Source organism: Quercus suber, unplaced genomic scaffold (assembly GCF_002906115.3).
Source record: "Quercus suber isolate HL8 unplaced genomic scaffold, Cork oak 2.0 scaffold_858, whole genome shotgun sequence".
NCBI lineage: Eukaryota > Viridiplantae > Streptophyta > Magnoliopsida > Fagales > Fagaceae > Quercus > Quercus suber.
In genome coordinates, this window is record NW_027070288.1 from 6,489 (window position 1) to 78,577 (window position 72,089).

At 34.1% G+C, this 72,089-nt stretch overlaps 4 protein-coding genes and 2 pseudogenes across 7 annotated transcripts; all 6 read right to left on the reverse strand.

The window, feature by feature from the left end:
* Window positions 1-3,059: 3,059 nt before the first annotated feature.
* On the reverse strand, window positions 3,060-4,171 carry LOC112006226 (lectin 7-like). The gene is given in 2 exon segments (XM_065767883.1): window positions 3,060-4,006; window positions 4,009-4,171. Coding segments are annotated over 2 exon segments (1,110 nt in total).
* Window positions 4,172-14,620: 10,449 nt separating this feature from the next.
* On the reverse strand, window positions 14,621-23,920 carry LOC112006224 (L-type lectin-domain containing receptor kinase IX.1-like; annotated as a pseudogene).
* A 15,704-nt stretch (window positions 23,921-39,624) lies between these two features.
* Window positions 39,625-41,910, reverse strand: LOC112006239 (L-type lectin-domain containing receptor kinase IX.1). The gene has a single exon (XM_024038534.2). The coding sequence runs from the start codon at window positions 41,791-41,793 to the stop codon at window positions 39,841-39,843; it is 1,953 nt and encodes a 650-aa protein (XP_023894302.1). The 5' UTR covers window positions 41,794-41,910; the 3' UTR covers window positions 39,625-39,840.
* Window positions 41,911-50,202: 8,292 nt separating this feature from the next.
* LOC136065126 (L-type lectin-domain containing receptor kinase IX.1-like) lies at window positions 50,203-54,316 on the reverse strand (annotated as a pseudogene).
* Window positions 54,317-57,636: 3,320 nt separating this feature from the next.
* Window positions 57,637-69,893, reverse strand: LOC112006235 (uncharacterized). 4 transcript variants are annotated; one of them, XM_065767882.1, is made up of 3 exons: window positions 69,671-69,893; window positions 68,166-68,227; window positions 57,637-60,800 (listed from the first exon to the last, which is right to left on the reverse strand). In XM_065767882.1, the coding sequence occupies exon 3, from the start codon at window positions 58,931-58,933 to the stop codon at window positions 57,695-57,697; it is 1,239 nt and encodes a 412-aa protein (XP_065623954.1). In that variant the 5' UTR covers window positions 58,934-60,800; window positions 68,166-68,227; window positions 69,671-69,893; the 3' UTR covers window positions 57,637-57,694. The 4 variants fall into 4 exon arrangements, with proteins under 4 accessions (XP_065623954.1, XP_065623952.1, XP_065623953.1 ...); XM_065767880.1 differs by having other exon boundaries at window positions 57,637-60,994; window positions 69,671-69,890; XM_065767881.1 differs by having other exon boundaries at window positions 57,637-61,073; window positions 69,671-69,890.
* On the reverse strand, window positions 60,496-63,752 carry LOC136065128 (uncharacterized). The gene is made up of 3 exons (XM_065767884.1): window positions 63,444-63,752; window positions 62,466-62,547; window positions 60,496-60,800 (listed from the first exon to the last, which is right to left on the reverse strand). The coding sequence occupies exons 1-3, from the start codon at window positions 63,750-63,752 to the stop codon at window positions 60,496-60,498; spliced, it is 696 nt and encodes a 231-aa protein (XP_065623956.1).
* Window positions 69,894-72,089: the final 2,196 nt, after the last annotated feature.

Genomic DNA, 72,089 nt, shown 5'->3' on the forward strand with positions numbered 1-72,089 from the left:
CACACTTGGAAATCTTCTCTAGTTGCTTATGACTTGCATGCCCCAACTGTTGATGCCACAAATCAACTTGATTGATTTTTGCACTAAAACACTTGTTGTTTATACTTGGTGTTATACCATAATAGTTGTTAGCTGTCCTTACACCAACACACATACAGTCACCTCCGTCATCAAGTATCTCACATTCATACTTAGTGAAGAGAACATTTAGCCCATTGCCACAAATCTGACTTATACTGAGTAAGTTGGTCTTCAATCCATCAACATACCAAACATCTTCAAAGACTAGCAACCTTGGAATATCCATAATTCCAATGCCTCTGATCACAGATTTGCTTCCATCTCCAAAAGTGACTGTCTCAATTTTTCCTTCAAAGAGTGTCTTGAATAAACCTTTGTTTCTTGTCATATGCTTGGAACAACCACTATCCAAATACCAAAGACAAGAATCATGTGCCTTTAAGGCGGTTAAAGCAGTATAACACAAATAATTATCATCACAAGTGATTCGACCAAGATGCTCAAGGAAAGATTTAGCAAAAGCAACAAGAGACAAAAACAAGAAGTAGGCAAGTTGACATATAAGCAAAACGATTTTCCAAGAATCCATGATAGCATGGGTCAAGGATCAGCCCAAAGATCAAAAATCTACAATACAAGAGCTACCTGTTCTGATACCACTTGTTTGTTTTTAGACCCCTTAAAATACAATTGGATTAACCTAGTTAACAAGCCAAGTTATTACTTAGTCCAAATTAAACAAATCTAGGTTAACACAATCATATAATCATATCAATGTAAAGTGCGGAATATAAAGAACACAAGGATATAATCACCCAGGAAAACCAAACCGGTAAAAACCTGAGGAGGATTTAACCTAACTATCCTCTAGATAAAACTAAATCCACTATGAAAGAATCGAAGTTTTACAATAGCGATTTAAACCTCTAACATCCTATTGCTACCTCATATAGAAAACCTACTGACACGACCATGTGCAAGCTCTGAGACCACGGACTCCTTCTTTCTTGGATTCTCTAGCAAGTACAAGCACTCCAGCTTGTATATCTTTAAGCTCTTTAGTGTAGCAACTGAATGATCATCAAGCTCTCAATGAAATCTCCTTTTTGATAATCCTAAGCATGTGTGAAGGCAACTACCTCTCAGATCTCACAAGAGATTCACATACACAGCAAATAGAGCAACATCTAAAATGCGGTTAGGGTTTCTCTTTTATACCTAAGGCAAAACATAAAACCCTACACGTCATATGAGCTTAGGGCTGAGTTGGAAATTCTGTAGAAAAAAACAATCTGCACGACTTTCGATCTATCGATCGAGTCAGTCAGAATTGCACACTCAATTCTGCAGTTAACTTGATTCCAACTTTACGTAAAAGACATACTTTGAGCAAGTCTAAAACAAGGCTAACAATCTATTTTGATCATGGTTTGCCAACAATACAAATTAGAGTTCTAATACGTTAGTTCCTAAGTACTTAGAACCTAACACCTATGTCTCAAACGACTAATAATTTTCACTTCTGATGTATACTTAGAACCCTCGTTCTTAGTGTTCTTTTCTATGCTTCCTCTTCCGCATTCGCTCTAGCATATACAACATGATATAACACATCACATTACGTTGCTAATAATATTACATTTAACATAGTATTAGAGCCAAACTTCGTTCTTGGCATCAAGCAAACATCTCTAGCAAGCTAAGAAGATTCTCATGTGCACATCACCATTAGAAGTCACACATGTTTGTCTGCTGGATTTAGACTCCATGGCATCTCACAACCACTGTGGCTCAATGTTGTGTCCAAGATCCACAAACTCAAGCAAACCCGTGACATCAATCTCAGATTTGTGCAAATCAATCCTTCGCCTGATGAAACCAACAAGACAGAAGCGCTCCACGACATATCGCGACCAAAACCCAAGAACCTGGAATCTAACAGCCACTGCACACGCCTCCACGTGCTGACAAAGCCTCCGGTTGCTCCTCCCACGCGCCGCCGAAGTTCTCGGATTCAAACTGGATTATGGTACACGCGTCGCTCTATCGGCCTCGTAACCCTCCGATTTACAAAACCCAAGAAGCTCGGCAGCCGAAACAAAGACACGTACCAACATGCGTCGCCAATGTTTTTGGCATCTCCTGCACGCGTCGGCTGACTATTGCACGTGCCACACTCGCCGAAAACTTCTGCTGATGTCATCCAGACGTCATCTTGCCACGTCAGCACCATGCAAGCCGTTGCCACGTCAGCCCTAATCCAGGTCATCACCACGTCATCAGCCACATCGCTAGCCACGTCAGCAGTGTCGCCTCGTCAGCACCACGTCACTTAGCTGATCATTGACAGGACCGACCCGACCCGGACCACCCAGATCTGACCCGTGAAGCACTGACTGTTGACTTTGACCCTGGATAGTTGACTTTGACTTTTGCGTTGACTTTTGACCAAAGTCAAAATTTTCCGATAGGGCCTATCTTGCTCAATTTTTCACGTAGATTCCAATTTTGGACTTCGTTTCTTCATTTGAAGCTCTGAAATTGGTCTATTGGTATATTCTTTATCGTGGTTTCTTCAAAGGCATTCTTCAAGTGATCTTCTCATGCTTATCCAACCTCAAGCCTTCATTAAGCTTCCGCCTTGAGTTTGAGGGAGGGTGTTAGAGATATATATTAGACATATTAGCCTAATGTAATAGGGCCAAGCACATTCCTGCTTGTACTAGTAGTCGAAGGTTTAGTCGCCTATATATACTCATGTTAGGGTTCATTATAACACATGTTATTGTATTACACTCTTATACAATAAAGATGTAGCCCTTAGGGGATTTCTCCATGGATGTAGGCCGACAAGGCTGAACCACGTAACTCTCGTTCTTAGTGTTCCTTTCTATGTTTCCTCTTCCGCATCCGCTCTAACATATACAACATGGTATAACACATCACATTGCGTTGCTAATAATATTACATTTAACACTCTTTTATCCCTTGCTTCGATCCTTTTGAGACCGTCTTTAACAGCCACCCCTATATTAGATTCAGTTAAAACCCTTGTAAACGCCTCCAAATCCTCCCTCTCCAAGCTTCCCTCCTTCAGCAAAGTTGTTTGTTGCGCAAATGAGTTCATGGCACGTGAACCTCCTTGGCCCAGTTCCTTTTTCAAACTCATAATCCATATATATATCGTCGGCCAATTCTTCTGTTTTTCCACTAACCCTTTTTATCCAATAGATGAACCAAAATAGGCCTAGTCCACAGCTTAAAACACCAAAACCCACAGTTATACCAATCCACAACCCCGGTTTGTTTTTCTTGTTTCTATCTTTAGTCTCCAAGCTTGAATAGAATGACCATGATTGTATTGAATGTAACTCAACCCAATTACCTGTAGCGGCGGAGAAACCAATTCTACCCCATTCTGGCAAAACACTCCTCAAATCAACAATATACGAAAGGCCAGAATTCCCACCGAAGACTGGATTATTAGCATAAGTTAGGAAGACACTCAGATTTTTGGTGGTTGAGTTATAACTTATCCTTGCATTTGCTTGTGACCCGTTTTTGATGCTACTATTCCATGAGACATTTGTCGCAGATACAATGGAATTGACATTGATTCCTACATGATCATCACTTGGATCCCAATAGTTTTGGAAACTATCAAACTCAACAGCAACAATTTGATTCTGCGAGGTTTTGTTAGCAGATTCAGCGCTAAACAATGCAAGATACCCACCACTCGAGTTGTTGGGGATGTTAGACTCAAATGGTGCAATGAAAAACGAGAGCCCATCACCATGCCATGAGATATTAACGGCTTTTATGATAAAGGAGAAATGGGTGGTGAAGTCTGTAAGCCTTCCTGTGCTGGCATCCCAAAGTTGCACCGGTTCAGCATATGAGGCACGACCAACACTGTAACTGATGGAGCTGTTGAGTTGATTCTTTGTGAGTTCAAGAACTCCTTGAGACGTGAATGCATCCCTTGGAATGTAATTGCGTCATTCATATTTTGCTGGAAACTAGTGAAGTTGAAGGAAATTGACTTGGCATGGGGAAGTAGCAATAGAAGAAGATGAATAGTTGACTGAGACTGAGAATGGATTTTTTCAAGTTGAAGAATGCAAAAACTTATGTGGGAGAGAGCCATGGTTGAAATGCATAGAGAGGGAGAAAGAATAAAGGTCAATTAGATATGGAAAGGCTTGAAAGGCTAGGAATGATTCAGCTATATCATATGGCTATCCTATTTCAAAGCTTCTATTTTCGTTTTTAAATTATTTGTATTTTAATTTAATTTAATTTAATTTTTTGTTTAACTTGGTCATTTGAAGGACCTCATGTTGGATTTTCCTAGTCGGTATTGCCGGCTTTATACCAAATCATGAAGTCTTGTGTCGAATAGCAACCAATTAGGTAGACAAAATCCTTGGTCAGAATGTTGATAGAGACAATGGGTTTATGCAACTCGAAGTTCTTTGTTGCCTCTTCTTTATATATATATATATATATATATTACTTCAACAACTCCAACTCATAAATATTCTAATAATTTGGCTTCTTATGTTTAGACAGCTACAAAAGGTCCAGAGATAGTGTAATTGAAAATATACAAAAGGTCCAATATGCGTAAAGTTAAGGATGTTGCTAGGTTGGATGGGTGGGATTGGAACTTGCTGCAAATAAAGATCCTTGAGAATATTAGAAGAGAGGTTCAAGCTACCCCAATCTCGTGTGTCGCAAGGAATGAGGATATAATAGCTTGGAAACTTTCTTCCAAAGGCTCCTTCGATCTTAGAAGTGCCTATTTACTTGCTAGTGAGCCTTTACCTGATCCGGCCTTTCATGGGAAGTGGATTTGGAAGTTGGATACATTGCCGAGGATCCAAACTTTCATTTGGAAATGCATGCATCAGAGTATCGGGGTAAGAGAATACCTACAAGCTAGGGGGATGCTAGTTGAAAACCTATGCCCTCACTGCAACAGAAGCACTGAATCCATCCTCCACGCTCTTCGAGACTGCCATATTCTCAAGGCAATATGGCAATAGTTGGGCATCAACTACCAGGATAGTGCCTTCTACTCGGCCAACCTTCAAGATTGGATTATGGCTAATTGTAGAGACAAGGGGATTTGAAGTTCAGGGCAAGTTCCTTGGAATCAAACATTTATGTTTGCTATATGGATGATTTGGAAGGGCAGCAATTAGCTGGTATTTGAGAACAAGAACCTAAAAACAAGCCTAGCCGTGGACATCAACCAACATGCTCTAGAATATTTTCACTGTGTTGGTAGCCTTTGGTGGCTTATCGTAAAATCCTGAAGCAAGTGAGGTGGGAAAAACCTTGTTGTGGCTAGATGAAAGTAAACACTGATGGCTCATCCATGGGGAATCTGGGATTGGCCGGTGGTGGAGGACTCTTACGAGATGTGAATGGCAACTGGATGGGGGGTTTAGCTAGAAGAATTAGTACAGCAAATAGCTTCACTGCCGAGCTTTGGGCACTTCAAGATGGCCTCCTTTTATGTCAGCAAATGAATGCCCAAGCTGTGGTTATTGAATTTGACGTTAGAGCTATTGTGGATGTTTTCAATCATCAAGCTAGAGTCAACATTGTTGTGTCTTCAATTATGGATGACTGCTGGTACTTAGCTACTCAAATCCCTCAAATGAGCATTAGACACATCTACAGGGAAGCGAACAGGAGTGCAGATTGGCTTGCTAACTTAGGCCTCATGTTAGATTTTGATTTTGAGTTTTTTACTGATCCGCCTATGGATTTTATTCCTATTTTGGAGGCTGATTGCCGTGGAATGTATTGCTATAGGCAATGTACTGAATCTGTTTTCTCTGTTTAGTTTTAATGAAATTCCGTTTTCTACCCCAAAAAAAAAAAAAAAAGTTCATACGATGACAGAAAGACAAAGGAATGAAGCCAGTTGCCGGCCTAAGGTGTTCTAAAATTTTGTTGGAAATAAAGGAGAGATAATACCTGAATTTTCCTTGGAAATTACACAATTTGACATTACCAAAAAAGAGGTGGCAGAAATGAGACGTGGACCAAGTCACTGTCTTGAGACAAATCGTGCCGTCTACGGTATATCCGATGTAGTTAGACAAATAATTTCTGCACGTTGCCCCCAAGATACAACAGTCCAGCCACCTTTGCTGATTATTCTTGCGAGCCTACACTGCTCGTAGGATATAAGTTCTCTATAGTACTTTCTTTTCCCAGAAAATTTTGTAAAAGATAGAATATTTTTGTGAGTAGTAAAAAACAATAGATGATAAGTGTTTACGACAATAAAAACTTGTTTTTGAAAAGTCTGTAGCTTTCTAAAATAAAAATGTGTATTTTTGAAACTTTTATTTCTTTCCATATATATAGAACTAGATATGTTGCTTGTCCTTAGCCAGAAAAAAAAAACGTTTGATATCAATTAAATAGTCAAAACGTTATTAAAATTAATATATATAATCAATGGCTTATTTATATATATATATATATATAATATAATATAATATAATATAATAAAACCAGATACCAAGACTAAGAGTTTGTCTTTGCCAGCCTTTAGTACGTTGAGAGCAAGAAAAGAAAGAATCAAAATGTCCCATAAATTACGTTGCTGTACAAGAAAAGAAAAGGTCATAGTGCCAAGCATTTAATGGCCTATTATTACAATACTTTTTCAAAAGTTTTCTTTCTGATTATATGTTAGCAATTTGCTAACGATTTGACCACTATCCATTAAACCAAATAGTAAACATTTGTGTATATATGGTAACATAAAATAATTCAGCAATAATTGTATACTTAAGTGCTGAAATTCTTCCATATATGACGTTATTATGTCATATTCAAATAAGATAATAAAACCAAATATGTTAGCAATTATGGTATTAATATTACATTAATGTTCATAAATTTCCTGATTAAAACCATTGACAAAAGCTATTCAAATTTTGAATTAAATTTGAATTTCAAAATTTAGTATTCAACGTATCTGACATTAAGGGATAATTGATACACATAAATGAGTATCAAAATAAATATAATATTTTTTATAAAAGTATCCAACAAATTTTGAAGTTACTATATCGCTAGAATTATTCACTAAGAATGTCATTAATATTCTCGCCCGCACTAAAGAAAAATGAAGGAAAATTTAAATATGTAATGTCTTCATATGCTGTGATAGGTTTTAGAGTTAATTTGGCAAATTCAAAAGAGCCATTGTGATATCATTTTCGGAATATATAGAGGCATCAGCATCTTTTGTATACAGAGGCTATATTTTCGGTCTCTGTTTTTTCTCCTTCACAACCCCCTCCCCCCCCACTAGAGGACACTTTTGATTAGATTAATCAACAAAGTTTGAGAAAGGAATTCAGGTTGAAGATGTCTGTTAATTATAACATATGATGTAATCCTTCTTTTTCTCTTCTTATTATTTTTTTAATTTAATTTTAAAGCAAATTTTATTAAAAAGAAAGCAGCGCAAAATCCTTCCTCTAGGCATCCAAAATGTTAGAGGGATGGACAACCTATTACAAGGTACAACATAAAAAACAGGGTTAGAATTATGGCAAGGGCCCAGGCTCAAACTTGAAAGGCGTGCGCTTAAATTGATATGAGTTTTAAAAGAGTTTGGTTAATGGGTGTCCTTAGGCATTTATTAATGAGCTATTTTTGGAAAGTTTTGTGTTTTGTGTTTTTTTTTCTTTTTTCTTTTTTTTTTTTTTGGAGAGAGGAAAGTTTTGTGTTTTAATGCCATTTTGTGAGAAATATAAAAAGTTGTAAAAAAATCAATTATTTTTTCTTAATTTCAAATTTTTTTAATAAATATTTAATAAAGTAATGTCCTTACGACATTTGTTAACTTTTATATTTTCAAAATAAATCCAATTTAAAACTGTAAAATTATATAGTTTAATTTGTAATAGTCTTAAATTTTAAGTTTTAGTTTGAAAATTTTGGGAACTATTTTCCAAAGAAAAAGAAGAAAGGGACGTTATTGGGTTAGGTGGAATGGATAGGCTCTCTATACTTTGGGCAGAACAAAGACCGGCCCAAATATTAAGAACAACATTGGCCTTTTATGTTCGCTAGTGTTCTGCAACTAAATACTCTTGTCAACTGTCCAATGTATTGTATGACGAAAGGGAGTCCAGGACAGTTGGGAAGATGCCCATGTCTCCTGCCAGACTCCGGCGGGCGTTTTCCAGGTTGGAGGTGGTGGCTCTTCGCAAGGTTATTTTTTTTATTATTTTATTTAATGGCTTTAGTTTTCTGAAATTGGATATTGAAGAGGTAGTATTATGTGTGGTGGGCTCAATTAATTAGTTTGTGAATTATTGATGTGACATGTTAGTATTGGAGAGCGTAAACAGCAAAACAAGGGTTTTACACCATGGTCCAATAAAATTTAAACTTAATAATTAATATGACTTGTTAAGCATTTTCAACAAAAGGAAAAAAAAAAAAGGAAAAAAGAAGAAGAAGAAAGACTTGTTAAGCAGATCCGAATTCATCAAACACTCAAAAAATGTATCAAAATTCAAAACAATTAAAAATATTATTACAAAATTCCATGAAGATAACTACGAGAGCCTTCTTGGTCGGTTAGACAAGATAGTCTTTAAAAGACTTAATACAATCTTAATATTTTGTGCTAATTTAGAGCATATAACTTTTAGACTAAAATGCAAAATCCACCCTTTAAGTTTCACCACTTTTCATTTAAATCCTCTAAATTTGCATTCATTCATTTTAGTCTTCTAAACTACTATTAAGCCCCGATTTGCAAACCAAAGAGAAACTGAACTGAACCCCCCCCCCCCCCCCACCCCACCCCACACACACACATATAATCATGCTTCAGTTTTAAAATAGAAGAAATTGAGAGAGAGAAAGAGAGAGAGAGAGAGAGAGAGAAGGAAGAAGGAAAAATAAGGCTTAAGTTAAGTGAGTTAAAAACGGCGTTGTTTCATTTATTTTTTATTTTTTAAATTTGATTCAAAACGACGTCGTTTTGGACCCATTATAAAACTTTTAATATCAGGATCAAAATGACATCATTTTTGTATCAGAAAATAGAAAAAAAAAAGTGGAACAATGTCGTTTTTGTTGGAGCCTAGGCTATATTTGAGAAATCCTTTAGTTGTGCGCCTCTACCTCTCTCTCTCCACCGCATCTCCACCTCTCTCTCTATCGATCTCTCATCTAACTCCACTGTTCGCCACCACTCACCACCAACATCTTCTATAGCTTGATGTCACCGTTCTCCAAGTTTTCCCCTCTCTTCTCTCCTCATTGTCATGGCTATTATCTAGAAATTTTTAAAGTATGTTTTGATGCTCAATAGCAGGTATGTGAATTTGTATAATGCTCAATACCTAGGCTACTTCTCCTTGGCTCCTTGCTATGCTTCTACAAATATTGGGAATTTGTTTGAAAATTTTGTGTGGATATTAGAGAAATATTATGAACAAGTTTGTTTTTGTTTTCATTTTTTTGAATATTTGGGTTGTTTGATAATTCTGTGTGGGTTGTTTGATAGTTCTAAAGTCATTTGTTTCTTTTTTTCTCAAATTTATATGTTTGCTTTATTTTTGCACTAGACTAACCGCACCGCATTGCTAGGGTAAATCGAACCTGGAGTAGACTGTTTCCTACCCTTTTACATGTGAGGTGCAATCAAGCCTAAGGGAAACCACACCCTATAGGAGTGGTGCAAAAAATCCCCCCAAAACTAGCTACACCACACTGTGTATAGCCCTAATCGTGAGAGGTTTTTCCACCAGGTTTTTCGATATTCCTCTTCAATAACAAATCGTGGTGTTATCTTCTGTTTGCTCCTTTCTTCCCTTACTTGTACTTTTTACTTTATTGTCAATTATGTTTATCCATGCCCTAGTTAGTCGTCCCACTTGATTGTGCTTTTATTACTCTTATTCTGCATTATTTAGAGTAGACTAAAATCAATCTAGCTGTAATTTTAAAATTAGGGGTCTAAACTCACTCTAGTATTTATACTAGTGAGATTTTAGAATCCGTTATAAAAGCTGTCAACGCCCGGCCTAGAAAAACAGTAGCTGAAAAACCATCGCTGCCGCCGTTGTAGGCCTTCATTCGACCACCTGCTATGGCGACGCTCCTGCACGCGTAAGAGGCCAGTTGGAGGCCCCTCTCTTCAATGATGATGATGGGTGTGCGTGTGTGTAATGTGTGGCATGGTTTGCGCGGGGCTTTGGGTGCTCTCTATCTTAGTGGAGGAAGGTAGGTCTACCATTGGCGATGTGGCAGGAATCTGGGCCAAAATTTAAGAGATTACCAAAGTAGGTGGAGTCGCCACCAATCATTAGGTTTTTCTAAGGTGTGATTGGTCACCTGTTTCTAGTTGATTTTATTACTAATCCTAGGCTAAGAAAAATAGCATTTTTCCTAATCTAATGTGGATGGCAAAAAATCTTGATTCTTAGGTCCGGAAGTTTGGTTACATGTGGGAAAGGTGTTAGCCACCCTACAACGCCTGTCCAAGGACAATCCTTTATTTTGATAAATCCTTAATTTTCGAAGATTGGTAATAAAAACATGATTTTGGCATTGGTTTTTAGGGCTTTGCATGCATGGGGTTTTTGAGGTTTGCTTTTAAATGGGTGTGGTCCCAATCTATGCTTTCCTAAGGCTTTTAAGCCAAGTGTCAGATTTCCACGGTGAAAATCCGGCAACATGTCACCTTACTTTTGTAGCGGAAATTAGACATCGCTTAGCCTTGGGTGACATGGACTGTGACAATCACACCGAAAGGGGCAAACAGGTATATATATATATATATAGTTATACATCATGCACAATGCATAGCATAGTACATTGGTCACAAGAGTCTAAAAGACCAGACTTTGTCTGGATGGAATGGGTGCCTAACACCTTCCCATTCCGTAACCCAGCTTCTGGAATTAGGTTTTTGGTTTAGTAGATCTAGCCTTGTATTCATTTGTTTTGGGTAGAATGCAACTAGGACAACAAGCCATGTAAATATTTGGTAGATTGTAACTAGGACCTAAAGCTATGTAACTTTTCAATTTTCAAGATACGTAATTTTTATTCATTCAATGAATAGAACTATTCAGTCGTGTACTTTGTAATTAGTATTTTTTTCTTATTTTTTTGTATAAAGAAAAATAAGTGGCGACTCTATACCACTTATCCAAAAAGAAAGGTGCCCCAAAAGGTACCAAATCTCTTTTTTGAGGGACATGTCTCCCACACCTTTATGTTTTCATTACTGATGGTTCTATGTGTTTTCCGTCTATGTTTATACAAACCATTGTTGATATCTGTAAGAGTAAGGGTAAGAATCACAAGTTGTTCTTCCTTATGTTTATTTTTAGGATTTTGAAGTACTTAGGTTTGTCGGACTTTTCTCCCCTAGAGTTAGTACACATTACTGCCTCTATAGGAACCACCTAACTTAAATAGAGACAAGCATAGATGAAGAGTGCTAAGCAAAGCACTGAGACTTCTAAGAGACCACGAGGAGATGTTGCTACTACCTCTGGTGCTATGCCTGCTATTGAGGAGACATTTGTGGATCCGACTACAGCTATGGATCCTGTTGGTGGTGTAGAGACTGTTGATCCTACAGTTGCTCCTCCACTTTCACTCCGTGATATGGTGTACTCCATCATGATTACTCAGGCTGTTCATGGATAGCTTCTTGATGAGTTGTTGATGGAGGTTGCCTCATTGAGACCTGATTTTATGGACTACATGAGTTATTTTCCACCACCTCCACCCTTTGAAGACTGATTTTGCCTTTGGTAATACGTAACAAAAAGGGGGAGTAGATTTAGGAACTTTTGTACATAAAGGGAGTTGACTTATTGTGTTTAGGGGGAGTTTTGAAGTTTTTACATATCAGTTTTGATGTATTTGATGTTTGGATTGTTTCTTTGTGTTTATTTGTGTTGGGGACTTATTTTTATTTAATTGACATATCCTTTAACAAAACGCACTTTACTTGTATTTGGGTAAATCTCAGTAGGTTCAAGATGATCATCACAAGTGGTTAAATTGAAGACATGAAGATTACTCAAGAACTACTTAAGAAAAGTGCAATCTGTAGTTCTTGATACCTCCTCGACAAAATCTTGATCTGTCGAGATTCATTAAAGCTCGATAGATATCTCGATCGATCGAGCTTATGGGTTTTCAGATTATAGCCAGCAATGTTTTTATTCTAAAATGCTATTTGTTTATGGGTTTATATAATCCTTATTGGACTAGGAAAGCCCAAGGTTTGTGTAAACCTATTTGGAATAGAAGAGCCCATTAAGCTTCTATTTAGAAGATGTGGAAAAAGAAAAACCTAACCCTAGAGAGCTTCATAAGGTTTTCTTTTTGAAATCCTAGCCTCCTCCTATAGAAGAAAGAGTTCTTGCGGCGTTTCTTGTACGCCTTTAGGTTCTGTAACCAAGCAAAGTTTCTTGCACCAACATTGAAGATCTTATTGGTGTTTCTATGTGAAGCTGTTGCAAATCAACTACAACAATCAAAGGGTTGCTACGGAGTTAGTCACATACTGGGATTCGTGCAAAGGAGTAAGCTGCGTACTGGGATCCATGCATTAAATTGATTAGTCACGTACTTGGGAGCCGTAAATCAAAAGGGGAAATTGTCACTACAGAACAAGTCCAATTGGGTATTGGGGTAAGGTTCAACTGTAGGTTGGTAAGGTACTTGGGATTTTTTTACTTGTAACCGCTTGTTGTGATAATAGTGGAATTTCGGGAGTGGTGACCTGAAAATCACCCGGAGGGGTTTTTGCCGTTAGGTTTTCCCCATTCGTAAATAAATTACAGTGTTATTTATTTTCTGCTACATAATTAGTTTATTGGTGATTTGTTTGTGCTACAACGCGTTTGCATGTTAATTTGATTAATTAATAACTTTGCTAATTAATCAATTAATTTGAATCACAAGGGGTCAACTCGTTTGTGGCCAATCAATTTGTCTATTTTATTTTTGGTTCACAAACATTGATGTAATGTGGTTATTGATTATGATAGTTGATGATTATGTTATTCATATTGATGTGTTCACTATCTATTTATGTGTTTTGTGATTTCAAAGTCTAAATTTTGATTTAGAATGTTATATTGTATTTTCCACACATGCGTTTATGGTTTGTTTTCAGTGTTTCAAGAATTCACAGGTTAATTCTTTCTATAGCTGCTGTCTATTCTAGCAACTAATAGTTAGTAGTTGTGTAAGAATTGTATTAGGGCAATAATTTGTATTTGAGCTGGTATTTGATTTAAGCGTTTCATGTTGTATGTATGTGTTGTCACGGATTGCCAAATGGGAAGATTGTTAGGTTCTAAACATATAGAATTAAATATTTAGAATCATTATTGTATTGTGTTGGCAAACCAAGATCAAAACATGTATATTTTAAGTGTTTAGGCAATGCTTAAATAAGGGTGTTTCAAGTTTTGAAGTCCAGTTGATTGCAGAAAAGAAAAGTGATGTTCCACCTTTCTCGACTGATTGCAAATTAGGCTCGACCGATCAAAAATCACAGGTCTAGTTTTTTTCCGTAGATTTTGAAACAGGCCCAAGCCCGTGAAAACGTTTAAGGTTTCACTTAAACTTCTCTACATATAAAAGAAGACCCCTAGCCACGTTTTGGAAGAGCCGAAGAAGGCTTTTGTGTTACTTTTTGTGAGATTTGAAAGGTTATGTATCTTCTAACTACACAAGAATTTACCGGAGGTAAAACTACAATCAAGGTTTGGTAGAACTAGTTGCTGCATTAATATCAACAAGTAAATGTGATCTAAAACTTTTGAGTGAGATCTCAAAGTCACAAGCAAGGCGGCTTGTGTTGCTGTAAATCCGAGAAGAGAAGGAGTCCATAGATTTAGAGCTTGCATATGGTCGTGTTAGTAAGTTACTACTGGAGGTAGCATTAGATTTAGGGTTAAATCTTTTGTAAAAACTTCGATTATCTTATATTAGATTTGGTTTACCTTGAGGATAGTTAGGTTAAATCCTCTCCAAGTTTTTACCTTGAAACGATTCATTTCATTGGTTTTCCTAGGTCATCATATCGTGGTGTTATTTACTTTTCTACATCTTTGCATGATATGATATAGTTGTGTTTAACCTAGATCTGAATAATTAATCTAAGTAATCACTTGGTTAATAAATTAGGTTAAACAATCTGGTTTAAGGGGTCTAAACGAACTTTCAGAAAGTAATTTATGAAACAAACACCTTAATCTTATATTGTTGTAATGTGATTACATGAATCTAAGATTACAATAATGTAACATTACACTTTATGTAACATAAGGCGAAACAAACGCCCCTTAAGGTATTTGTGTTTACAATATTCTTCATTCACTTTATAGATAGATTTAACAAAATACATTACTTTTGAGTCTTTAATACTAGAAGTGGTAGGAATAAAATTAAAATATATAGAAAGTTGCAATGATTTTCAAAAAAATAAAAAATTCAAGCAAGTTTTGGACAAAGATTGAGTGAAGAAAAGAACGACGCTTAGAAGAAAAGCTAGTGAATATGTTTAACGACCTTGTTGAAGGTTTGTACTTGTGAAAACTACACCACCGCTTTCTACTGCAGGGGGAGGTACTCTATACATTCGAAAGGGCTTATCTATTGGAAGAGTTGGCATTGTTGCCTCAAACTTAAGAACTTGAATTGCTTGCCTTATGAAGGGCCTCAGATTTCGGTCTGGGTGAGGACACTAAAGTCCAACGATCAACAAACACTCCACCTATTTTTCATCAAAATCTATTCACAATTTCTCATCCACGGCCAAAAGAAGATCTCCTTTTCCATAAAGATTCCAAATCGGCTCTAACAACCCAGTTTCAGAATCCTTTCGTATTGGATCAATTGACTTCCTTCTAGTAACAATTTCTAAGGCAATTACCCCAAAGCTATACATGTCCGACTCTTTACTAGCCTTACCTGTTCTTAAATACTCTGGATCTATGTATCTGAAAGTTCAAGCCACTTTAGTTGTCTGAGGACCTAACTCATGATCCATAAATCGAGCTAACCCAAAGTCACCAAGCTTGGCATTGAAACTATAGTCTAGCATGACATTGCTTGCCTTGATATCATGATGCACCACACATTGCTCCGACTCTTCATGAAGATAAAACACCGCAGATGCCAATCCAAGAAATATCTTGTATCTCACTTCCCAAGTGAGAGGAGTCCTCTTTCCAAAGAGGTGAGTATCAAGGCTACCATTTGGCATAAACTCATAGACAAGTAGAAACTCACCTCTATCATGACACCATCTTATAACTTGCACCAGATTTTGGTGCCTCAATTGGTTAAAGATCTTCATCTCGGTTATGTATTCTTTTTTGCCCTATTTTGACCCTCTTGAGATTTTCTTCACAGTAATTAGCATATCCAAATGAGTTAAGTACCCCTTGTAAATAGCACCAAACCCTCCTTGACCCAACTTCCTCTCATTTGAGAAGCTATTGGTAGTTGAAACAAGATCATTATAAGAAAACCTTCTCGGGCCTGCTACTTTCTCAAGATCATCATTAATTGATGATAACTTTGCTGCTGCTGCTATCTCTTTTTTATTTCCCTTCCATATCCACAATATTGTAAATGCTATAATCTCCCCAGCAATCAAAACACTACCAGACACTATTAGGACCACTATTAGTCTATGTTTTTTTGCTTCATTTCCAGGGGAAGTGTTTATATCCAAGCTTGAATTGAATTCCCAGGACTCAAGAATATGTCGCTCTATATTTAGACCAGTAGTAGCTAAAAAACCAATTGTGACCCACTCAAGCAGAACCATCCTTAAATCAATTTGGTAAGAAAGACTAGTAGTCTCCTCAGGATTAGAGGTTGTTTGGTAGTTCCAAGAGACAATTTCTTAGTACTAGCATTGTAGATAATCCATACATCTGCAGTATGTCCACTGCGGAAACTAGGATCCTAAGTGGTGTAAAATAATGAATTAAGTTGTTGTTTGAACGGTTTTAGACCCCTTAAAACACACAGATTGCGTAGCCTAGATTAATTAGCCAAGTTGTTACTTAGTCAAATTAAGCAATTCTAGGTTAAAACAATCCAAACAATCATATCAAGATATAATGCAGCGGAAAATAAATAACACAAGATATGATCACCCAGGAAACCACACGGTAAAAACCTGGGGAGGATTTGACCCACCGATCCTCAAGGCTAACCTGAATTCACTATGAAAGAATTGAAGTTCGTACAAAAGGACTACAAGCTCCCCGCTCGACTTCCTAATGCTACCCACCAGTAGAACTTCCTGACACGACCACGCGCAGGCTCCGAATCCACGGACTACTTCTTTCTTGAATTCTTCAATCAGCTACAAGCTCCCCGCTTGCTTTTCTTTTAAGTTCCAATGGTTGCAACAGTAATGATCTTCAAGATGTTGAAATAATCTCCACCATGAAAACCCTAAGTTTTGTGTAAAGGAAAGCTCCTCAAAGATCTCACACGAGATTCACACAAAACAGCAATGTATGAGCAACAATACAATATGGACAACCTTCAAAAACGTGGCTAGGGTTTTATTTATATACCTAGGGTAAAAACATAAAACCCTAAACGTTTAATGAAGTAGGGCTGAGTTGGAAATTCTGCAGAAAATTCAACCTGTGCGATTTTCGATCGATCGAGTCTATTCTTCGATCGATCGAGCCAGGCCGAGAGTCCCAAGTACTTCTGCAGCCACTCGATTCCAACTTTACAATATTAAACCAACTTTGAGCAAGTCTAAATAAGACTAAATACAATGTTTTGATCATGGTTTGCCAACATTACAAATTAGAGTTCTAAATACATAAAATCCTAAGACCTTAGAACCTAACAAACTCCCCCTTTGGCAATCCGTGACAAAACCCTAATTAACAGCTCAAAGTTTTACAAATAAAAAGCCCTTTACAAAGATAATGCTCATAAAATTCAATTCAGCCTAACTACTATCCATAGTTGCAAGTGTAGACAGCAGCTTAGTTGAATCAACCTGTATAATCCTGAAATACTCAACAAACGCATAAACGCATGTGTGACAGTAAAGAGTAAAACAACAGGTATAACATTCTTGTAAGATCCACACAACACAAAATAAAGACATATAAAAATGAACAAGTCATAAATATAAATCAATACGCAGTGAATCATAAAGCAACAAGAATCAATAAAAAATATCATGTATATCAATCAATGTTACTCCCCCTAACATGAATATCCCCAAAAATGATATACAAAGTGAAGCACATAGATACAATCTAAAAACTCCACAAGCTCCTCTAAAACAAAAAAAAATCTCCCCCTAACAACAAAAACTCTACTACAAGTCAAAACTCCACTCCCCCTTTTTGTGACGGAATGCCAAAGGGCAATCACAAGTCGCCATCAAAAGGAGGTGGTGAGGGTGAATGAAGACGCGCAAGATCAGCTCGGAGAGCACGCATCTCATCCAGCAAGTCCACCAAAATCTGACCATGAGCCTGCTGAACAGTCATGACAGTCTCCAAAGTACGACGAACATCAAAGTCGGCCGAAGGAGGTGGAGGAACATCAGCAGCAGCATCATCATCACCAACAGGAATAGGAATATCCTCACCAGCCATACCTGCAGAAGAAGAAGGAGGAGGTGCACTACTAGAGGGCTCAGATCTAGGGTGTTTAGAACCAGCTCGAAGATGAGCGGCCCTCTGTCTAAGAAAAGACGCACCTAAAGGTCCTATCACATGGACGGGCTCAGAGGAAGGAAAGTCATCAAGACCAAGAAAGAGAAGAATCCTATGAATGAAAATAGGATGAACAAGAGCATGAGCAGTAGATGAACTCCTATAAACTTCGTTCAAAGAACGAAGAAAAAGATGGGGAAAACTAATAGGAGCATCAGTAACAAGAGCGTACAGAAAAACACACCTCTCAAGAGGAATGGTGTGAACATGGGAAATAGGCCAGATCGAATGACAAGCTATCCGAAAGAACAGATAGTGCAACCCAGAGAGCTCAGCAGAAGTGATCCGAGGATCAGAACCCCACTGGACAGTAGTACCAGTGACGTATGACAAAACATCGCTAATCTCGGGAGACTCATCATAAGGATAGACAGGATGCTGGACCAAAGGTACCCCTAGAGCATCAGCCACTACCCGAGGAGTAATGGTGTACTCTACGCCTCGTATCCAACTCTTAACTAGAGTGTTGGAATCATAGACGCGGATAGAGATGTTCGAATAGAACTCTCTAATCAAGGCAGAAGGTGGAGGAGGATCAGAAACATCCACCAAGGGTAACCAACCCCGACGCTCAAAATTTGCCCTAATGGCAGGATCAAGCTCATCTAACAGCACAGAACGCTCAGCCCAAATCTTTCTCTTAACGGTCAGTTTCTCAAAAGTCTCTTGGTTTTCCTCACTCGGAAACCTCTCACTATCAAAGGATGGAGGGGGTGAAGGAGAAGGTGAGGGAACACTCCTACGGGCTCTAGTTTTCCTAGGCATAGTGCTAAGGAAAGGACAGAGACACAAAGAGAAAAACACAAAGAAACAAGAGAAAACAAAACCAAGGGCAGACTGCAAATTAGCACAATAAATAATATAGAACAAAAATCTATATGATGCATGAACAATATAATGTTGTGATGCATGATCTAAATGCAGTGACAAATTAAGTTTAATTGAGAGTAATTGGACAAAATTGGCTTGAACAAGGAATTTCTATCAAAAATCCCAAAATTTGAAAAACCACTTGAAAATTTTGCAACAAATTGATGAATTAAGCATTACAAAACACAGCACATAGATTATAATGCTTAATTACACCAACACAACAAGCCAATTTCATCAAATTCTATCCAATTTAACAAAAGCCCCAATTCGGATCAAGAACAAACCCTAGAATTTTCAATTTTTCACAAAACACAAAATTGATCAAATTAACCACCAAGGATCATTAATATAATGTGTCCCCACAAAAACCCAATGATCAATTTCATAAAATAAGGTTTGAATCAACAGAAAATCCAAAAAGAATCAAGTCCGAAAATTACCCTTAAATGCATGGATTTATGCATGAAATAATGAAAATAACATCAAAAGGAAGGGCAAAAGAGTCTTACCGGCTTGAGGAAAGAGAGATTTTGCAAAAACAACGGAGGAAAACGACAAAAATCCTGAGGTGTGGAGCCTAGCCAACGCGGAGAGAGAGAAAAGTTTGAAAAAAATTTGAATAGCACCTTTGAAAAAGTCAGAACTGAACTTTTAAAAAGCTTTTCCACGATATTCGATCGATCGAAAAATACATTCGATCGATCGAAAAGCACAGTCATTTTAAGACAAATGAGAGCACTTTTTCGATTGATCGAAAAATAGGTTGGATCGATCGAAATGGGCAGAGGCTCACTAAATTTTGGAAAAATCACAGTTTTTGAAAGACACAAGCCGAATTTTGAAAATAACTCCTCAAAGCATTAAATTGAAGAAACAAAATGCATGAGTATGAGATGGAATGCTTTTTCAAAAACCCAAAATTTTGAACCCAATATTCTTAAACAAATTGCAATCAACCTCCCATTATATTTTCTCAAGCAACAAATATGTTGTGCATAAATCTCAAGATATTTTCAAACTTGGTTGGTCAGACCAAAAACACACACTAGCATGTACAGTGTTTAACAAAGAGTAACTTGTGTCGTGTGTGATACTAGCAAAAACTTGAGATACATGTGAGGTGATATGTGAATAGCAATCAATCACAAAGTCTACAAAATTCATCACATAGAATTCAAAAGAGACTATCACCTAAAGAGTTACATCCTATAACTCCCACATCTCCTAGAACAAAAGCTTGCAATCATGTAAGTTTCTTGTATTTTTGCCTCTTATTTGCATGAGATGGCATTCAGCCTAATAGTACACACCGGTTTGAATTAAGTGAATTGGCATCAAGCCTAATAGTACACACCAGTTTTAATTTATTTTGAGGCTACACCTTATGTTCTTTTTGTGCATGTGCTACACTTTCTCGAGCACAGAATCTTATGATATGCACTAAGGTGTTCATGATTGGCTAGTGAACAGTGGTGAGATGGTTATTTATGCCTTTCTCAAAAGGATCAAGTCCGACAGTCAAATAACATGTGACTTCAAGATTAAGACAAAGTGATAAACACCATAAACATCTTTCCCACACAACATGCACTACAAAGCTCAAACTAGTAAAGTGCAATAAAGTAAGCTCATCCAAGCTAAACAAGGTACATAAGACATGTTATGTGTAAATAAATTGACCAACCTTGTTTTTCAAAAATCAAGAACATTATGTTCAACATAAATTTTGCTTCCTTCTTTTCCTTTTTTTTTTTTTTTTTTTTTTTTTTTTTTAATTTAAAGGAAAACAAATAAATCCTAGAATGAAATGCATGAATGTAATGCAATGCAAGTCCTAGAACAAAGAAAACAAAAAAAAAAAAAAACAATGGTCACAAAAGAATAGAGCAATGAAGCACAAGGACCATGTCAGAAAGACTCAAGTATTTCGAGTCTTTTGCATCCAAAACTTTTTAGATGCACCATGAGCATTGGAGTTCTTATTCACATTTGAGTGATTCCCAACTCCATGATTGGAATAAAGGTTTAACACCTTTACCAATTCACCAATTAATGCCATAGGATCTTGTGCTTGAGGCACAGGCACTTTTGGTTTATTTGCTCTCTTATCAGCTTGAAGCTTGTAACAGTTAGGACGAATATGTCCAGACTTACCACAATAATGACAAACCCACGCAGGTTTACCATGCATCTTGTCCTTAGATTTGGTAGGCTCCTTAGGTTTAGATTCTCTTAAGTCTACCCTAGTCTTCTTAGGTGGTGAAACTTCTACAGGTTTAACTACCTCACTCACAGGTGGTTTGACAGTATCACTCACAACCTCACTCACAGAAGGTCCAGAAGAAGAAGAAGGAACAAAAGTAGTGGAATGTGGTCCAGTATCAAAGATGCTTTCAACATATCCTAACCCAGTTTTATCAGAAGGATACTTTTGAACATTCAGCATGTGATCAAGTTTAGAACTAGCAGATCTAGCAACAGATAAATCATGTTCCAAAGTTCTAACTTTATCAAGCAAAAGCATATTCTCAGATTTAACATTATTCAAAAGTTCATTTGCATCAAACAGTTTAACAAGCAAATTTCTCTTTTCAAGCTCAAGAGAATCAATTTTCTTTAGGCCAAGATCAACTTTCATAGCATCCTTTGCAGCAATTTTGCAAAGTTTGTTATAGGCCTCTTGAAGATCTGCATCTTCAGAGAGTTCCCCATCAGAAGGGTTCTCTTCAGCAGATATGCCTTCATTGACTATAGCAGTAGCCGTGAAAGCAATGAAGTTTCCATCCTCGTCACCACCGGACTCATCATCAGAAACCTCATTATCACTAAGGGTTACAGCCATAGCTTTACCCTTAGTCCTTAAGAATGTAGGACATTCAGACTTCACATGACCATACCCTTGACAGCCAAAACACTGAGGACCCAAAGAGTTATTAGAAGATTGACCAGAATTTTCTCTAGGTTTTTCAAAATTGTTAACCTTAGTGGGATCATTCTTCCTAAAATTTCTAGGTTCAGCAGTGTAAGTACCTCTTGCCTTTCTATTTGTATTCCTAAGAAAGTTCTTAAAGTTTTTGGCAAGATAGGCAATCTCTGTAGCAGAGAGCTCATCATCAAATCCACCACCATCAACATCATCAACTGACTTAAGAGCCATTGATTTGGATTTGTTCACTTTAGGTAGGTCAGACTCATAGGATTGAAGAGATCCTACAAGCTCATCAACAGGGATGGAGTCCACATCCTTGCTTTCAGTTATGGCAGTCACTTTGGGTCTAAAGTCTTCAGTTAAAGATCTAAGAATCTTCCTAACAATCTTAGGTTGATCATAGATTTCACCCAAATTAAAAGCAGAATTAACAATATCATTCAGTTTGGCATAAAATTCATCAAAGGATTCATCATCAGACATCCTAATGTTTTCAAACCTAGAAGTTAATTGCTGCAGTTTGTTTATCTTAACTGCCTTTGTGCCTTCATGCACAGTTTGGAGGATTTTCCAAGCAGTATGAGCAACCTCAACATTAGAGATTCTCTTAAATTCCTCCATAGAAACAGCATTAAAGATAGCATTCATAGCTTTGCTATTGAAGCTTGCTGCTTCTTTTTCAGAAGTTTGCCACTCACTCACAGGAGTAGCGGGCTTCTCCCATCCGTATTCAACGGAATTCCAAACCCTTTCATCAATGGATTTCAGGAATGCTTTCATCCTTACTTTCCAATAGGCATAGTTGTTCCCATCAAAATGAGGAGGAACAAACAGAGAGTGTCCATGCTCCATGACAACAGGGGTCAAGGATCAGCTCAGAGATTAAAAATCTCAAACAAAAAGAGCTACCTGCTCTGATACCACTTGAACGGTTTTAGACCCCTTAAACACACAGATTGCGTAGCCTAGATTAATTAGCCAAGTTGTTACTTAGTCAAATTAAGCAATTCTAGGTTAAAACAATCCAAACAATCATATCAAGATATAAAGCAGCGGAAAATAAATAACACAAGATATGATCACCCAGGAAACCACACGGTAAAAACCTGGGGAGGATTTGACCCACCGATCCTCAAGGCTAACCTGAATTCACTATGAAAGAATTGAAGTTCGTACAAAAGGACTACAAGCTCCCCGCTCGACTTCCTAATGCTACCCACCAGTAGAACTTCCTGACACGACCACGCGCAGGCTCCGAATCCACGGACTACTTCTTTCTTGAATTCTTCAATCAGCTACAAGCTCCCCGCTTGCTTTTCTTTTAAGTTCCAATGGTTGCAACAGTAATGATCTTCAAGATGTTGAAATCATCTCCACCATGAAAACCCTAAGTTTTGTGTAAAGGAAAGCTCCTCAAAGATCTCACACGAGATTCACACAAAACAGCAATGTATGAGCAACAATACAATATGGACAACCTCCAAAAACGTGGCTAGGGTTTTATTTATATACCTAGGGTAAAAACATAAAACCCTAAACGTTTAATGAAGTAGGGCTGAGTTGGAAATTCTGCAGAAAATTCAACCTGTGCGATTTTCGATCAATCGAGTCTATTATTCGATCGATCGAGCCAGGCCGAGAGTCCCAAGTACTTCTGCAGCCACTCGATTCCAACTTTACAATATTAAACCAACTTTGAGCAAGTCTAAAGAAGACACCATACAATGTTTTGATCATGGTTTGCCAACATTACAAATTAGAGTTCTAAATACATAAAATCCTAAGACCTTAGAACCTAACATTGTTAATTCCCACATGCGGAATATTGGGATCCCATTCTGGGTTCGCGTAAGAGTCAAACTCTACGTGAACAATTTGGGTCTTTGGTGAATCACTGAATGTGGTGTTGTAAAGTTCCAGAAAGACACCAATTGAATTTGGCGGGATTTGAAATTCTACAGGAGCTAGGAAGAATGCAATTCCATTTCCATAATTAAGACGGCCTTGCGTGTCAATAGTGAAAGATAAATGAGTTTTGAAGTTGGTGAGGTATCTTGATTTGGAGTCCCAAAGTGGCACCTTCTACGCATAAGTTGCTGTACAGATAAGTGGCCCTGTTCATTTCTATGGTTTCGATAGAAGGTATAGCATCTCTCTGATATATTATGTTTGATGCATTAGGATCAAAGTGAGTTATTTGGAAAGATATTGATGAATGAGCAGAGGGAAAATGGAAAAGGAGGAAGAATAGTGGCAGTTTGAATAAGCTGTAGCAAGTTGTGGCCATGGCTTGGAGATGAGAGAGTAAAAGAACTTTTATTGTATTAAGATTTCTTAATTTGTCACCTCTTCTTATATATTGCCTCAATTGCTTCTCATATATATATATATATATATATATAGAGAGAGAGAGAGAGAGAGAGAGAGAGAGAGAGATTCAAGTTATACTTAGTGTAACTCTAAAGAGTTACACATTTTCTAAACCATTGGATTTAAGTAGATCCAACATTCAAAAAAGATACTCATGTATCAAAACAACAAGAAAATGCCATTTGGGCATTTTATCAAACATTTATAGTGCACACACTACACATGTATACTAAACAATGTATGAACATATGAAAATCTTGCCTAAATACATGTTATTTTTGCCACAAGGGGTTAACATCCAAAGCAAATCATCATTTAAAACAAAGCCCAATCAAAAAGATTGACAAAAATTAAGTTTTCCAACTCTCATTTGAGAAAATCCCAACTATGAACATAAAACCCCCCAAAAACATAATCTAATGATCAAAATCAATGAAAACTGTTAAAGATTATTTTAGAAATGTTTATGGAATGTAAAACACTTGAAATTAGTTGGGTTTTGATGTTGAAACATTAAAATAGGGGCTTGGGAGAGGATGGGAGACGTTTAAAACAAAAGACCCATGAAATGCCCTTTAAAAAGCTAATTTGGAAATTTTCCCTGGAAGCTTACTTGCGAAATTGTTCGCAGGTAAGTCTTACTTGCGAAACAGTTGTGAAACAGTCGTGAAACTCTCTGTCCAAAGTTGAAAAACTTGAGATTTGGACCATTTAACTCCCAGTTGAGCTTACACATGAAATGGGTCATGAAAATACCCAGAAAATATGATTTTCACACAAAAAGAACTTGAAAATTTTTGAAAAACATGGGTGATACAAATCACTTCCAAATTGAGACCAATCCATCTCAAATGGGATCTAGGATCGCACCAAGATAATTGAACCATAGCTAGTGCACCCGCTCTGATACCAATTGAATACTCGAAAATGTGTTAAAAACACAAGAGCTGTTTAGATCCCCGAATTAAAGTTACGGCTCAATTGATTTTACACTAACTTAATAGTAAGTGCGGAACAGTGTAAACGAGAGCAGATAAACAAACGAGCTACTCTAATCCATAAACTAAACAACACAGCAATAAAATGGAATAAAAAAGAGTAGGGAAGAGAGATGCAAACACAAGATAACACACCGATGTGTTATCGAAGAGGAAACCGAAGAACTTGGTGAAAAACCTCTCCGCCGCCCTTCAAGCGGTAATTGATTCACTAGACAATCAGTTGGGATACATGGGTTAGCAAGAAGCCCTCCAAGCCTAATCTACCTGATGTACCTAAGCCATCTAAGCTCTTACTCCAATAAGACTTCTCAGAACCTTGTCTTGTCTAGCTCTCCAAATCCCGCAACAAGCTCTATATTGTATCTGCCATCCTTGGCTTCTTCCAATACTTCTCAACAGCACCAAAACCTCACTTAACACTTTGAAAGGGTGTGGTAAGTGTTTGGCCTATCAGCCTCTCAATGGTATGAAAATGGAGAGGTCGGAGTTAAGGAAAATCCACAAGTAATTGTGTAGAGAAATGTGGGTATAATAATCTCTAACTCTCAAGGTTTGTGGCTAGGATTTTCTCTTAGAATCACTCCTCAACATTTGTGGGTAATGTGGGCATATATAGTACAGGTATAGAAAGTGTGTATTAGATAGCACAGCTTGGCAAAACAGAATATTTCGTGAGTGTCTTGCGGGAAGGCCTTACCCACGAGCTAATCGCGAAACACAACTGTCTTCATCTGTACTGACTTTTCACATTCTAGTCATGTGCAGGGCTCATGCATCACTTCGCGAGATGCTTAGTAGCGAGATACCCACGAGAAATCCTATGTCATCAATTGCTTGAGTCTTCACACTCTCTCTCTAACACACACCCCTTACAATTAAATCCCACAATAAATACAGGGTATGAAAGATTGAATAAAATTATAATCAAATTTGGCATAGAATTAAAGCCAACAAAACACATAGTTGTAAATTACAACTTTACAGTATCTTATTAATTATTCCTTATTTATTGCATTTTACACCTATCTCTAAACCTAAAAAAACACAAAAAAGTTTACGTCTCTCTCTAATTTTTTTTTCCCACCATTTCTTGAAAAAAAAAAAAAAAAAAAAAATTCTCCACTACACGCCTCTCTGTCTCTCTGTCTCTTACTCCTCCATCGCCAAGTCGTTGGCAGAAAAAAGGAAAAAAAAAAAGAAAAAGAAAAAAAGAGAAGTTGTTGGTTGCATAACTGGTTAGTCTCCCACCTTTTTTCCCTTGTTATAATTTCTTAGATAGAACTATTTTATTGTATTCAACTATATTATAGTACAGACGTTGAAAAATTTGATGGCTGTTTTGGTTCTTTTGATACACAATAGTAGTGTTTTAGTTCTTTTTATATGCAACTATTTTCTAGAACAACTTGCTATGGACTAAATCTATTGGGTCTATTAGTTCTTTTTATATGCAATAGTAAATACAATGTATCAAAACAGCTGCTGCGTGTGTAGATATAACCTCTGTTTTTCTATTGGGTCTATTAGTTGTTCCAAATTTTATTGTCTCACGTGTAGTTAAGGAACATATGTTTTGTAGCTACATGTTTACACATTGATGAGAGGGAACTTTGATATTATATTCGGTCTACTAGTTATAGCTATAGGTATTGGCTACTAAATCGAATAGTACTTGGCTCAAAGTGACTATTTCTTTAGATATGGAATTATGTAAATATATTGGTTGTTATATTTACATATTTTATATTTGTGTTCATTGCTTATATTGGTTTTTTTTTTTTTTTTTTTTTTTGATACGTATATTGGTTGTTATAGTTATTAAATAGCAAATGGAGTGTGAAGAGTTATATGATGCCCTAAACAATCTAGAGCTATTAGAGCAAGAGTTACCACTTGAAGATTTTGGTGATTGTGAGTTGAAATCCAAACCTTATGTTGGAATGCAATTTGACTCCCTTGATGGTGTTGAAACTTTTTACAAAGAATTTGCAAAAAAGAAGTTTTTGGAATCTGTGTTTGTACCAGTAAAAGACCACCTAGAAGTGATAATATAACAAGTTGTATTTATGTATGTTGTAGTGAGGGCAATGCAAAAGAAAAAAGACACTTGATAATGGAGAGAGCAAAGATGATGAACAAAAGGCCCATAGAAGTTGTTCAAGTCTTAGAACTGGATGCAAAACAATGCTTAGGGTCATGAAGAATATGAAGTTGCAGAAATGGGTTGTGAACGGATTTGGCAACAACCACAATCATGGTATAATTAGTCCAAAAAGTGTGTCATACCTCCAATGCCACGAAAAAATGTCTATTGCTACCAAAAGTCTTGTTGAAAAATTTGGTGAAGAAGGTCTTCCAACAAAAAAAGTTGCCATGATATTCAATGTAGGTGACCAAACATTTACAAGTAGAGATTCCTAGAATCTCTCGAGAGATGTTAGGGGAAAAAATCTAGATGTTGGAGATGCCTCAGCTGTCCTTAATTATTGCTAAAAACAATAGGCTGAAAACTCCAATCTCTTTTATGCAATTCAATGTGATGATGTTGGCCATATGGTTAATTTTTTTGGGTGGATGCACGATCAAGAATGGCTTATCAATACTTTGGGGATGTAGTGACATTTGACACAACTTATAAAACAAACAAGTATGATATGCCATTTGCTTAATTTGCAGGGTTAAACCATCATTGTCAATCAATTTTATTTGATTGTGCATTTTTGCAAGATGAGACAGAACAAACTTTTGTGTGGTTGTTTGAAACTTGACTTCAAGCAATGTGGGGGAAGGAACCGCTATCTATTATTACAGATCAAGATTTAGCCATGGGTGCAGCTATTGCAAAGGTATTCCCAAGAACTTGTCATCGTCTTTGCCTTTGGCATATTAAGAAGAAATTTCCGGAGAAACTTTCCCATATATATCATAAGAAGTCATTATTCAAACATGAGTTGAAGAGTTGTGGAGGCTTGGAAGAGCCTAATATTAACTTATGGCTTGGATAGAAATGAATGGCTTCAAGGATTATATAATATTCAAGAGTCATGGATACCAGTGTATAATAGAAATACTTTCTTTGCAAGAATGAGCACTACCCAGAGAAGTGAAAGAATCAATACGTTTTTTGACTCCTTTGTTAACTCGAGAACTACATTACAGGATTTTGTAGTCAAATTTGCAAGAGTAGTGGATAGTTGTTATAAGAGAGAAAGAAGGGAAGATTTTGATTCAAGACATAAAAGTCCTTCGGTAATTGGCTAAAAAATAGAGCATCAAGCTGCTTCTATATACATGAGAACCATATTTAGCAAGTTCCAAAAAGAGTTGGTGAGTAGTAATCATTTTACAAAGGAAAAGGTTGAGAAAAATGGAACTTTTTATAAGTACAAAGTAACAAGTTCCTTTGATCCAGATGATGCATTTATTGTGAAGTTGAACTTGGAATCAAAAGTTTGTGAATGTGACTGCCAACTTTTTGAGTTTATGGGAATTGTTTGTAGGCACATGTTATAAATCTTTCAAGTTAAATTTTTTTTTGAGATTCCTAGCCACTACATTCTACAACGTTGGACAAAAAAAGCAAATAAAGAAATCAAAAGTGTAGAATATAGATCAAGCCATGAGGATGAGCATCATATGTCAAGAGCCTTATGAAGCATCCATGTTTGTCATTGTGTAAGTCAATTGTCTTACCTTGCTGAAAAATCTGAAGATATATATGAAATGATCATCTCCAACTTAGACTAGACCCTTAAGAAATCTTTTGGAATGGAAAATCTACTGCTTGAAGGTAATAAAAATGTGAAATGAATATGCATCACAAGAGTGGTGAATCAGCTGCCATTGTTGAAGTACAAGACTGCTCTCCCAATGTTCCTTTGAATATAAAAGATCCAAAAGTATCACAAACCAAAGGTTGAAAGAAAAGCACTGAGAAACAGGGTCATGGTGGGAGAATTAAAGGTGGGCTTGAAATATCCTTAGCTTGTGCAACAACAAAAAGATGATCTTATCAACTTTGTGGGGGTTATGGTCATAATCGTCGTACTTGTAAACAATATAATGGCGAAGGAAGTAATTACCAAGATAAAGAAAACATGACAGCGTTTAATGCCAATAATATTGATGACTTAGCATAAAGTGAGTTTTTTCATTTCATTTTTCTAGTATTTTTTTTGTAATTTTAATTTTGATTGTAATAATATGTATCTTTTGTTTCAAATTTACTTATACATTTTTTTTCTACTTTAGGTACATGTGGCTGAAGAGAATCACAAAATGAGCTTCGCTTGGTGGAATTGATAGAGTCCAAGTAGCTTAAAATATAAATATTTAAGGACCTATGTTGTTAATAATGATGAAACAATATATTTTGGTTTTTTTTTTTTTTTTTTTTAAGGACCTATGTTGGAATACTATTTGGAATTTTCTAGCTATGAACCTTAACTATTAGTCTTTGATCCATGACAACATATATATGGAGGGTAGTAGCAATGCAGCCATAGTTTTGGTTACAAACTACTCATTTACTTTTGCTTTAATTTAATGTGATTAACAGTGTATTTATGGCACATTTTTTCAGATTTTTAAGCAATTCTATACTCTTTGTTTAGTCCTGTACTCATTTTTCATAGAGGAAATCTTTTTGTGATAAGCAAAAAATGGTAGAAATCTTTACTTGGTTGTTACTTTGGATTTAAGTAGTATCATTTTACACTATGGGTTCAGGATATGTATGTTTCATAATTTATTTCTATTCCCTATAATACTAGGGAGCATGGAAACTGCATGGTAGTATGAAGAAAAGAAGAAAATTTACTTAGTATAGGTTTATACTTTTGCTTAGAACCATTTGCGTTCTTAGACAACTTAGGATTTCAGAGCATATGGTTGAGGATTGTATATTATTTTTGAAAGTTTTGAAGATGAGATAGACAGATTGTTGTAAGAAAAAATTAGTAATCAAAGCATGCCAATAATTTTAATGATTTTAAATTGCATGGAAATTCGATAAAATTTTATATTGGAGAAGCAATCTGTTAGACTAATGAAAACGTTTTGGAGGAAACCTATTAACAATTTTCCTGAAGTGTGTTACTGTCTCCAAGGATGGTTTTCAATTAATCATGGTCAACATGTTCTCCTATAATGCATTAGCAACCTGTCTGTATCTTGATTCAGGACTCTTTCACTTATAGAAATTGATAAACAAAATCGTATTTTAATCTAAAGATAAAATACACATGTTAAAAAAAATTAGCAGCTTCATAGGCAGCATAGTTACAACATCTCTTAATCCAAACATCTCTAATTACAAAAGTTGATATAAGAAGAAGTGATTTTATTTAATCAATTGGAGTCTAAGTGTACAGCTAACATAAATACATTTAGCAGTAACAACTAACATCGGATACAATAGCGTTTGCTGCTCCATAATCACTCTCAAACCTCCATAATCACTCCAATACCAAGCGAAGCAGAGGTCTAAAGATCATTTTTGCTACTCCATAATCACTATAATACATTTTGTATTCCCATCAAAACGTTTGTCAGTGAGCCTTCTAACATTTCCCTGCAAAATGAAGTGTTTGTTTTAAGTCTTTCACAATCAGCTATAAGCAATAAATCTTACTTTAAGAGCCTATTTAAAAAATTAGAGCAAGTTAGTTCTACTGCTTTCATAAGGTGTTGTTATCTTACAAGATTAAAAAACGATAGATGACTCAATAGAAAAATAGAGGTTATGTCAACACATGTAGCAGCTGTTTTGATACATTATATTTACTATTGCAGATAAAAAGAACTAAAAGACCCAATAGATTTAGTCAATAGCAAGTTGTTTCGGAAAATACAGTTGCATATAAAAAGAACTTTTAATTTTTTATTTATATAGAATATGGTAATTCCTTTTAACTATTCAGAAATATATACAACCACAACTATTCAAATTGAATTACGGTGCTGGACAGAAAAGGACCATTTATAGAAAATGGTAATTCCTTTTAACAATTAAACATACATATTGCTGGCCATTCAACATAAATTCAGCCCCTGATAGGTTCATAGAGTATTTTGAAGTTTTGATAGAACAAATCTATTTATCTCCATTTTTTTTTTCATATTTAATTAAGATAAGTAGTAATATTTGTCAGTGGAAACTTGGAATAAAAATTTAGCAACATGTGAAATTGAATGAAGGAATAGTCTGTGTAAAAGTAGTGTACACTCATTCATATACAAAGAACTGAAAGACCACTATTGCATATAAAAAGAACCATAATAGCCACCAAAATTTTCCACATCTGTACTACAATATAGTTGAATACAATAAAATAGTTCTATCTAAGAAATTATAACAAGGGAAAAAAAAGTGGGAAACTAACCACTTCTGCAATCAGCGGCATTTTTTTTTTTTTCAGCCGACAACCCGGTGGTGGAGGTGGAAGAGCAGTGGAGGAGTAAGAGACAGAGAGACAGAGAAGCATGTAGTGGAGGATTTTTTTTTTTTTTTTTGAGAAACGGTGGGAAAAAAAATTAAGAGTATGTTTGGTAATTGTTTTTTCTCCTTATTTTCTGTTTTCAAAAACAATTTTCTATTTTTCAGACTAAAAAACTTGTTTAGCAATTCAAAATGGGTAGAAAACAAAAACTGTTTTCAAAACTCAATTTGTAAAGGAAACTGAAATCATGCAAAATGCTGTTTTCAGTTTCTAATTTTCAAAAGTCAATAAAAACACGCATTATATTTAATGAATCTTTCTCATTTAATGAGTTAACATTAAATTTCAAATTATAGTAACAACATATTTTAGTATTTTCTATTTTTTTTCTTCAAAAAACTATATTTTTAATTTCAACTAACCAAATATGTTTTTGATTTCAAAAAAAAAAAAAAGTTTTTTCTTTATATTCTCAAAAACAAGTTTTTGAAAATAGAAAATAAAAATTGTTACCAAACGTAGCCTTAGATAGAGACGTATACTTTTTTTGTGTTTTTTAGGTTAAGAGATAGGTATGGAATGTAATAAATAAGGGATAATTAATGAGATACTAATCAGAATATTAACATTAATGAGTGTCTTTTTTTTACCATTGGATCTACTTAAATCCAATGATTTAAAAAAAGTGTAACTCTAAAGAGTTACACTATGTGTAACTTGAACCCATCTCATATATATATATATATATATATATTGCCTCAACAACTCAACTCGTTACAATAATTTGGCTTCTTATCTTTTGTTTGGACATTGCTAAACAGAATGACAGTAGTGGCTGTCGTAATGTGCTTTGAAATTTAAGAGTTTGTTTAGTACATGTGTTTAAACACATATTTTCAGTTTTTAAACAACGTTACACGTATTTCTACACACTTTTTCATCCACACATATTTTCAAAAAATACAAATAACGTTATTAAAACAACGTTATCAAACAGCCCCCAAATATCTAATGTTCACATGTTTTCGGTTTTAGAGCTAGTTTTTGGCAAATTCAAAAGATTCTTAAGATTATTTTTTATTTTCTTTTTTTAGAGAAGATTCTTCAGATTATACAGCGGCATTGTCCCCTCCATTCAGGGACGGAGCCGGGAATATTTCTTAGTGAGCCAGAGCATGAAAAAAAAATTTATATATATATTGATCATTCAAAAATAAACTAATATGTCATAAATAAAACTAGAATTTATTTAATATTAACAAAATATAAAATAAATTAAAATAATTGTATTTTTAATACATTTATACTCAATCATTTGTGATCTATCAAAATGATACTCAATTGGCTTTCAATCACAACTATTTCTAATTGATCTCATATTAGAAATCGCGCACAATAATTTTTCTTTGAATGTGCGACGTCAAAGAATCCATAATAAAAACATCTTATTTGTTTTGAAGTGTTTTTTTTTTACCCTATTTAAGATTGAAAATGCTTTTTTGTTTATTGCAAAAAAAAATCATTTTACAAAGGAAACAGTATGAAGCACAAAAGTTGAAATTTATATTTAATATCATTGTGTGTGTGTGTATATAAGTCTCTCTCTCTCTCTCTCTCTCTCTCTCTCTCTCACACACACACACACAAAACCAGCACCTAAACATAAGGGAAGTTTCTGTTTAAGAATTGCTCTCGTGCAAGATAAAATGAAGTTCGGATTTATGGATTCCGTACGTGAGCAAATGTCTTGCAAATTAATATTGATTTAAGTTTTGGTTTAAGACTGTTTAAAGGTCTGATCTTGCAATTAGTTGAGTGAGATGGTTCACTAAGCGAAGTGCAAGTCAGATAGATTGAAATTTTGAGTTTTTGTAGAATTATGTAGCCTAGTGTAATTCACTTGTAGTTAATAATCATTAAAAATTAGTAATAGTTATTTATTGTGTTTTGAAAATCATTATTTTTTAATTGTCTCTTCATTGCCTATAAATATTTTTACATATTTAATTGAAAAAAAAAAATCATGAGAATTCTTCATAATTGCTATTTGTAAAATCCATAAGCTCTGTGGTATCCTAAAGACAATGTGCCAATAACAAGTTAGCAAACCCTTTTAGAGCATTCCCATTTGAGAGTCTAAAAAAATTCTATTTTACTATCTCAAAACCTACTTTATTTATTTTATCATCTCATTTTACAACTTATCCAACATCCAAGTTTCTATTTTTATATACAACTCATTAAAATAATATAAACTATAATATCAAATAATATAAAAAAATAATGTTTCTCTCTCTTCTTCTCTTTCCACCTTTCTCAATTAAAATAATGGTGTATATATATATATATATATTTTTTTTTTTACATCCAAGTGAACAATTGGTTCTATATATAAGAACCCACTGTTCATAGGTTCTAAAATTTTTTAAGAACCCATACCCAGATGGAGCAATATTTTTGAAGTTTAGAATGTAAAATAGCAACTGGGGAGTGTTTACACTCACCAATGCTAGGGTTCTTAGAGTGCAGGTAAATATCTTCTTTAAGGAGACGATTCAACGAGCCTCAAAGTCGACATTCTAATCATTCTATTTTCCTAACAACTTTAATAGAATGTATTAGGGAGATAAATACCTTGGAGAGTTTCCTTGAATAATTAATAAAACATATAAAAACACACTTTAACTTAAAAAGGTCTAAGTCCAATGGGTATGTACTCAATTATGTTATAGTAATTACTCATTCTTCTTCTTATTATTATTTAATGTGGAGTTTCACTCATACGTGCAACCCAACAATCTTCCTCTCACATGTGAGTCTCTGTCTTTCTATGAGCTTTTAAGACCTCTTTGTGAGCCATAAACAAGTCTTACTCGCTCCTCCTTGACTAATGGGTCTTCCCCTTCACTAGTGCATCATCCATGGGCCTTTACGTGTCAACCCAACACGTTTTTTTATCTCCATATGAACCTTGTACTTCACCGTTGTCTAGCACCATTGACAAATATCACTCCTTTGTTAGGCCTTTTCCAAGATCGTTTTTGTGGCATTTCATCGTTGTCTAGCACCACTGGCAAATATACCATCCTTGCTCCAATTGCGAAAGGGAGATACCCTACTCCATTTACGAAAGGGTTTCAAGTACACACACTCTGTTATCACTTCAATAGCAAAAGGAACCTCAATAATTTTGCCACATTTGCTCCACACCACTATGAGCTCTAATACCACTTATTGAGAAGATAAACAAATTGGGGAGCTTCTTTGAATAATTAATATATTATATAGAGATACACTTTAACCCAAAAAACCTAAACCCAATGGGTATGTGTTATATTATGTTATAGGCGGAAATCACATTTTCATCCCTACATTTTCAAGCAATTTCCAGTTTGGTCCTTAGATTTTATTTTTACCGCTTTTAGTCCCTATTTAGAAAAATGCCATCCATTTTAGTCCTTTCCGTCAGTACCCTAACGGCAAAATCCTAGTTGGCAAACAGAAGTATTAAAATAATAATAATAAATTTTATTTTGGCATTAAAAAATGCCACGTCAGTATCTAAATTAAAAAAAAATTTTAATTTATTAATTTTAACTAAATAAAAAAAATTTAAAAACAGAATTAAAAACTAAAAATTACATGAAATGAGATCTAAGTATGTCTTGAACAAGAACAACAAGAACACAATCCCAGATCTAAGAACACAAACCCAGAAATTAAAAAAAAAAAAGAAAAAAAGAAAAAAACAAAGGTCTATTATAGTCACAACCAATTAATTCAAACAAGATTCAAACTACGATCGGAGGTCTATTATAGTCAAAAGGGTCAGCCCAGAAGTTCAAATCGGAGTTAGGATTGCAGAGATGAACAGAGTTAAAATTAAACCGGTTCCCTACCTTCTAAAATACTCTTAAACCTTCCTTTCTCTTTTCCAAAACTCTCAAAACTTATTCTAAGTCCATGGCGATAAGTCTCAATTATCGGTAAGTCTCCATGGCGGTAACTCACAAATCGTTATCTCTATCTCCTAGATCGGTAAGTCTCTCTCTTTCCTCTCTTTATCTCTCAGCTCAGTGGTGTAGGTTGATTTATGGGTTTGTGGTGTATGTCGATTTCTGGGTTTGTGGTGTATCTGGGTTTCTGGGTTTGTGGTCTATGTTGATCTAGGTTTTTGGGTTTGTGGTGTCTGTTGTATTCCGATTTGGGTTTGTGGGGTTTTGGGTTTATGGTGTATTTAGTGGCTGAAATTCAGACTAGGTTAGCCTATGAGATGACCCATTGAACAATTCTACTGCGTTTAACAAATGGTAGCTACGGTTTGAGTTTTATGAGTGGCTTCTATTATATTTGTTGTGAGGCTTCGGCTTCTTGATCGCTTGGAGAAGAAATGGAATTAAACCTTCCAATATTTCTTCTTCTTGATGGCTGGGTTTCAATTTCTTGTTCAAATTTTTTGGGTTTTAAATTTTGTGTTCATGTTTAATCTGATGTGGATCTGAAGTTTAATTTTGTGTTCTTATTTTCTGGGTTTGTGATTTTGGTTTTTAATTTTGTGTTCTTAAATTTAAATTTTGTGTTTAAATTTTGTTGTTTGTGTTCTTGTTTTTGTTATTAATTCTGTTTTTATTTTTTTTATTTAGTTAAAATTAATAAATTAATTTTTTTAAGTTAAATGCTGACGTGGCATTTTTTAATGTCAAAATAAAATTATTATTATTATTTTAATATTTCCATTTTCCAGCTAGGATTTTGCCATTAGGGCACTGGCGGAAAGAACTAAAATGGATAGCGTTGTTCTAAATAGGGACTAAAAGGGACCAAAATTGGGAATCGCCTAAAAATGTAGGGACGAAAATATGATTTTCGCCTATGTTATATTAACTACTTATTATTATTTAATATGAGACTTCACTCGCATGTGTAACCCAACATAATGATTTGTTTAATATTACGACTTTTAAAATAATGAATCAACCCAATCCACTATTTGATAAGTGTCTTGAAATTACTTTTTTATGGAACTACTTAAATTTAAGATGTATATTTCTATATCTTAGGCATATCTCAAAACAAATAAACAATTTAAGAATTTTACTAGTGAGATCCACTATAGTATGAAATGAGAGAATATTGTTCCCAAAGTATCAAATAGTTACTCCAAAAGACATTTCTAATATGGTCCACCAAGCGCACTAAATAATTTTTCCTAATCAAGATGATCATGGATCAGTAATTATTTCATTATTAAATGTTTAATGCTGATTTTTTTTTTTTGGTATTTTAAAATCATACACAAAATATAAATTTATAAATTAAATAGCAAATAACATCCTATTGAAATGAAATTTGACATATGTTATTAGAACAAAGAGAGAATGTAATTCGTTAGTAGAATTTTCAAAATATTAATCTAAATAAAATAAAAATAAAAAGTGATGTATATATAGTTTGAAATCAAACCTAGACTTCATAGTATCAATTTAAAACCCCAATTAAATCCAAAAACCAATCCCCCAAATCAAACTAGAAAAATGTAGGCTTATATATATATATATACAAGATAGAAATTCTACTCTAACCTAATCTAAGTGTATATGTGTGTAAAGGTCCCTCCTAGAGACTTAAACTCCGGTCCTTCCCCCCCCCCCAACATTCCACAAGTATTTATACTTGTAGAGTGACCATCGCATTAAAAGTGTGCGGTGGTGAAAAATGTAGGCTTAAACATATATGATTTTTAGAAGTCAATCCAATTTAAAACTTAAATTTGTAATAGTCTTAAATATTAAGTTTTAGTTTGAAACTTTTGAAATTATTTACCAAGGAATAAGAAGAAGAAAATAAATAAATAACTGGGTTAATGGTTATATGTTCTTAAACATTACTGGGTTAGATGAATACTTGCATGAAAATGAAGTTCCAACACCTGCAAAGTCAAAAGGCTTGCATCCATCGATCTTACTCTCCCGCTCCATCTGATGTTAATTTCTAGTTTGTTAATCTTTAATGATAAGTTAAACTAATAAATAAAACAAATAGAAGAATTAAATGCTACGTAACTTTGAAGACGCGCATTAGATTATATAATGACTTCTTGTTGTTCAGATTCTTCTATAAAAAAAAAAGACTTGTTCGGCAAATCCGAATTCATTAACATAATATTACAAGATTCCAAGAAGATAACAACCAGAGCGGATAGACAAGATAATGTTTAAAAGACTTTAATACAATCTTAATTTCCTGCGCTAATTTAGAGCTTACAGTTTTTAATACTCTTACTTTTCTTATCTTTTGATATACACTTCATTATTGTAAAAATTTCTTGGATTCAGATTTTATTCTAATCATTACGCTGATGCGTTGAACTTAGCTTACGGCACAGAATGAGAGATGTGTTACATAGAGCTAAGAACAATATTAGCATGTATAAACGTGAATAATCTGGCTGTCAATTACTTTTCCAACCTAGATATTGGTGGCTCAGACATCCATTGTTGGCAAATGGCAGATGAGGTTGGATGCATTGAACTAAGAACTAAAACCTATATTAGCAAAATTTTGCTTATTGCTGTTGTTGTCTCGTGCAACTCAAAAAGGTGGGACAAAATTGGGAAATGTCCCGTTTGAGCAAAAAAAGCAGCACTATGCTCTCTTTTCCAAACTAAATAGGAAAATGCCCCTCTTTTGAAAATCGAGTTTCTTAAAATCAATTTAGACCCTATAGCGGTGTTTTTTAAGAGCTTATAGTGACGTTTTTAGGACTTATAGTGGCGTTTTTTAACTCGATTTATATGAAATCGAGTTATAGGTAAAAAAAAAATTAAAAAAATTGCCTATAACTCGATTTTATGGAAGTCGAGTTACAAAACGTCACTATAGGTCTTTAAAAACGCTGCTATAGGGCTCCAATTTTTTTTTTTTTTTTTTATAACTCGATTTTGAGAAAATCGAGTTACAAAAGAGGGGCATTTTCCTATTTAGTTTGGAAAAGATGGCATAATGCTGCTTCTTTTGCTCAAACGGGGCATTTCCCAATTTTGTCCCAAAAAGGTGTTAGAACTTCTACTAGATGTAAGTTGTTTACGAGATGTAGAGTCCAGAAATTTTTTGTTTTTTTGAGATCTTTTATTGTAGTGGATTTTCTTCGTTGGAGAAGGTCGGACTCATCAATTTAGACCCCAATTTTATGGCTTATGTCAATTTTAACTAACTAACAAATTAAGTCCAATTGTTAATGTAATTAGCCAATTAGCATATGCATAGATATAGAAACACGACAACAAATCCCAATCACATACAAGCACCCCAAACGTACCTAGTGTTTCTTGAGAGAAAAACCCGAAACTGAGCAAAGAACTCTTCGTGACCTATAGCACCAAATGACCCACTAAACAAGAATAGCTGCAGTTCAAATTACTTTAAAAATAAAAATAAACCCCTCCATGCTAAGTATTGACTATATGTAACTGAGCTTCAAGCTTCTACTAGTACCTGATTTCTTGAATCTTTTCTTCTTGTCATTCACTGGATCCACGAATTGAGTTATTAATTGCAAGACAAAGTGTCCTTGGCCACTCCAACTTTGAATGATTCTTTGTGTGTATTGGTTTTAATCTCCAACCGTAGAATTTGATAGACTATGAATTAGTCTAGAACTGGATGCATTAGAGAGGGTGAAGGTAGAGAGAACAAATGAGTGTTTTCACTAGGGTTTTAGGTTGCTCTCTAGCTCTTCAAAATGGGAAATTGGGTATGGAACTTCCTGGGAAATAAGGGTTATATACAGAGTACAAGAATAGGAACGTACAACAGAGAAGGAAATAACTAATTTGTCTAAATTTCTAGAACTTGACCAAGGTGAGAGGCGAGATTAATTGCCATGCAACTGATTTTCAAAATGCTCAACTTGCTTGAGACTTCGTCTGACCCTTAAAATTTCACTCAACCGAGATTGAACAACTTGCAACTCTACTCTTTAGCTCTTGATCCCTTCAACCCAATACAAATTAACCCACAAATGTACATGCTACAAAGAAATTAGGTACACAACAATTATATGTAAATTTTGGCACGAAATAGGCCAACACACTAAGATCTTAACAGAAGTATTCTCAACAGTGACTTTTCCTATGGAATATTTTTTCCATTGAATTCCCCTACGTCACCACATTGCTATCTCCATTATGTTTGATGTCGTGCGATTAGTAAAATATTATTTCATTATTCATCACATGCTTAAATTGTTTACTCATGAATTGGAAATTTACATAATTGGATAAATTAACCACTTGGTAAATTCCCTTGTGATTCAACAAGGGTCAAAACCTTAACAAACTCCATACAAACAATAGCTAATACTATAACAATGATTACAACCAAGATGGTAAATACGTTTAACGACCATGCTGAAGGCTTGTAGTACTCACGGAAGCTTCACTAGAGCTAATTGTAGCTGGTGTAGGTACACGATACATAGGAACATGCATCTCTGTTGGAAGATTTGGTATTGCTGCCTCAAACTTAAGAACTTGAATTGCTTCCCTTATAGTGGGCCTCAGATTTCGATCAGGGTGAGAACACCAAAGTCCAATGATCATCAAACATTTTACCTGTTTTTCATCAAAATCTGATTGTAACTTCTCATCCAAAGCCAAAAGAAGATCCCCCTTGCCATGAAGATTCCAAATCCAATCTACCAACCCCATTTCGGAATCCTTTCCCATTGGATCAATTGACCTCCTTCCAGTAACAATTTCTAAGGCAACTACTCCAAAGCTATATACGTCAGTCTCTTTACTAGCCCTAGCTGTTCTTAAATATTCTGGAGCCATGTATCCTAAAGTTCCAGCCACTCCAGTTGTTTGGGGACCTAGCTCATGATCCATAAGTCGAGCTAACCCAAAGTCACCAAGCTTGACATTGAAATTAGAATCTAGCATGACATTGCTTGCTTTGATATCTCGGTGCACCACACATTGCTCCCACTCTTCATGAAGATAAAGCAACGCAGAGGCCAATCCAAGAGATATTTTATATCTTACTTCCCAAGTGAGAGGATTCCTCTTGCCAAAGAGGTGAGTATCAAGGCTACCATTTGGCATAAACTCGTACACAAGTAGAAACTCACCTTTGTCATGACACCATCCCATGAGTTGCACCAGATTTCGGTGTCTCAGTTGGTTAAAGATCTTCACCTCAGTTATGTATTCTTTCTTCCCCTGTTTAGACCCTCTCGAGATTTTCTTCACAGCAATTAGCATATCTAAATCAGCTAAATATCCCTTGTAAACAGCACCAAATCCTCCTTGACCCAACTTCCTCTCGTTTGAGAAGTTATTGGTAGCTGAAACAAGATCACGATAAGAAAACCTTCTTGGCCCTGCTCCTTTCTCTAGATCATCATTAATTGATGTTAAGTTTGTTGTTTCTTCTGTCTCCTTTTTCTTTCCCTTCCATATATACAATATTGAAAATGCTATAATCACACCAGCTATCAGAACACCACTGGTCACTGTCAGAACCACTATTAGTCGATGACCTTTTGCTTCTTTTCCGCTTGCTACATTTATATCCAAGCTTGAACTGAATTCCCATGACAAAAGCGTATGTCGCTCTCCATAATAACCAGTAGCAGCTGAAAATCCAACAGTGACCCACTCAGGCAGAACCTTTCTCAAATCAATTTGGTAAGAAAGACTAGTATTCTCCTGAGTATTTGAGGTCCTTTGGTAAGTCCAAGAAACGCTCAAATTCCTGGTACTAGCGTTGTATGTAATCCACACATCTGCAGTATCTCCACTGTGGAAACTGGCATTCCAAGTGGTATCAACAGCAGAAGAAATTGAGTTGTTGTTAATTCCCACGTGCGTAAATGTAGGATCCCATTCTGGATTCGCGAAAGAGTCGAACTCAACGTGAACTAGTTGGTTCTTTGATGAATCACTGTTTGTGGTGTTGTATAGGCCCAGGAAGCCACCAACTGAATTTGGAGGGATCTCAAACCCAACAGGAGCCAAGAAGAATGCAAGCCCGTGACCATAATTAGCACTGCCTTGTGTATCAATAATGAAGGAGAAATGAGTTGAGAAGTTGGCGAGGTTTCCTGTATTGGAGTCCCAGAGTGGCACCTTCTCCGCATAGGTGGCCCAACCAACACGGCACACATAATTGACTTTGTTCATCTCTATGGCTCCAACTGAAGGTACAGCATCTCCATGATATATTACATTTAACGCATTAGGATCAAAGCGAGTAATTTTGAATGAAACTGATGAATGAGCAGAGGGAAGAAGAAAAAGGAAGAAGAATAGCGGTAGCGTGAATAAGTTGTAGAAAGTGGTAGCCATGGCTTGGAAAAGAGAGATTTGTGGGAGAACAAAGCTAGCTATTTGATTTGAACTTTTATGTCAAGGTTATATGAATAAATTTGAAAACAATTTACTTATCTCTGCTAAGAACCTTGTACCTTAAATACTGACATCTTTCATATATAAATACTTAGGGACCTAGGTAGAAAAGATTATTCTAAATTAACAGAATATTATAATTATCTATAAAAATAATAATAATAAATAAAAAGGTCCTGATGATGCTCAAGTAGAGTGAATGAATGAAAAATGATATCATAAAATATAGGATAATGCAAATTCATCGCCAGCAAAATAGGGTCAAAAAAATAAATAAATAAATAAAAAGGCCTGATGATGCTCAAGTAGTGTGAATGAATGAAAAATGATATCATAAAATATAGGATAATGCAAATTCATCGCCTGCAAAATAGGGTCAACAACGCAAAGGAATGAAATATAAAACAATTCTTTAAATATATATATATATATATATAACAATTAGGTAAAACGAATCAACACGTCGTCTAATAGTTCCCGATTGTTTTAATCAAGTTTTTCTGGTCCATGCTTGTCTTCATTTTTTTTTTTTTTTTTTTTTTTTTTTTCGATAGGCATATTTGTCTTTATTGATTGCCTTTAAACTTCCCTGGATGTTTCGTTTTGCATGGAAATTTTTAATAATGTTAAGTACATGTGTTTGACATTTTGACAAAAAGCATGTAAAAAAAAGTGTAAATCAAATAGTGCTTTAAATATTTTAAGTACTAGTACTATGCTCATGCGATGCACGGTTTAATCAAAATTCATATCTAAATAATTTTTTTAATTAATTTACTTTAAAATAAATGAATATTTTACTTTTAAATTATATAATAAATGCATATAGTGTGAGACTAAGGTATCATAAAGTACATACATACATATATATATATATATATAGATGGGTTCAAGTTACACTTTTTATGGACTATTGATTACTATTATATCTAAGTGTCAAAAAACACCCATAGTAATGTCATTATTACACCCTAAAAATTAGTAATTTAGGCATTAACTCTTATGATTAAAGGAAAAAAAGAAAAAAAGAAAAAAAAAAACCATAGCTCACGTAAAACTCATGTGCAACTAGATTGCCAAAGCTAGACGCCCAAACCAATGGAGAGAGAAAAATTTGGATTCAATGATTATACAGAAAGAGGTTGAGGCTTGCCGGACTTTGTGCTCCCACAACTGCTTGTTGTTCCTGCCGTTGATCTCACCATCCTTGGCTTCCACTGCTGTTTCATGGTTTCCTACAATAACTAATAAATAAATAGGCACAATCTGGACCGTTGAATGGAATCAGTGATAAATTGTGCTCCATTTATATTTTCTCTTGACCTCCATATATGTACCTGTTGTTGTTGTTAAAGATTCTTCATTAAGCCTTGAAATTGAACTCCTCTCTATCTCTTGTAATCTCTTGTAAAAGATCACCAATCACACATATATATGATTTTGGGCCCTTATCCCTACATATATATTGAATGGAAGATGGTAGAAATATCTAAAATATATATATAAAATGATTTTCAATAAGGACAAAACTTAGGCATAGTACTTTGAGTGTTGTTCTTTAGGTTCTCCTTTTAAGATTAAGGCATGTGACTACTTAACTAAAACATACACTTCCATTTTATGAGAAAAAATCTACATGGTAAAATCTTAAGAAATGAAATTTAAGGAACAACACTTAAATACTATACCTAAGTCTTGCTCTTTCAATAATACATTGAACTTTAAGTCTCAATTAATCACATGCATTTAAATGGATACACCTTAAATTTAATAGTTAAAAACTATCGAAAACAACAATTGAAATCATATTTAAGTGGAAACTTCAATTCAATAATTAAGAACAATCTAAATTACTAAACATTTAAATTTTTGAAGTTGAGAGACTCACATGAGAATTTAAGTTTTTTCCTTGAAAGTACGAGAGAAGACACTGAAATTTGAAGTTTTAAGTTCCATGAGTATAAACTCATAAAACGTATAATTTTATTAAAAAAAATAATAGCTAAATCAATTACAATTATATAATCAAAAGTAAAAAATTGAAAGTAAAAATCACGTTACATGTTTGTGTATATGCATGAAAAAAGAACTGAATTTAACATTTATAGTAGAAAAAGAGGTGGTGTAATCTTACTCCTATTTAGCTAATTCTTTTATAATCCCTTTGTTTTGTGAGGAGATAAAAATAAAATAAAAAATAAAAAATAAAAAATAAAAAACAAAAACTTCTTTTGTCAAAAAAAAGAAGCTTTTTTTTTTTTTTTACTTTATCCAAAAACAATTTTCGTAAATCGGTATAAACAAATAACTTGCTATCTTTTATTTTTTTATTGAATATAAAAAAAGAATAGATGAAGAACTTGAGAAGGATTAGATTACAGTATGTTGTTGTTTTTATTTTTTATTTTATTTTTATAATACATGTGCTACCTTTTTTTTATATATATAAATGTTTTCGTTTATGTGTTATATAGTAATTAAATAAGGATTAGATGGATTAGATGAAGAATTTGAGTTGTAATTAAATTAAGATATTTATCAATTTAGAAATTATAGGAGAAGAAAAATTATATATATATATATATATATTTTTTTTTAAATCTAAAAATATTAAAAAAAAATTAAAAAACTTATGCAATATGGTGCAGCCACTTGGCACAACCATGACTTAGATGGATTAATGAAGAATCTGAGAAGGATTAGATAACAATATGTTGCTGCTTTAAAAATATATATATATATATATATAATACACGTTGCTTTTTTTTTTTTTTTTTTAATAATATAGGTTGCTACCCTTTATATATATATATATATATATAAATGTTTTCTTCTAAATGTAGTATAGTAATTAAATAAGGATTAGATGGATCAAATGAAAATTTTAAATTGTAATTAAATTAGGATATTTATCAACTTAAAAATTATAAGAGAAGAAAAATTATATATTTTTTTTATAATACACGTTGCTTTTTTTTTTTTTTTTTTCATAATATAGTTGCTACCTTTTTATATATATAAATGTTTTCTTTTACATGTAGTATGATAATTAAATAAGGATTAGATGGATCAGACGAAAAAATTTTAATTGTAATTAAATTAAGAAATTTATTAACTTAGAAATTATAGGAGAAGAAAATTATATGTTTTTTACAAAAATCTAAAAATCTAAAAAAAATTCTGCAATATGATGCAGCCACTTGACATAACCACGGCTTCTAAGCTCAACTTTTACTATATAGTATATGATTTCAAATAAAATACATCAAGCATTTGAAATAAAGTGTTTTTTTTTTTTTAAATGAAATAAAGTGTTTTTTTATATATATATATACTTATAAGTGGGGATATTTGGGCCCGTTTGGTATAGTTGTCAAATAACTCATTTTTAGTTTTTAAATATTACACATTTTTTCACTTATACATATTTTAAAAAACTACAAACAATATTAATTAAACTCCTTTACAAAATGGGCCTTGATGATTTAAAAAATTGACCTGGGTCTAGCCCTGTTGGAATTGGACCCACTTGTGTCTCTCTGTCTTGTTCGGTGCAGAGGAATGGATCAATGTGTCTCTCTATCTCTCTCAATCTCTCTCTCGACTCTTTCTTTTTTACTTTTTTCTTTTTTCTTTTTCTTTTTTTTTTTTTTTTTTTTTTTTTTTTTAATTTGGTTTGCATGTACCGTGGGTTAAAAGGGTTAATGGGTTTTTAATTTTTTTTTAGTTCGGCTGGGCTCTAGGCTATTTGGGCAAGGCTGGTAATGGGCTAAGAATTTGGAACATAAGGGTGCATCTATTAAAAATACAAATTATACTTAATAAAAAAAATAAAAATAAAAAGCAAATTACAACTTACCCACATGTAATTTATTGAAATTTAAGTTACTTACCTGTAATTTAAAATTTAACACTTTACTCACTTGAGATTTGACTAAAATGTAAGTTGTCTATCTGTGATTTGAAATCTCATGATGCAAATATTTCGATAGATTCTTTTTAATCTTATTTGATCTTGTATTTTTATGTATTTTTTGTATTTTTAGAGAAGGGAAACATAAAAGTAAAGCAAAATCACATATTTAGCCATGTTTTTAACAGATGTGAGTTAAGGAAATCTAACCGAACTAACCTCAAGTGGATAAAATGTCAAATTTCAAACTACAGATAAGCAACTTAAATTTTAGTCAAACTACAAGTAAGTAAGCTGTAATTTGTCCTAAAAAAAATCATTGGTTGTTGACTACTATAATTTCTTTGACCTCCCTTTTTCTTCCACCACGGATCTTTCTCACTCTATTTTTTTAGGTGAATTCCAAATTTGAGGTTCATTTTGTCGTTGACGACTTACAAATGGCCTCACACAGGATTGCTCCATTAAAATATGAAAAGAAAGTTAACAAATGTCCTAACTTCTAAGCTAGTATTGGTTTAAAAAAAATTAATTTTTTGTGGAAAAAGAAAAAATAATTAATTTTTTCGGTTTCTTTTTATATTTCTTATTAAAGTGGTATTAAAATTTTTTAAAATGGTCGATTAACCATTTTTTTTTTCTCCACCACTCACAATCTATAGCATAGAATAGTTATAGCAAAATATGTGTGAAAAAATGTGTGATACTAGCATTATTGTTATACATATAATCCAAAGGACTTAGACAGTTAGACCCCTAAACTAGGCGGCTTGCTTAAAAATATTCTGAAAAAGAAAATATTTCCAATTGCCGATGGAAACTAACCCTATATCATAAATCAAATATTTTTAATTTTTATATATTACGGTAAATTTCTTTTATGTTATATTCACAGAATTGGAAGATTTGATCTAGAAGTATATTCGATATCAATGCTTGAAAGTTTACAATTATATTTTTCTCTACAACCACCAAGAGGATGATTCTAATTGTCTCGAAATATCGTAGCATACAATAATTAGGAATGTTTTGGTCTAAAAAGGCCATTAGGCCTGTGTATATATAACAGGACGTAGTTAATTTTTTTTTAATTTCTTTAAATTTTACATACCTTGATGTAGGTGAAATGGATTAAATTTCAATATTTCTTGTTCAACACAACCCATTTTTATTCCAACACAAGAGAGCTCCTTGCATCTGGCTAATAGATGGAAATTGAACTAGCAGGAGAGCTCCTTGGCAGATATCCATGTCCTTGTTTGCTTATCAAACTGGCATCCAATGTCACCAAATGCAAATTTGCCATAGGAAGTCATCTGCAGACTCTTCTACAAGTAAACTCTATTAAATGTGAACATGTGCTCACAACCTGAAGTATACACTAAAAAGTTCACTCCAGCAACTCTTTGTTAATCGGATGAAGTAACTTCACTTTCATCACCAGATCTTTGAAAAACATGAACTTTGATCTCCAGCTAACACTAGAGAGTTTGGAAATCTCCTATCACATGCGTACACCGCAAGACACTAAAAAAGTCTTAAAAAATGTGCATTAAGATTGCTTTTATACCTTTGCTTGAAAAACACAAAATCCTTACTTCATGACTTTTGATAAAGACAAATTTGGAATCAGCTTTTCACTAATCTCGATTAAACATTGCTAATGTGGTTCACCCGTTGCAGTAAATAATTTCCCCTAATTGAGATGATCATGGATCAATAACTGTTTCATCATTAAATGTTTAAATATTAAGTTTTTGTATTTTAAAATCACAAAAAATATGAGTTTAAGAATTGAATTGTAAATAACATTTTATTAACATGAAATTTAGCATAAGTGTTAAAAATAAAGAGAACATGTAATTTAATAGTAGAATTTTCTCAAATTATTAATCCAGTAAAACACTACATAGAAATGTATAGTTCTGAATCAAACCTAAACTTCTAAAATAATAGTTTATTAATTTAAACCCTCAATCAAATGCAAAACCAAACCACCAAATCAAACTTCAAACAACGTGTAGGTTCAAATTTAAATGATTTTAAAAGTCAATCCAATTTAAAATTAGCAAAATTATATATATATATATATATATTTTTTTTTTTGGTAATAGTCTTAAATTTTAAATTTTATTTTGAAACTCTTGAAACAATTTACCAAAGAATAAGGAGAAAGGGGAAAAAACATTATTGGGTTAGGTAGAATGGATAGGCTCTTCATACATTGGGTAAAAGCCAGACCGGCCCAAATATTAAGAACAACCTGGCCTTATGTTCTTGATGGTCCAATGTATTATGTGTGAGGAAATGAGAGGCCCACTGTTGTTAAGTAACTCATGCTTCAAGACTTTCCCATCTTGCACCATTCAATTTGTTCAATAATGAATACTTGTATGAAAATGAAGCCCATATAATGTTCCCGCTCTATCTGATGTTAATTTGAAGTTTTTTTTTTTTTTTTTTTAATGTTTAATGACAAATACAAGAAGTAACTATTAAAACAAAGGAGCGGAAATGTCACTTTTAAAAACAAAAAAATACTATATTCACAACACTTTCATAACAAATCATAAATGACAAATTATTATTGACAGTAACAAGTAGGTAAAAAAGTAATTTTAATAGTGGGTTAAAAGTTTTTTTTAAAATAATAATTTTATTGATGGGTTAAAATTAAAATCAGTAACAACTGTATACTTAAAATTTGTTAAGAAAATTTTATGGATAAATGTAGCAGTTCTCTTCAAGACAGCATTTGATTATATAATAGAACAAAAAGGACAAAATAATTAATATGACTTGTTATTGTTAAGCTAATCCGAATTCATCAAACACATAGTATTACAAATTTGCAAGAGCATGACTACCAAAGCCTGGCCGGTTAGACAAGACAATGTTTAAAAGATTTAATACAATCTTAATTTTCGTCGCTAATTTAGAGCTAATGGTTTTTAATATTCCTACTCTTTACTTTTCTTACCTTTTGATATACACTTCATTTTTTTTTTTTTTTTTTGATAATCTTGATATACACTTCATGATTGTAAAAAAATTGCTTGGATTCAGAAATTCTAATCATTACTCTGATGCGTTGAACTCAAGGGAGTCAATACCGTACCGGAGGCTATACCGGTTTGGCCAGCTGTACGATATATTTCAGGTACCGGTCAATACCAGTATACCATTTTGGGTTTACCGCTATAAATAAATATATATTCACTAATTTAAGTTTTATTGTTAAATCTCATAAATATAAGTTATATAACCATATTGTCAATGACTCGATTCTTAACCTGTAATTCTAATCCAAGCCCCTTCTCAAAAAAAAAAAAAATTATAATCCAAGCCCAATAAAAAGTAATAGATACATTTATTAAAAAATAATAACACCCAAATTAATATTATATTGTATTAGAAATAAAAACCAATCTGCCACATGGGGCTTTTAAAATTTCAATTCATTTGGTAAGAAAAGTCAAATCATGCTAGCTGTAAAGTAACAACTATCAGTAAGTATCAATTTGAATGGTTTTTAAAACATGCTAGCTGTTAAGTCTATTTCTTGGGCGTGCTAAATATCATTTGAGAGGTCTGAAAAACCGAGAAAGAGAGAGAGAAAGAGAAAGTTAGACGGACACAAAGAGAGAGAGAGGGGAGAAGAAGATGAAGATGAAGTAGCAGCAGCCAAAATCAGTCCACGAACCCAACTTGACGTCGAGAATGTAGAGATCGTCACCGGTGGAAGGTAAGAGTGAGAAAGAAACATTTTTCTTTTTCAGGTCCGGTATGAATTTACTGGCTGAAATTCGATATAAGTCTCCGGTACAGCTGAAACGACCCGATAAGGCCGGTATATTTTTCGGAACGAAACAACATTATTTCTGTACCGGTAGAGGCACTGGTACGATAAATTCCGGCCGTACCGGCCGGTACGGTATGGAATTGACTTCCTTGGTTGAACCTAGCTCACAGTACCAACTTCTGAGGAAGGGAATGAGAGATAAGTTACATAGAGCTAAGGGTGAGTTTGGTTGAGCTTTTTGTAAAAGTGCATAATGAAAAAGTGGAGTTTGAAAAAGTTGAGTGTTTGGTAAAAGCTGTTAAAAAGTGCTTTTAAAAAAAAACTGATTGTTTGGCTAGCACTTATAAAAGTTGCAATTTGAGGGATAAATTACCAAAAAGGACAATGTATATATAAGAGAGTTTATTTCATACTTAAATCAACTATTTCATATACTTACTAAATAATAATAATAATAATAAATATATATTATTGGTATTATTTCAATAATGTTTGGGCAATTTTTCTTTTTTAGTGTCATAATTATTTGTTATTACCATTAATGACTTCTTATCAATACTAATTAAATCTAAATAATTTTCATCATCATGAAGCACAAAATAAAAATGTAAAAAGATGATAAAATACACACCAATAATCCAAGTTTAAATTGTACTACATAAAAATGTAAAAAGATAATAAAATACATACCAATAACTCAAGTTTAAATTGTACTACATGATATTATAAAAAAAAACAAAAACAAAAAAGACAACTACTAATTATTATTCCCCTGAATGGAATTAGCAATGGAATCACGAAGAACCACCATCGCAGGGTCTGTTAAAGATCCTGAGTTCTACTCATAACTGCTACTTGCTTCACTATTAATGTTCTCTTCTAGAAATTGAATCTCGATTCTGTCAGGTACTCCAGTTGCTGCAACATTCCTAAACATTCTATCAAGTTGTTCTAGATTTTGTGGACCTTTCTGTCGAAATTTTGTAGCTTTGGGTATTTGTAGCTTTGGGTATTTCGTGAATATTTGTAGCTGTCAATTACAGCATATCTTTCCAACCCAGATATTGGTGGCTCAAAACATCTGTTGTTGGCAAATGAGGTAGGTTGCATTGAATCGAATTAAGAACTAAAACCTGTATTAGCAAAATTTTGTTTATAGCTGTCGCTGTCTCGTGTAGCTCAGAAAGGTGTTAGAAGTTAGAACATCAGACTATGCTGGCATTCATTGATTTTCATTCTTCTAAAACTGCTAATGCCATGTTCCCCTGTTTAATCATCTCAATCAGTGTTTCTATTCATTGTAATTACCTATCGTGATTATATAATCAAGCTAGTGAGTAGAAGTATAAGAAATGAAAAGTTTTATAATCATATTTCAACACTTTGACACATGCATTAAACTTGATGATTTTGTATTAGTATTGGCAAACCATGTCACATTGTGTGTTAAATTGTGAGTTTTATTGTGTCTTAGAGTAGTAATTTAAGATCAAGTTGAAGACACAAAAACCTTTCAAGAACTATTCAAGAAAAGAGAAGTTTTTGCCTCTTCAATAACAAGCTTGATTGCAACTCAATTCTTCTCGATTGGTCAAGCTACCTCGACTCCATCTCGGTAAGTTGAAATTGTGTAAATCAACAAAAATTAGCAATGTAAAAGGCCCAATAATCTGCCTATTTCAAGCCCAATTTTAGTCCTACTTGTTGGGATAAAAAATGGATATCATAAGGCTTCTTAAAGATTTTGTGACTACTCCCATGATTCCAAAACACCAAATAGCAACAAGAAATTCAAAGAATTGTTTGTGTCTACTAGTTTTAATCTCCTCTCCTAAAATTTGATATATAAAGAGGTATAACGATAAGTACATAAGAGAAAGAAATAACAAACTTGTCTCAAGTTCTAGCAATCTCACTCGACCGAGGTGAAAGGCAAAGAGAGAGGAAAGATTGTTAGTGCAATTGACTATCAAAATGCTTAGCTCACCTAACACTTTGCCTAACCCTTACAATTTTCGCTCCATTGAGAATCAATAGATTGTAGCTCTTAACCTCTTCAACCCTTGATAAATAAACCCACAAATGTAAATGCTACAATGAAATTAAGTAATTGACAATTATATGTAAAGTTGGTAGAAAATATGCCAACACACTAAAATCCTAATAGAAGGTTTCCTTTGAATGGTTTCTCCTTTGGAATAGTCTTTACATTAGTTTTCCAAGATTTTTGTCTCCATTGTGTTTGATTTTGTGCAATTAATCACACATTGTTTAATTTGTCATCACAATCTTAAATTGTTTCTTATGAATAGGAAATTTGCATAATTGGATAAATTTAACCACATGACTAATTCACTTGTAATTCAACAACTGAGTTTAAACCCAAATCGATTCCATACAGACAAAAACTAATACTATACCAATGCTTAAAAACAAAGATGGTGAATATATTTAATGACCTTGTTAAAGACTTGTAGTACTTAGCGATGCTTCACAAAAGCTAATTCTTGCTGGTGTAGGTACAGGCATATCTGTTGGAAGATTTGGCATTGTTGCCTCAAAGTTAAGAACTTGAATTGCTTGCCTTATGGACGGCCTTAGATTTTGATCAAGGTGAGAACACCAAAGTCCAATGATCATCAAACACTCTACTTGTTTTTCATCAAAATTTGTTTGTAACTTCTTATCCAAAGCCAAAAGAAGGTCCCCCTTCCCATGAAGATTCCAAATCCAATCTACCAAACCCATTTCAAAATCTTTTCCCATTGGATTAATTGACCTTCTTCCAGTAACAATTTCTAAGGAAACTAATCCAAAACTGTACACATCTGACTCTTTACTAGCCTTACCCATTCTTAAATATTTTGGAGCCATGTATCCTAAAGTTCCAAACACTTCGATTGTTTGGGGACCTAGCTCATGATCCATAAATCGAGCTAACTCAAAGTCACCAAGCTTGACATTGAAACTAGAGATATCCTGTATCTCAATTCCCAAGAGAGAGGAGTCCTCTTCCTAAAGAGGTGAGTATCAAGACTACCGTTTGGTATAAACTCGTAGATAAGTGAGAACTCACCTTTTTCATGACACCATCCTATGAGTTGTACCAGATTTCGGTGCCTAAGTTGGTTAAAGATCTTCACCTTAGTTATGTATTCTTTCTTCCCTTATTTAGACCCTCTTGAAATTTTCTTCACAGCAACTAGCATACCTAAATCAGCTAAGTGCCCCTTGTAAACAACACCAAAACCTCCTTGACCCAACTTCCTCTCATTTGAGAAGTTATTGGTAGCTGAAACAAGATCACTATAAGAGAACCTTCTTGGTCCTGCTCCTTTCTCAAGATCCTCATTAATTGATGCTAAGTTTTTTGTTGCAGCTCCCTCCTTTCTCTTTCCCTTCCATATCCACAATATTGCAAATGCTATAACCATCCCAGCTATCAGAGCACCACTGGAAACGATCAAGTCCACTATGTGTGTGATGTTTCACTTCTATTCCACCATGTATATCCAAGCTTGAATTGAATTTTCATGACAAAACCATATGTTGCTCAATATATTGACTAGTAGAAGCTAAAAAACCAATTGTGAGCCACTCAGGTAGAGCCTTAGTCAAATCAATTTGGTAAGAAAGACTAGTATCCTCCTTTGTGTTAGAGGTCCTTTGGTAGGCCCAAGAGACGCTCAAATTGTTAGTGCTAGCTAAACGGTTTTAGACCCCTTAAACTAACCAAATTAACCTAGTTAATTAAGTTATGTAAATTTAGGTTATCACAATCACACAATCATATCAAGAATATAAAGTAGTGGAATAATAATTAACACAATATATGATGACCCAGTAAACCACACGGTAAAAACCTGGGGAGAATTTGACCTAACTATTCTCAAGGTAAACTTGAATCCACTATGCAAAAGAATCGAAGTTTGTACAAAAGGACTTATAAGCTCCCCACTTGACTTCCTAATGCTACCCATCAGTAGAACTTACTGACACAATCACGTGCAAGCTCCGAATCCGCGGACTCCTTCTTTCTTAGATTCTCCACAAGATACAAGCACCCACGCTTGTTATTCTTTAAACTTCAATAGCAGTAACTGAGTTGATCATCAAGGTATTGAAAAATTTCTCTACCTAGAAAACCCTAAGTTTATGTGAAGGAAAGCTCCTCAAGGATCACACAAGAGATTCACACAAACCGCAATGTATGAGCTACAATACAACCAGAGCAACTCTCAAAAACGTGGCTAGGGTTTTGCCTTTTATACCTAGGGTAAAAATAGAAAACCCAAAATGTTTAATGAGTTAGGGCTGAGTTGGAAAATTCTACAGAAAAACATTCTGGCCGACTTTCGATCGATCGAGCCAGGCCGAAATGCACCAATGCATCTACAGCCTCTCGATTCCAACTATACATAAAATATATAACTTTGAACAAGCCTAAACAAGACTAAACATATTCTTTTGATCATGGTTTGCCAACATTACACATTAGAGTTCTAAATACATCAAATCCTAAGTCTTTAGAACCTAACAAACTCCCCATTTGGCAATCCGTGACAAAACACAACTTAAAAGCTCAAAGTTTACAATAAAAGCCCTTTACAAAAATAATGTTCATAAACACAAATTTAATCCTAACTACTATCCATTAGTTGCAAGTGTAGATAGCAGCTCAATTGAATCAACCAGTATATTCTTGAAACACTCAACAAACGCATAAACGCATATGTGACAGAAAACAGTAAATCAACATGTATAACATTCTTGTATGATTCACACAACACATAATAAAGACATATATCAATGAATAACTCATAAATATAAATCAATAAACAGTGAATCACAAGAAACAAGAATCATGTATATCAAAAAAAATGTAACACCCAAAAACAATGTTACTCCCCCTAACATGAATAGCCCCAAAACAATGATATACAAAGTGAAAAACCTAGATACAATCTAATATCTCCACTAGCTCAAAAAGAAACCACCCTTAACTACAAAAACTCTACTTCCCTTTCTTGTGATAGAATGCCAAAGGACAATCACATGCCATCATCAAAAGAAGGTGGTGAGGGTGAATGAAGATATGCTACGTCGGCTCGCAAAGCACAAATCTCGTCAAGCAAGTCCACCAAAATCTGACTATGAGCTGCCAGAACGGTCATGACAGTCTCCAAGGTACGACGAATATCAAAGTCATCCGAAGGAGATGGAGGAACATCAGTAGCAGCAGCATCACCAACAGGATAAGAACATCCTCACCAGTAGGACCAGTAGAAGAAGTATGGGGAGTTGCGCTACTAGAAGGCTCAGACCTATGGTGTTTAGAGCCAGCTCGAAGATGAACAGCCACCTGTCTAAGAAAAGATGCACCTATGGGAGCAATAACATGAACGGGCTCAGAAGAAGGGAAACCACTAAGATCAAGATAAAGCAAAATCCTATGAATAAAAATAGGATGGACAAGAGCATGAGAAGAAGATCAACTCCTATAAACATCGTTCAAAGAACAAATGAATAAATGAGGAAAACTAATAGGAGCATCAGTAACAAAAGCGTACAAAAACACACACCGCTTGAGATGAATGGTGTGAAGATAAGAAATGGGCCAGATAGAGTGACAGGCTATCCTAAAGAAGAGATAATGCAACTCAGATAACTCAGTAGTAGTGATCCTAGGATCAGAACCCCACTAGATAGAAGACCCAATGATGTATGATATGACATCACTCAACGAAGGAGACACATCATAAGGATAGATAGGGTGCTGGACCACAGGTACCCCTAGAGCATCAGCCACTACAGTAGGTGTAATTGTGTACTATACACCTCGCATCCAACTCTTTACCAAAGTGTTGGAATCATAGACGCGGATAGAGATGTTCGAAAAAAACTCTCTAATCAGGGTAGCTGGAGGAGGAGGATCAGAAACATCCAGCAGAGGTAACCAACCACGACGCTTAAAATTTGCCATAATGGCAGGATTAAGCTCATTTAAAGAACAGAACGCTCAGCCCAAATCTTTCTCTTAAGGTTTAGCTTCTCAAAAATCTCTTGGTTTTTCTCACTCGAAAATTTCTCACGGTCAAAAGAAGGTGGGGATGGTGAAGGTGAGGGAACAGACTTATGAGCTCTAGTCTTCCTAGGCATGATACTAAGGAAAAGACAAAGACACAAGAAAGAACCAAAAGAACACACAAAATAAACAAAACCAAGGGCAGACTACAAGTTAGTACCAAAAAAAAATAATATAGAAAGTTTATGATGCATGTACTAATGCAGTAAACAAAGTTCAAATTAAGTTCAATTGACACAAAATTGGCTTGAGCATAGAGTTTCTAACAAAAACCCTAAAATTTTGAAAAACCACTTGAATGTTTTGAACCAAATTGATGAATTGATCATCACACAGGGTTGAAAACAAATTAGAATTACCAATTTCATCAAAATAACAAGCCAATTTTATCAATTGAACCCAATTGAACAAAATCTCCAATTCGGATCAATTTCAAGCTCTAGAGTTTTCAATTTTTCACAAAACTCCAAATTGATCAAATTAACTATCATAGATCATGAATGTATCCATATAACAACAAAACCCATTGATCAATTTCACAAAATAAGGCTTGATTAAAGAAAAATCCCAATTTATGCATAGTTTGAAGATTTACCCAAAAACCATGAATTAATGCATGAAAACACGAAAAACAATTCAAAAGAAAGGGTAATACGGACATACCAGCTTATGGAGAGAGAAACCTTGCAAGAAATTAGGAAGAAAATGACAAAAAATTTGTTGTGCAGCCTTGCCGAGTCGGAGAGAGAGAAAAGGTTTGAAAAAGTGATTTGAATAAGTCAAAAAAAATATTTTTAAAAACCTAATTCATGATATTCGATTGATCGAAAATTATATTCGATCGATCGAATCAATCCAAGACTTAAAAAAAAAGAATTTAGCACATTTTCGATCGATCGAAAAGCAAAATGGATCGATCGAAACACGCAAATGCTCACAAAATTTTTTAGAAAAAAAAAAAAAAAAAAAAAAAAAAACAGTTTCGAAAAAGAATAAACACATTTTGGGCATGACTCTCAAAGCATTAAAATTGAAGAACAAAATGTATGAATATGAGATGAAATGCTTTTTCAAAAACCCAAGTTTTAATCCCAATTTTTCAAAGAAAATTTCAACCTTTCTCCCTTTAAATTCTCAAGCAAACAAATGTTTTGCATAATACTCAAGGTATTTTCCAACTTAATTGGTCAGACCAAAAACACACACAATAACATGTACAATATTTAGTAAAAAGTAACTTGTGTAGTGTGTGCAACTAGCAAAAGCTTGAGATATATGTGAGGTGATATGTGAATAGCAATCAATCACAAAGTCTACAAAATCCATCGTATAGAATTCGAAAGAGACTATCACCTAAAGAGTCACATCATATAACTCCCACATCTCCTAGAACATAAGCTTGCAATCATGTAAGTTTCTTGAATTTTGCCTCATAATGTACACACAGATTTTAGTTATGTGAATTGCCATCAAGTCTAATAGTACACACCAATTTTAAGCATTAAGCAATTAACCGAGGCGACACCTTATGTTCTTTTTGTGCATGTGCTACAAGAGCACAAAATCTTATAATATGCACTAAGGTGGTTATGATTGGCTAGTAAACAGTAGTTAGATGGTTATTTATGCCTTTCTCAAAAGGATTAAGTCCGACAATCAAATAACATGTAACTTCAAGATAAAGACAAAGTGATAGACACCATAAACATCTTTCCCACACAATATGCACTACAAAGTTTCAATTAGTAAAGTGCAATAAATAAGCTCATCAAAGCTAAACAAGGTACACAAGACATGTTATGTGTAAATAAATTAAACAACCTTGTTTTCAAAGACCAAGAAAAATAGTGCCAAACACAATTTGTTTTCTTCCTTTTTTTTTTTTTTTTAGTTCTTTTTTTTAAAAGAGAAAACATATAAATCCTAGAATGAAATGCATGAATGTTATACAATGCAAATCCTAGAAAAAAAAAAAAAAAACCAATGAACAATGGTCACAAAAGAGTAGAGCAATGAAGCATAAGGACCAAGTCAGAAAGACTCAATTAGATCGACTCTTTTGCATCCAAAATCTTTCAGATGCACCACAAGCATTAGAGTTCCTATTCACGTTCGAGTGATTTCCAACTCCATGATTGGAATAAAGGTTTAAAGCCTTTACCAATTCACTAATGAGTGCCATAGGATCTTGTACTTGAGGCACAGACACTTTTGGTTTGTTTGCTCTCTTAGCAGCTTGAAGCTTGTAACAGTTAGGACGAATGTGTTCAGACTTTCCACAAAAATGACAAACCCAAGCAAGTTTACCATGCATCTTGTCCTTGGAAAGGGTAGACTCCTTAGGTTTAGACTCAACCAGATCAACCATAATCTTCCTAGAAGGTGAAACATCTAAAGGTTTGACAACCTCACTCACAGGGGGTTTGACAGTTTCACTCACAACCTCACTCACGGAAGGTTCAGAAGAAGATGAAGGAATAAAGTTCGTGGAATAAGGAGCAGACATAAAGATGCTTTCAACATAACCTAAACCAGATTTGTCATAAGGATACTTTTGAACATTTAGTATTTGATCAAGTTTAAAATTAGCAGATCTAGCAACAGATAAATCATGTTCCAAAGTTTTAACTTTATCAAACAAGAGCATGTTCTTAAATTTCACATGATTCAAAAGATCATTAGCATCAAATAATTTAACAAGCAAAATTTTCTTTGTAAGCTCAAGAGAGTCAATTTCCTTCAGGCCAAGTTCAACATTCATAGCATCCTTTGCTGCAACTTTGCAAAGTTTATTATAGGCCTTTTGAAGATCTACATCCTCAGAGAGTTCCCCATCAGAAGGATTCTCTTCAACAGACATGCTTTCATTGACTACAGCAGTAGCAGTGAAAGCAATGAAGTTTCTATTCTCGTCATATCCAGACTCATTATCAGAAATCTCATTATCACTAAGAGTTACAGCCATAATTTTACCCTTAGACCTCAAGTGAGTAGGACATTCAGATTTAACATGACCATACCTTTGACAACCAAAACACTGAGGACTCAAAGAATTGTTTGAAGATTGACCTATTTTTTCTCTAGGTTTTTCAAAGTTATTAACCTTAATGGGATCATTCTTCCTAAAATTTCTAGGTTCAGCAGTGTTTATATCTCTTGCCTTTCTATTGTTATTCCTAAAAAAATTTCTAAAATTCTTGGCAAGGTACGCAATCTCTGTAGCAGAGAGCTCATCATCAAATCCACCAACCTTAACATCATCAACTGACTTAAGAGCCATTGATTTGGATTTGTTAGCTTTAGGTAGGTCTAACTCATAGGACTAAAGAGATCTTACAAGCTCATCAATAGGGATGGAGTCCACATCCTTACTCTCAGTAATGGCAGTCACTTTGGGTCTAAAGTCCTCAGTTAAAGATCTAAGAATCTTCCTAACAATTTTAGGCTAATCATAGATTTTACCCAAATTAAAAGCAGAATTATCAATATCATTCAGTTTAGCATAGAATTCATCAAAAGATTCATCATCAGACATTTTAATGCTTTCAAATCTAGAAGTCAATTGTTGCAATTTATTAATCTTAACTGCCTTTGTGCCTTCATGCACAGTCTGGAGTATTTTCCAAGTAGTGTGAGCAATCTCAACATTTGAGATTCTCTTAAATTCTTCCATAGAAACAACATTAAAGATGGTATTCATAGCTTTGCTATTGAAACCAGCTACTTCTTTTTGAAAAGTTTGCCACTCACTCACAGGACTAGTGGGCTTCTCCCATCCGTACTCAACGAAATTTCAAACCCTCTCATCAATAGATTTCAGGAATGCTTTCATCCTTACTTTCTAATAAGCATAGTTATTCCCATCAAAGTGAGGAGGAACAACAAGAGAGTGTCCATGTTTCATGACAACAGGGGTCAAAAATCAGCTCAGAGATTAAAAGATCTCAAACAAGAGAGCTACCTCTGCTCTGATACCACTTGAACGGTTTTAGAGCCCTTAAACCAACCAGATTAACTTAGTTAATTAGCCAAGTGATTAACTTAGTCAATTTATGTAAATCTAGGTTATCATAATCACACAATCATATCAAGAATATAAAGCAGTAGAATAATAATTAACACAAGATATGATGACCCAGGAAACCACACGATAAAAACCTGGGGAGAATTTGACCTAACTATTCTCAAGGTAAACCTGAATCCACTATGCAAAAGAATTGAAGTTCGTACAAAAGGACTTATAAGCTCCCCACTTGACTTCCTAATGCTACCCATCAGTAGAACTTACTGACACGATCACGTGCAAGCTCCGAATCCGCGGACTCCTTCTTTCTTATATTCTCCACAAAATACAAGCACCCACGCTTGTTATTCTTTAAGCTTCAATGGCAGTAACTGAGTTGATCATCAAGGTATTGAAAAATTTCTCTACCTAGAAAACCCTAAGTTTATGTGAAGGAAAGCTCCTCAAGGATCTCACAAGAGATTCACAGAAACCGCAATGTATGAGTAACAATACAACCAGAGCAACTCTCAAAAACATGGCTAGGGTTTTGCCTTTTATACCTAAGGTAAAAATAGAAAACCCAAAACGTTTAATGAGTTAGGGCTGAGTTGGAAAATTCTGCAGAAAAATATTTTGGCTGACTTTCGATCGATCGAGTCTAACTTTCGATCGATCGAACCAGGCCGAAATGCACCAATGCATCTGTAGCCTCTCGATTCCAACTTTACATAAAATATATAACTTTGAGCAAGTCTAAACAAGACTAAACATGTTGTTTTGATCATGGTTTGCCAACATTACACATTAGAGTTCTAAATACATCAAATCCTAAGTCTTTAGAACCTAACACTAGTGTTGTAGATAATCGATACATTTGCAGTGTCTCCACGTTGTAAACTAGCATTCCAAGTGGTGTAAACTGCAGAAGAAATTGAGTTGTTGTTAATTCTGACATGCTGAACTGTAGGATCCCATTCCTGGTTCACAAAAGAGTCGAACTCAACATGAACAATTTGGTTCTGAGATGAATCACTGTTTGTGGTATTGAATAGGCCCAGAAAGCCACCAACAGAATTTGGTGGGATCTCCAGCCCAACTGGAGCCAAGAAGAATGCAAGCCCATGACCATAATTAGGACTGCCTGTGTATCAATAATGAAGGAGAAACGAGCTGTGAAGTCAGCAGAGAGGTTTTCTGAATAGTCCCAAAGTGGCACCCTCTCAAAATAGGTGGCCCAACCAACACGGCATAGAAAATTGACTTTATTCATCTCTATGGCTCCATCGGAGATGAATAAAGTCAAATTTCTATTTGATCTGAACTTCTATGTCAAGTCTATATGAATAAAAATGATAACCATTAACTTATGTCCTGATGATGTCCAAGTTTCAATGAAATAGAATTATATTTCTTCCTGCAAATATAGAGAAACTTTCTACAAATTCATCGCCTGCAAAATAGGGTCAACTATGAAATGGAGTGAAATTTAAAATAATAAGGTAAAACGCATCAATACGTCTAATACTTTCTGATTGTTTTGATCAAGTATTTTGGTCCGAGTTTGTCTCTATTGATTGCCTTTATACTATCCTGGATGTTTCGTTTTGCATGGAATATTTTAATTATGTTAATATTTGTGTTTGACATATTTTGATAAAAGCAAGTAAAAAAAAAAAAAAAAAAAGGTACAAAACAAATTGTGTTTGAAATATTTCAAGTATTTTTCAAATAAAACGCTTCAAGCATTTTATATCAATTATCAAGTGTTGAAGATCAGTTTCTAAAATTAAAAACAAAGCTTTTTTTTTTTTATTAAAGAAAAAGTGTTGAATATAAAGGATTGCCGGAGTTTTTTTTTTTTTTTTTTTTTGAGGATTAAAAAAAATTGACCCGGGTTTTTCCCTGTTGGAATCGATCCACATATGTAGACATGGGCATCCAACTCCAAAAATATAAATATAAACCAATGTTTTACTTTCCTCCATACATTTCCATAAGTTTCATTTTTGGTCATCTAGTTTTTTAACATCCTCTTATTATTGTCTCTATTATCCTCTTGCTAACAAAAAATACTGACATGACTAACGAAATTTTAACATGACACACTTAAAAATGACATAGTTATGAAAATAATTAAAAAATATTTAATTAACATTAAAAAAGCTACATAAACATTTTAATGCATAAAAAAATCCGTGTCAAGAAAAAATCTTTGTTCCTCAATTTGAAAAAAAAAAATAATAATAATAAGAAATAACTTTTTCCAAATTTCTCATGTCAAATGTTCAAGTCACTTTTTAGTTAATCCATATGAATGAATCATAATAAGGTACTATCGGAAGATGGGTGTTGTAAGTTGTTTAACACATTTTTCATGTGTGACTAAGTTTCCAAATCTGTATCTTCTGGATTGAGGTGCGATTTTAGACTTTAGTTTAGCTTAGGATATACTATAGTTTGAATTTGGATAATAATCAATTAGACATAAATCACCAATCACAACTTAAAAATCTAATAATAGGTGACGACTCACTTAAATGAATAAAGAATAAATGAAAAGATATATATGCACATAAACCCACTCCAAAATCACATACAATTCATAAATAGCAAATAATTTGTGTTGCCAAAACTCTAAGTCGAGAGGACCGATGTTGAAATTCAGCATCAACACACCTCACACACCACCACATGCTACTAATAGAAAAGAATCTACCACACATCCAATGCATGTAATACCACCTCCACTAATAGGTTCTACTCATTCACATGTGCTAGCCACATGCCTCACAAATCTACCATGCACCAATCAAAATCCTCTTATACAAATGTAGCCACCCATCACACAAGCATATACCCACGTCAATTGTAGCCATATCAACAGAGCCCTATCATTAAAAAATATATATAGAACAGTCAATTCTACACATATTTTTATTATATTCTGATATAACTAATTGTGTAAGTAGTAGGAAAAAAGAAAATAGTTAATTTATATAAAAAGTAATAAGCAGCCAATTAAAATCTGCTACCTAGAACAATTGTGAAAATATACTTATAGAACTAATTGTGAACCTGTGATCCTAAAATAACTACAACTTACTACCACAACAGTAATCATGTCTCACCGACACGTGCGTCTAGGGATGGCCATGGGTAGGGTATGGATCGGGTATACCCATACCCTACCCGAAAAGTTTATCTATGGATACCCGATTATTAATACCCATTACTATCCATACCCGAATCTTACCCGAATATATTATCCATGGATATCCATACCCTACCCGAAACCCATTTATTTATTTTTTAATCCAAAACATTTTAATGTAAAAACTAACCAATCTTAAAAAAGAAAAAACATACATCTTTGACGTCAAAAAAAAAAAAAAAAAACAAAGCTTTGAATATCACAGAAAATATCTCTCTCTGTTTCTTTTAGATCCAAATATTGAAAAAAAAAAAAAAAAAAAAAACAACAAAAAACAAAAAACAAAAAAATGAAAAAACAAAGCTCTGAATATCACAGAAAATATCTCCCTTTCTCTTTCTATTAGATCCAAATATCGAATTCACAAATTTAGAGACTATTCGGATATGATTTGATGTTGATGAAGATGAGCGAGTACGAATTCGTGGGCGGCGAAAATGGCGGCGATGAGGACAAAGTGACGGAGTGGGAGGTTGGGCTACCGAGTGTCGACGATTTGACGCTGTTACCGCAGCTGTTGATACCACCGGAGCTGGGTTTGGCGTTCAGTATTTTGCCAGAACCCTATAGGACCGCTGTGGAAGTCAACCGCACGTCGTAAACAACGTTCTCAACTCTCCGTGGGGTCAACCACTTGACGGCGAAGGGGTCGCTGTTCGAAACGACGGATCCAGATCTTGACCCGGACCAGGACTTGATGGTTGTGGAGGCGGATGAGAACGAGATTATCAATCGAGACGGGTTCGGGTCGGATCCGAAAAGATCGAGAAAAGACGATGAGTGTTGTGTGGAAATAGAAGTAGAAGAAGCCGATTCAGCACTCCGTAACAACGAGAACAACGATTCAGCCGATTCACAGACGTGGTGGATCAGTGCTACCATGATTGACTAAGAGACATGCTTAGATGGGTTGGGAAGAGAAAAGAGTAGGTCAATGGCTCTGGTCTGGAGAGGCAGAGAGAGTATGAGTGATGGTGAGAGAGGTTTATGGTTTTTTTTTTTAATATGGGTCGGGTATGGATAATATCCATACCCTACCCGAACAATTCGGGTAATATCCATACCCTACCTGCTTAAACTCTACCCATGAAGAACCGGGTATTACCCGAAACATTTGGATCGGGTAGGGTTGGATATCCATTACCCAATGGGTATGGCCATCCCTACTCCAAAGTACGACGAATGTCAAAGTCATCCAAAGTAGATGGTGGAGGAATAGCAACAGCAGCAGCAGCAATATGATCAACAAACGCCTCACTAAAAGTAATACCCGTAAAAGAAGAAAGGGGTGCGGTACCAAAAGGCTCAACACGAGAGTGTTTAGAGCTCTCTCTCATATAAGCAACCCTCTGCCTAAGAAAGGAGGCACCTATGGGAGCAATTATGTGTAGGCTTAGAAGTGGAGAAGTCATCTAAACCTAAAAACAACAAAATCCTATGAATGAAAACAGGATGAAAAAGAGCATAAGCGGTAGAAGAACTCCTATAAACTTCATTCACAGAATGAAGAAACAAATGAGTGATAGGCCACAAAGAATGACACACTATCCTAAAGAAAAGATAGTGTAACTCAATAAGCTTGGTAGTGGTGATTCAAGGAACAGACCCCCACTGGATCGAAGACCTAGTGATATAAGACATGAGGTTGTCCAAGGGAGGGGACTCATCATAGGGATAAACAGGGTGCTGCACCAACGGTACCCCAAGAGCCTCAGCCACTACGGTAGGAGTAATGATGAACTCTACATCTCATATCCAACTCTTTACTAAAGTGTTGGAATCATAGACGTGAATAGAGAGGTTCGAGTAGCACTCTTAAATTAGGGTAGCAAGTGGTGGAGGACCAATATCCAACAATATTAGCCAGCCCCTACGCTCAAAATTAGCCCTAATGGCTGGATCAAGCTCATCTAGCAACACTTTCCGCTCAGACCAAATCTTTCTCTTAACGTTTAAAGACTCATAAAGCTCTCGATTTTTCTCACTTGGAAACAAATCGCTTAAAGGGGAAGGAGCAGAAGAAAAGTAGGAAGTTCTTTGGGCTCTAGTCTTCCTAGGCATGGTGCTAGGGTAAGGACAAGCCACAAGGACTAAACCAAAAAGAGCAAAAAGAAAAACCAAAGGCAGACTGCAAGTTAGCACAAAAAAAAAAGAAAAAAAGAAGAAGAAAGAACAATCTATATGATGCATGAATAGAGAAATGTCATAATGCATGCTCTAATGCAGTGATAATAAGTTCAATTTGAGGTTAGAATCACAAAATTGGCTTTAGCATAGAGTTTAGAATAAAAACCCCAAAGTTTTGAAAAACCACTTGTTCAATTTGTACCAAATTGACCAATTGATCATCGCACAAGCTAGAAAACAGTTTATTATGATCAAATTAATCAATCCAACAAGCCAATTTCATCAATTAAACTCAATTTGAACAAAATCCCCAATTCGGGTATATTCAAGCCCTAGAATTTTCAATTTCTCACAATTCACCAAATTGATCAAATTAAAACATCAAGAACATGTTTATAACATCCCCCAACAAAAACCCATTGATCAATTTTAAGAAATATGGCTTGAATCATCAAAAACCCCAAAAATTCTTAGGTTCGAAATTTCCCAAATAATCCATGATTTTATGCATGAAAAATGAAAATAAAAGCAAAAGAAAGGGTAAAAGTGTCTTACTGGCCTTGGGAGAGAGAAAAACCTCACAAAAAGAATGGAGGAAAATGACAAAGAAAACTTGATTCGAGCATTGACTGAGTTGTATGGAGAGAGAAAGTGTTTGAAAACTTTTTGAAAAGTAAGTTGAACACATAAAAATCTTATTTTTAAAAAATTTACATACGATTTTCGATTGATCAAAATTTAGGTTCGATCGATCAAAATAGACCGAGGCTGACCAAAGAATTACGACAAAATTCTAGATTTCTAGTGAACAGTGGTGAGATGGTTATNAAAATAGAGGCAACTCCCCCTATGAAGAGAAACAATTTCCCTATAAAAGTATGGAAAACAAAACAAGTTTTGGGAAAAGCAATTTTGGGAAAAATTTAGAAGGTGGGGAAAACTAAAAAGACACATTAGTTGAGGATACATATGAAGAAAAATATTTTCTTTCAATATATGCAAACTTGACACTATGTGACCCATAAACAAATCTCAATAGTAGAGAATATTTGCACATTTATTATCCACCATATCTCAAAAAAATATTTCCATTTTTCAGTAGTTCACACATAAAAAAAAAAAAAAAATAGCATATACTAAAATGTACAGAACTCAAAATTAATCAATCAATTTTTAAATCAAGTTGAGTACCCAATTTAGCAAAGTGTATGCGTGATGTGTGTAAAAACAATGAGAGATATGACTGCAAAAATGCAAGATAGATAAAGAAAACAATATAATGCATGCTAATCCTAACAAAAATGAAGCATGAAAAGATAGATTGATCAAGAAACTAAAAACTGAAAATTTTCCAATTTCGATCGGTCAAAAGGAATCGAGCCAGGAATCAAGAGAACCCAAGACTTTTAAAAGAAAAAGCCATTTTTCTCCTTCACAATTCGATTGGTCGAAAAACAGACTCGATCGATCGAATTTCAAAGAGGCAAAATGTCACATCCCAAACCCGAAACTCGAATTTGTGACCATGACCGACATGTTAATATCAAGCCTAAACCTGGTATTAACAAGAATCAACTAAACTTTGTAAGTTTTTACAAAAGCTTCCCTCTTTCTTTTCATTCTTGTTTCTTTACTTAAATGATATAACTTTTCACTTGATCTTCAAAGCATCTACATTGTACTTAAAGAATAACATAATCCATCTCTTAATACTTTAAGGTACACAATTTTCATTAAATCCTAAAATACACAATACTACAAAGCTAAACATCAAATTGCTAATTTGGAATCTACACATAAAACCAGCTCCTTCCAAAACTCGACTAAGACTCTCTCTACTCTAAAATAAAATATGTTGACTGAAAGAGTGGAATGGGTGAGCCACACAGCTTAGTAAGAGTAAGATACATAAAAATTTAATAAAAATGCATGTAAATCAAATCATTTCATTTTATAAATGTTTAGAAATGAGAACATCTTTTCATGCACAGTATTTTATACTATTAATAATAATAACTCATATGCTTTTCATAGATAAATAATTGTTCTCATTTTTCTTATCAGAATAATATTACCAAACCTTTCAGATTGAACTTCTTTCATTTCTTACGAAGTCACCAAACATAATATTGATTATTTAAAATCATATACATACACACATACATACATACATACATACATATATATATATATATTCTCATTAAAAAATAATCATTTTAACTTAAATTAGATAATTGGTAATTTTGTCTTAAACTAGAAACATCTTGACAAATAAGAAAACTTTTCCTTATAAACTTCTTTTCGTAAAATATTATAACTTTCACAATCATAAAACTTAACGTTTCATAAGAACAAATATCTGATAACTTTTTAACATAAACTTGTACTTTCATCAGAAGTTTTATCTTTATAGAACACTAAAACATTTTCATCCGATTCTTTATCTTTAAAGCACAACAGAATTTCAAAAACCTTTATCTTTAAAGAACAGCTTTTCTTTCCATCATAAACTTCCTTTCATGAGAGCTTTTAACTTTTCATAATACATTTAAACAATTCATTCTCTCATGATTAATAAAATAATATAGCTCATCATAAATAACATATTGGTTAGTCCATATTTGATAAATTTGTACTTATTTGGGAGGCTTCTAGCACCATTGTGCTAGGCATTCAGCATTTCCCACAATGCTAGGTATTCCCGGGATCACATTATACTACATATCTTCAACCATAGGGGTTGACATCCTGCACAAGTTGGCCGTTACTAACAAAGGTAGGTACCACAGAGCCAGTCCCACTTTAAATGGCCAATTAGATAATATTTCCATGGAAAGCCAGTAATTTAACCCTTACTGGCCGAGTTCAGATAACCAGAGGACATAACCCGAAAACATTTCATACTTATACATCATACTAGAATTTATAGTTTGCATAACATTTCATAATTAAAGCATTTCCATTGCTTTCTTTAAACATCATGTTTGTGAAAATTAGTAATAACATCAATATGCTTAAATCATATACATAATGTTTCAAAAGCTCACGAATATATCTTTGTCTGAAACATGATTATATGTCATACCTCTAATAAAAAATATTTTAATGCATAATATAATTTAAAATAATCTCATGACTTACTAAATATCCATATAACTTATCCCTTACCTGAAAGTAGAAAAACCGAGAGCCTAAAGTCGAAGGAGCTCAGACTTGGGGGCTGATAACACCTAAATCAAATATCAAAGCTTGTTACTATTAATTATTCCTTATTATAGACTTACTCATTCATCTTAAAACCTATATTTTAGAATCAAGGAAATCCTAATCCCACCTCAACAAGGTTCCCCAAACACAAAATATATTCATCAAACAACATGATGTACCAAATCATAGAGAAACTATTATTTTAATGTTCATATTCAGATCATGTTAATCAGCTTTAAAATTACTTTAGAATATGTTTGAGATTGGAAGCAATGGTGCATACATAAACTTACACAAAGCAACATATAGCATGAACAAAACAGTTTTATAAAAACAATAGTTGAATAGTTTAGAACCCCTCCCTTGAGTACTAAACCTTGAACCAAGTTATACAAAATTAATCTATGATCTAGACATACCAAAAGATAAGCATATTAAATTATAGCTCAAAACATTCACCCTAACTTTAGAATTAAATCCTCAAATTCAAAATTATCATTTACTATTTACTGCTCATTTCAGTAACATATGTGATCTAGACATACCAAAAGATAAGCATATTAAATTATAACTCAAAACATTCACCATAACTTTAGAATTAAATCCTCAAATTTAGAATTATCATTTACTGTTTACTACTCATTTCAGCAGCATATGCCTCATTTGTAAAATGCAAATGGGCTATCTAAACACATCAAATCTTCATGCAATTTTACAAATCCACTCCTCTTTATGTCTAGTAAATACCATATTAATTTCAGGGTTAAAGCATAAAGTCACGATTTATTAAAAATCATAAAAGACAACATGCTCAAATCTGTCCTGACAAAATTTTATGCAAATTAGAAATTAAACCATTATTTTAATATTGATCCAATGACTGTGAGACCACTTCCATTTGAACCATATGTGTCTTAGCATTCATAAGAACTACTCCTAGCATCCTAATTTACTGTATACAATTTGATATATAATTTATCGTGCATAAACACAAAATCTATCACAGTGACAGCTTTACAACATTTTCTTGTAACTTCACAAACAATTATCAAACGATGGTATTTTCACATAGGGGTTTGTATACACTCATTAGACATGTTGAAAACACTTATATACAATCATTTAACCATTTATAACAAAATTAAATACAACAAAAATCCCAGCAATAACATTAGTAATACTCATCCTAACTTTTTCTTACTTCCTTAATCATATACAATTATTAATTAGTAAAACCCTAATCTACCTTAAACAAATCACCAACACAGTTTTAAAACTTCTTAAAACAGCATATATATATATATATAGAGAGAGGGAGAGAGAGACTTACAAATTCATGATTTCCTAATTTTACAAACCACAAATTTCAGCTTCTAACAATCATATTAGAGAATATAGAAGTGAAACTAAAGCAAATCATACCACCATTAAAATACCCATAATAGAAAATAAACATATATACTTACCCACAACTGAAACTGAAATTGAAATTTTAGTAAGAGTTTGATTCCTTCTTAGAGAAAGATATATGGTTTCGGTGAGAGAAGGAGGGCTGTTGGTGAGAAGTAAGGTGCTGCCGTGTTGGAATAAGAGAAGAACAAAGAGATAAGAACAAAGAAAAATGAATAGAGAAAGAAGAATAGGAGCTGAAGCATCTGGTGTAGCCAAGAAAAGATAAGGGAGATTGACTTGGGTGGGGCACATGTATGCCAAGGAGAATAGTGAGTTGATGGCTCACCTTACAACCTTTTAAAATTACTTTCCACCCTTCCCTTATAAGCTTATATTCTATAAAGACCCAAACTATAAAATAACTTGGCATATAAACCCTTACCTTAAACACTTAATTAAACACCAACAACTATATATCTAATAACTCAACCACTTGATATAATTTTGTACATACTTAGTATACATTATAATACAATTAGTCGTTTAATTATTTATAATCTTTACAATTCTTATTCGATGGCATTGTAAAATAATATGTTTATTAAATACTCTTCTATTAATTATAAAAAGAAAGTGGCTTAAAATAGTAATTAACCACTTAAACACAGTTTAATTATAAATTTGGGTCGAGGTGTTACACAAAAATTTTGAAAAATTCTAAAAAAATCTTATGCAAAATCATTTGAAAAACTGTTTTTATGATATGACATGAATGTTCATGACTTCAAATGATCTTCAAAACCAAATTTTTCAAAAAGAAATTCAACTTTAACAAATTTCCTCACTCTTATCTTTTCTCACACCCCAAAAATGCATTAAACACTTCAAGAAATTTAATTTTGGTAGGCCACAAAACATAACATACAATCACATGTACAGAGTTTAACAAAGATTTGCTTGTGACGTGTGCAACTAGTAAGTGTATAAGATACTCACAAAATGATATGGTAGACAGAAAATAAGCACAATTTCAATAGTATTCATCATATAAGTTTGAAAGTGACTATCACATAAAGAGTTACATCATATAACTGTTAGGATTGGTACCCTTAAATCCTATTGTAAGATGTGTTAGGTTCTAAAGATTTAGGAATTTATGTATTTAGAACTCTAATTTGTATTGTTGGCAAACCATGATCAAAACAGGTTGTTTAGTCTTGTTTAGGCTTGCTCAAAGTATGTTTATTTGTAAAACTGGAATCGAGTGAGTGCAGATGTATTGGACTAAATCTGTAAGGCTCGATCGATCGAAAATTAGACTCGATCGATCGAACCACGTACAGATTTATTTTTCTGCAGAGTTCCAGTTCAGCCCAAACTCTATTTAAACGTCTTGGGGTTCAAGTAAAATACTTCTATATATAAGGAAAACCCTAGAACGTTTTTCGTGTTTTCTAGGAGATGTGGGAGTTATTGATGGATATAAAGATAAATGCAGCGGAAAATAAGTTTTAAACGGATCTACTTCATTCGATATTGATAACACGTACAAAGTAAATTTCAGAATTAGAGAAACAAGTGATCGTACCTTGAAGCGGTGAATTTCAAAACAAAGATTGAAGCACTTGGGACTACTTTTAATCTTCACTCCAATTCCACTAACGCCCAAGATGTGTGGTCTCTCGATTGGTAACAAAGGGATGACTTGTGAGTGACAAAAACTCACATGCATACCATTTTCATGATGTTTTTCTCACCTATATATTTCTGTACGTTTTTCCCTTTGTATCTAACCAATTTATCTAATTGGGCCGGCCTTTTGGGCCTTACCAATTGGGCTTAAGTGTGTGGCTTGGAGTGGGACCAAAAGGGACCAATAAGACACTAGCTCCAATGGGCCTTGGGCTTTTCTGTCAACTCTTGACAAGTCCAAAGTTACCATTAACTATTTTTAATACCACTATATAAAAATTATTGACTCTAGGTCTTATCTATAAATTATATCCCAAGACTTTATTATACATGCAACCCCTTCTAAATATTCGTAGTAATACAAAGTCATTAATGTAGACTGCCACTTTGTAAATTACTACATCTTAATCCTTGAGTACCCGGTTTAATCCTTTAATGTTATTCATTATATATTTATGAAATCCAATTCCATAAATATATACTTTAGTCTTACTAAAGTGGTTAGGCCTAACTCTTTGAATAACAAACCCATTAAACTTATCTCAAGGGAATATTTTATATCTCCGTTAAGAGACTATGAATTCCATCTTGAGAATACATGTTCCATCAACACTAAATGTGGCTGCCCAACATACTGAGGTTTTGACCATAACTGTAGATCTCACTCCTGATATATCAAAGCAACCTACACCTCATGATCAGGTTCATTATTCTCTCAGGATTAAGAGTTCATGCAAATACAAGTCGTGAGATTTATTATTCATTTGACAGTCTTTAGGAGAATAATAAATCTCACAGCGG

Excerpts from the sequence above, each read along its gene's own strand:
- LOC112006235 (XM_065767882.1), bottom strand. The coding sequence starts at position 58,933 with ATGGCTCTTAAGTCAGTTGATGATGTTAAGGTTGGTGGATTTGATGAT.
- LOC136065128 (XM_065767884.1), bottom strand. The coding sequence starts at position 63,752 with ATGGTAGCACTGATCCACCACGTCTGTGAATCGGCTGAATCGTTGTTC. Across the intron at positions 62,548-63,443 it reads TGCGGTTGACTTCCACAGCG|GGCTCTGTTGATATGGCTAC; the intron begins GTCCTATAGGGT and ends TTTTAATGATAG. Across the intron at positions 60,801-62,465 it reads GTATAAGAGGATTTTGATTG|GCAGTCCTAATTATGGTCAT; the intron begins GTGCATGGTAGA and ends ATTGATACACAG.
- LOC112006239 (XM_024038534.2), bottom strand. The coding sequence starts at position 41,793 with ATGGCTACCACTTTCTACAACTTATTCACGCTACCGCTATTCTTCTTC.